We start from the raw sequence: 72089 nt of genomic DNA on the forward strand, positions 1-72089 counted from the left end.
TTAGATTTAGGCACTTAGAGGGGGGATTAGGGTTAGGCACTGGGGTGGGAGGTTAGGGTTAGGCACCCTTAAGGGAGGGTTAGGGGGGGGGTTAAGTTAGTTTATACTTACCTTAGTGCAGTCTGGATTTTCACCCATGTTGGACTGCCGCTGTCAGGATTTGAACTCTGCAGATCACCTAATGGGGGAGATGTATCAATCCTTGGAGATAGATAAAGCAACCAATCAGCTTCTCACTGTCATTTCAAAGACTGTGCTAGATAAATGACAGTAAGAAGCTGATTGGTTGCTTTGGGCAACATCTCCAAATTATCTCTCTCCAAGGCTTGGTACATCCCCCCCATAATTACTGAGAAAACTGGAACAACAGGATAATTTTCACCTGTTCTTAGAAATCGTCAGGTCTTTAAAGGGTCACTGTCCCTTCCACTGGGAACATTATTCCCGCTTACATCCGTTATTGTGGCTCTTTATGTATCCAGAAGTTTCCTCAATCTGGCTGGATAGTTTTGTAACTGTACTGTGATATTTATAATAGTCACACACTAAAAGGAAGCCCTGGCAGTGAACATGTATACTCTGAGATAGAGACAGGTCATTTTACACAGCCAGTGTAATGAGAAATCTCAGCCCCCAATCAATCTCCCCCATCAGCCAGCAGGAAAACAAGCAGTGACGAGGAGTATACACACACATACACACACATTTACACACAGACACTGGCTGCTTACACCGCAGCCTCATGTTTTGGAAGATGCAGACGGGCCAGAGGAAACAAACTTCTCACCAAAACTTCCTGCCCTATTTTTCCCCTCAACACCCCTCCCTTTTCCTCCCAGGAAGACCAGGAGCTGTCACGCGAAAGACCCATTATGGAATTCTTAGGAAAACACATGCGTGTGTGTGTGTGTACGTGTGAGATTATTGACCCTGACCGGGCCAAGGGTTCAGCCACATGGTTCAGACAAATGACCCAATGATGGTGGCCTGTTTAACCTGTTGGATGCAGGAGGGAGTGGGCTTCAGGGACAGTGAAAGGTGCCTGATGCAGACACAGACCTCGGGTCATTTATATAAAACCGGGCACATATGAAGCACACATGGGTATGTCTGAATTTACTATGTGCTCTCAGAATTAGGGGTCTATTTACTAAGCAGTGTTAGGAGACAGAGTGAAAAGTGATAAGAATAGTGATAAGGTACCAGCCAATCAGCTCCCAACTGTCATTTTTCACACACAGCCTGTGAGATGGTAGTTGGGAGCTGATTTGCTGGCACCTTATCACTTTCTTATCACTTTTCACTCTGTCTCATAACACTGCTTAGTAAATAGACCCCTTAATGAAATTGCAGCATGTGCGTTACCTGGCGGCCCTGTTGTCAGCTCCAGTACATACTGACAAAGTGCCGGATTAGGTGAGGGATCCGGCACATGGATAGGTATGGCAACCAGCGCCGGGCTGGACAAATGCCAGCTGTCATCTCTACTCATGTGCCACGGTAAACAATAAAGTCAGACCTTTGCGGAGAAAAGGATCAATTGGAAAATCTACCAATGTTATCAAAAAATGGAAAAATACACAATATAAAAAATCAAACAGAAATTTGCGCTCCACGGAAGGAATAATATAACTTATACAGTAGTGTATTATGCATCGGGCTTAATATTACCCTCTTTCTCTTGTTCCAAGTAAATGTTCTTGTTTTCCAATTGTCAGAAAAAAATTCTCTCCAAGGAAATGAAAACAAAAAGAGACAAAAAAATCGTATAGTGTAGTAAGTTTAAACCTTATAGTTCTATTTAAGAGAAGTCCAGAATCCAAACAGAAACAGCCTTATACTGTGTGTAGTCAGGTCCATCCAGAAAAACACCTAGTGTGTCAGGTACAGCCAAATATTCGTAATGCTCACATCAATGCTTACATCTACCCAGATGTTTAATACATATAATGGTATCTTTAAAGCTTCATATCCATACGATCAGTCAGGAAAAACACCTCGTGCTCATAATGTGCAATCAAATTAAACTCACATGTATGTTTACATATATTGATTTCTGTGTATTCCCATAAAGGTTTCTTTAGGTGTCTTGGAATTTCCTTTTCATGGATATACTTTCACTCAAATCCAATAATATAAATAAGGATTTTTATTTAAGCGAATGCCAAAAATTAGTGAGAATAAAATTTGCCAGTACAGATCTTAAGAGACAGCCGGCATTTGTATAAAGTGAAATTATAGGGCCCAATATTCTCACCCCATAGTACCCGTTGCTAGTACATGGCTTGAAACTGTCCAAGGAAAAAAACACCACACCACCAACGCGTTTCGACTCTCATAGTCTTTATCAAGGTGATCTTGCCACAGTATCTGGCACCCCCTCCTCAACCTAGGGATGGCTATCAACCATCGATAGTTAGCAATCAATGGTTAACACTCGATGGATGGTGGTTGGACCCTATGTTTTTTTTTCCTTGATGGAGCTTAGCCCCATCCCCATTTTTGATTGGCCCGCCATGCCCCCAGCAGTGGTGGCCATCCAGGGTTCAAATCATCAATGGTTCACCATAGATGGTTTTTGTGCCATGAATGGTAATCACCGATAGACTCATCAATGATAACCATCAATGGACACCCCACCGACGGTCATCCCTACCTCAACCTCTTTTGCTGGCAACCTATCACCTTCAGAATAAAATTCAAACTCCCCGTCTTTACATAGAAAGCATTTAATCACTCCTCCCCCACCCACATCTCCAGCCTCATCTCTGTCCACACTCCCTCCTGCCCTCTCCGATCCTCCTCCGACTGCCACCTCACCTCAACTCACTTCCATGTCCGCCTCTAAGATTTATCCCGCAGCACCCCCTACCGCTGTAATGTACTCTCTCGCACAGTCCAACGTTCTTCCAGTCTCCCCAGCTTTTTACATTTTCCCTTTGACCCACCTTTTCACTAAAGCCTACCAGCTAACCTCTTAACGGCTCTCACGCCTTCCTTCTACCCACCTTGTCTCCTTCTTTGTTCCCCCTCCAACTGTTTAACCCACCCTTGCATGTAGAGGGCCTGATTCTGAGTTGGCTACAGAGTGACTGTTCTTGGGTGAAGCCCCAGAAGCCTGATTCACTATCTTAAGCCAATGTAAGAAACCGAACGTCTTCAAGCAGGAAGCCCAGAAGATCACTAATTTTACAGCCATCTTCTCCGTATTCATGACTCAATCACACAGAACTTTAGCCACACCCCCACGACACTCCCATCAGACAGATCTCTTTCGTGTTGCCATCCAGTTTCAGTCCATTTCAAAGCAAAGCGAGATCCGGCAGAACCATCTGACATGAATTGATCATAGGTATGCAAAAATGCGTAAAATTGCTTCTGCGTATGCACTGTATGTTAAAAAAAATCGCTTTTCGAATCTGTGAGGACAGATCCACTTGACTCAGGCCCAGAGGGGGCAGCTGTTCTGAGGTCTGATAGAGCAGCTACTCGTCCTTAATGATCTCATAGGGTGAATTGTCATAAAGATTAAAATAGTTTAGATCCCAAAGTAATTACTGAATCATGGTACAATAACAACCATGACCGGGGGAGGGGAGATGTATCAAACCTTGGAGAGAGATAAAGTATTAACCAATCAGCTGCTAACTAATTTTTCTACTGGTTGGTACATTATCTCTCTCCAAGGTTTGATGCTTCTCCACCTAGGACAGTTATTACCTGTTTAGAAAATAAAGAGTAGGAAAAAAGGGAGGGATAGTTGCTTTATAGATAAAGGATGAGATAAAATCAACTTGAATTATTTATTAACAATAACTTATATAGCTTTAATACAGGGCACTGCTGATACAACATATTGCAATTGGGTACTAGGAAGCAGAATAGATCACTGAGCAGGGACGTAAATGCAGGGTGCAATGGAAGGCGGTCACCTCCGGGTGCCAGTCCTGAAGGGGGCACACTGACCTCCTCCATTGCTCCACGTTCTGCTTTATACGGGAATAAGTAGGGAGCCTTGGGGGGTCTCTAGGGATGGATCTCCAGCAAGGAACTACACTAATGTGCATAAAAGGGGTATGGCAAAGGCTGGAGTGCATGGCCCCTCCCTCCTTTGCTACTATTAACCGGGCCCAGGTTTGCTAGAGGGGCCCCGACGGGGGCCCGGGTCCGGCACTGCTCTCCACCTCCCTCCCTCACTCCTCCCACCCACAGAGCAATGTGCTGGGCTGCAGTGGGAGACTGCTCGCAGCTGCTGAGCAGCAGCAGCAGTCTCCTATGCCTGTTGAGGGGAGCGATCACACTGATCACGCCCCCCTCTGGCTTTGCGCCGGGCTGAGAAGCTCACAGCTCAAGGGGGTGTGGCCCCACCTCCTGCGATTAGGCCACACCTCTTAACCTAGGCCCGGCTGGGCTCTCTACGTCCCTGGGTGGGGATAACTCAAGCAATTGGTTATGGAACAGAGACAAAAAGGAAGCAAACCTAGATTGATATTCCACAAATGGAGACATAGGGGCTAATAATTTTATAGCCTGCAGGCACCCTCAAGTTTCGGTGATTCAGCTGCTTGAGTTAGAGCTGCAATAATTTAAATTGCAAAAATTAAGACTTAAAGCCAAATTGTGGAAAAGTTATGGGTGTCTACAACTCGCAGGCTATTACATTTACCCCATAGCATTATGGGTCTGATTCAGAGCCGGACGCTATTTGCGCTCGCTCGTTCAGAAAAAGGGGGTGGCTATTTAAATTAACCGTTCGCTCTTTGCGGTCTGTTGACGCCTCTATGTCTGAACGAACGAACAAAACATGCGGTCGTTATTTTGAAAAATATGCCCCCTGGCCGCTCGCATCATACGTCATGTCCGCTATTTATTAGATTAATCGAGTACATTGAACAGCGTATGAACTGCTCGCTATTTTTGTGGTTGGTTTTTCCTACCGCAATCATGCGAGCAGTTCTGGCTAAAAGACACCCAACTGACGTGGTTGATGACGCTGCTTTGTTAATTATGCACACCCTTAAAACGCCCGTTTTGACCTTTAGGCACACCTGCGTTCTGATTTCCACTCCCCGTTTTCAAGCACCTTCCCCTGTTACCACCCACATACGCCTCATCCTGTCACTCAAATTAGCAGGCATTCGCTATTTTGTGAGCACACGATTTTCGCCCGCACTGACTGGTTCGCGCATGCGTATTACAACCCGTACGCATGCGCAGATGTGCAACCATGTCTCGGAACGAACGAGCGGCCGCTTACGAGCGGCTCTGAATGAAGCCCTATGTTCCAATAGGACAAAACTTGGGCCTGAGAATCATCAGTGTTTATCACTTGACATACAGGCAGCTGTAAATCAAACTCTGACTTTAGTCAAATGAGAATAAATGTATGTGAATCTTCAACACACTGGCTGGGATGTATAGGAACAGTTTAATAAACTAAAACATGCATTATTATATGCAACAGAACTTTGTGCCAGATACATTAATAAAAGGAAGAGGAAGCCAGCAATGGCAACTCTTACAAACGCTAAAGCTGGCCATACACGCTATAATTATCGAGGCGATCCGCCTGATATCCATGGATCGCCCCTATAATTGTAGCATGTTGGGGGGCGACCGAGGGTTAAATATTGCTCGGTTGGGCATGCCGGATTGTCCAGCATGCCCGCCCGATGCATTATTTAGCAGTAAACTGTCGGCCGCATCGGGCAGTGTATGCCCAGCCGCGGCCAACACACAGACATTTCCTGTGTTCCTTCCCATGGAAGGAACAGAGAAAGGTCTCCTCCCCCTGGGGCAGAGCGCAGATGTCGGGCTGATACACTGTGAGAAATCTCACAGTGTATGCCGTGGACGGGATACGTTTAGGAAGCCAGCGGCCACAACACCGACCGACGGCTTCCCTAATCCTCAATCCCAGCTAGGGTTAAATGACAGGCGTCTAAAATCTAGACGCCTGTAATTTTCCCGACGCCGGGAGACAGGCACCCGGCCTCCCGAACGAACAGCCGGGGGGGAGGGGCGGGTTAGGTTTAGGGCACCCAGGGGGGACTTAGGGTTAGGCACCCCTACGGGAGGGTTAGGGTTAGGCTAGGGGTTAGGCTAGGGGGAGGGAGGGTTAGGGTTAGGCACCCCCGGGGGGGACTTAGGGTTAGGCAGCGGGGAAGAGGGGGTCAGGGTTAGGCACTTAGAGGGGGGAGGTTAGGGTTAGGCACTTGGGGGGGGTTAGGGTTAGGCAGCCCTAAGGAGGGTTAGGGGGGTTGGTTAGGTTAGTTTTTACTTACCTTAGGGAAGATCGGGATTTCCAGCGCTGTCGGGCTTCCGCTGCCGGGCTCTGCTCTTTTGTCAGGCTGCTGCTGCCGGGAATCGAACTGCCGGCCATGCGGCAGCCGGGATTTCATCCCAAATGCGCCGCGGACATCTGCGGCTGGCAGACTGCCAGATAAAATGTCTGTCGGTCTGGTAGGCATTTTATCTGGCCGTGTATGCCCAGCTTTAGAAAGCAACATATAATACAAATAGATAGACCCAATCAGAGGTGGGGGTAGGGCACATATAAAGCTACGTAGTGTAAAAGACGCTAAAATATATTGAAACAGAATAAAACTTTGCAAATTAGTGGAGTAGGTGACAAAAATTCTTTAGACACATTAGAAAGAAAAAGAAAAAAAAAAGGGAAGTAAGACTAAAACAGAAGTGAGCGGATATGCTGGAAATAGCTAAAGGGAAAGCGACACTACTGTAAACACAGATATATCTACAACAGAAAAGACATTGGGCCAGATTTACTAAACTTTGTTTTTTAAAGCCGCAGACCGATGGATTTCAAATGGCAATAGTAATTAATGCTAAACAGGACTACTTTAGCATATATTACAATTGCCGTTTAAAATCTATTGGATGCTGATTGTCAGCGGCTTTAAAAACCGATGTCTATTTAGTCTGCCCCATTGAGTAACAAGTGCCATAGCAGGGCACAGCAGAAGCACCCTGGGCTGGCACTCTCTGCCCCATGTGACATCAGAGCAAGCGCCAGGAGCAGGAATATGGGTGCCGGGCAATTTCAAAAGATTGAACCTGCACCTTTATAAGATGCGGGTTGCATTTCCAACAACCTGAAAAAGGGTGCCAACCGTGCCACCCCCATGCTCTTGACCCTGGGTGGCAGCACCGGTCATGCACCCTTTTTTACAGCCATGAGTGTAACCAATCACTGCTGTCAGCTATAATCCAGGTGACTGGGGACTGGCAAATGTGGTTAAAGTATTAAGCTTTGTAATTACAGGCCTGGGATTCGCGGGAAAATGTATGGAGTTTCCTTGAAACAAAAATTTGGACTATTAGAAGATATAAAATACAAGGCATGGATTTGCTATTTGGAAACAATTTCAAACAAATCTAGTGATTTATTTTTTTTACTCTGCAATAAAAATGTCTGATCAGCGGATGTAGCTTATTTTTATCAAGGCGTCTAATTAAAAATTGAAGGGGATTCCTTGAACATGAGGACACACTTCAGTGGCAAACGCAGGATTTTGAAAGGGGGGGTTTCCAAATCCTTGGTTACTGAACCAAAGAAAAGACATCTAGCCACAAATAGATAGACAGACAGACAGACAGACAGACAGACAGATAGATAGATAGATAGATAGATAGATAGATAGATAGATAGATAGATAGATAGATAGATAGATAGAAACAGCTTACACAGGATTTAGGACCACTACAGTAAAATATACCACTCAGCCTATGACGGGGTACACACATACACACACATCACCTAAAAAACATGAATGCAGCAGGCAAATAATTACAGCCAGCCTGATTTATTAAAGACCCCTCTCCCCCCCAGTAGTGGTCCCCCATTTGTAGTCCCCCTTAAGAAGTGGCCCCAGTAGTACCCCCTATGCAGTGCCCCTTATATAGTGCCCCCAGTAGTAGTTTCCCCTTTGCAGTGCCCCAGTAGTGCCCCTAGTAGTAGTCCCCCCTATGCAGTGCCTCTTATATAGTGCCCCCAGTAGTAGTCCCCTCTATGCAGTACCACCAGTAGTGCCCCTTATACAGTGCCCCAGTAGTAGTCTCCCTTTGCAGTGCCCCTTATATAGTGCCCCCAGTAGTAGTCCCCATTATGTAGTGCCCCCAGTAGTAGCCCCCATTATATGCCAGTTATATAGTGCCCCCAGTAGTCCCCCCTTTGCAGTGCCCCTTATATAGTGCCCCCCGTAGTAGTCCCCCCTATGCAGTGCCCTTTATTTAGTGCCCCCAGTAGTAGTCCCCCCAGGAGAGTCCCTTATGTAGTGCCCACAGTAGTAGTCCCCACAGTATTAGTCCCCCTTATATAGTGTCCCAAGTAGTAGTCCTCATATACAGTGCCCCCAGAATGGGCCATTCCCCTATTCAGTGCCTCCAGTAGCGGCCACCCCCTCTATACAGTGCCCCCAGTAGCGACCACCCCCCTATTTAGTGTATATGCATTATGGGAGAGGGCCCCCCCCACCCGCTGCGGAGGGAGTCAGAAGGCAGAGCTCATGAGTGAGCTCCAGTCGGCTCGATACATGGATGCAGCAGCCAGTGAGAGTCTGTCTGACTCTCATTGGTTGCTAAAATAAACACACCGCCGCTGGGTAGTACGAGTGTACTATCCGTGCCGGGCCGGCGGCGGTGTGTTTGTTAGTGTTTATGTTAGTGTGTATTGCGGACCGCTCTTACTGCGGTCTGCACTACACTTGGTGATCAGGGGGGTTTCTGGGTACTCAGAAACCCCTGCTCCGTGCGCGCCTGCCCTTTGGAGTGACAGTGACCGAAAACTTATTTACAATATATGAACACTATATGGTAATAGAATTTCAGAGATATTAGTTGCATGCATTTGCAAATACATGGGAGGCTGCTAGGCCTCGTCAAGGCTTCTCTGTCACTAGCAGTCCCTACACTAAACGGTTCACGTCCGGGGTGCAGAGCACCCCAAAACTACGTCCAGCCCAGGACCCCCCCAGGGCATCACACGAAAAATGGAAAAAGAGTGACAGTGCAGTGTAAAGTATAGTATTGTGCAAATAATTACTAAGTGTTAAGGGGTAAAAATATATGTGAAAAATTACATGAATAATAAACAAACATAAAAGGTGATGTGAAAAGTAACTATGTGTATTAAGTGGTGATGCCCTTAGGAGGCCCAGCCAGAGCAGCCTCGGCGGCCCTACGCCCAAACGCTCACCCCAAATGTAATGTATGCCAATTAAAGCCTCATAATAAAGGCACATATATATTTTTGGCAAATGTAAGGCCTCATGATAAAGGCACATACATAAATGCATCCGAATTGAGAGCCAGCTTACCTGGGAGTCACCCCTGGGAACTCCAACTAGCACTACATGCCCTGCTAATGCTGGCTCATTCATGCATCTCATAACCACAAACAAAAAATGGCAGCTGCTCAATCAATCAGGTAGTACTTTTTTCAGGTGCATGAAAGGGAGGGGTCATACCAAGTAGAAAAGAGAGGGGGGTTTAACCCCCTATTGTTCCTCAGCACACTGAATTATACTAGCAACAATATATGAACACTATATGGTAATAGAATTTCAGAGATATTAGTTGCATGCATTTGCAAATACATGGGATGCTGCTAGGCCTCGTCAAGGCTTCTCTGTCACTAGCAGTCCCTACACTAAACGGTTCACGTCCGGGGTGCAGAGCACCCCAAAACTACGTCCAGCCCAGGACCCCCCCAGAGTATATAAAATTCTAGGTAAGTCCTACAAGTTTTATATACTGTAGTGCAACTTTGGTTCATTTTTGGGGCGTGGGTCCCCCTGGATTGCCTTGGTTGATCTGTTTCAGGGCACCGCATTATAACACATTTTTCTTTTATAACACATTTTAACCCTTCACTGTTTGTTTATTATACATGTACCTCACTTTTTTATTTTCATTCTTTATATGCAGCTGTGGCTGCTCTTAACTATCTCTTTTACACTGCACTTTTCTTACTATGGCGGTGCCCTGGGGTGGCTTAGCTGGGCCAGTTTGGGGGTGTCCTGCGCTCTGGATTTGAATCCTAGTATGTTAGGGACCTATCCTAAAGAGGTTACCTGGATGTGGTGGGTAGGCCCATAACCTTGGCCAAGATTATGCTAAAAACCTCTATTGATTGCAAAATTCTATTGCATTTATATATTAGTAATAATTTGGAGTTGTGCACCTGAGATTTGTCTGTTTTTGAACTCCAGGGATGAAGACCATGGACAGAGCTGGAAGATGACGCTACACCCAACAGAGAAAGCAGCCGACCTTCTTCATGGCACCGCTGCTGCGAGTGCCGCCCTGATGGTTATGCAGACGACCATGGTCGCGTTTTCTGATCGTACCCTAAAAGGACGTCCCTGGAGAAAAGACGCTCGCAAGCGGCATGATGGTTGCCCACTGCGCACGCGCCGCGTCCAGCGTGCGCGAGCCCCGCTGAGCGACTGAAGTTCAGTCGCTACGGGGCTCGCAACAAGACGGGGCGACTGTCGATGTTGATTGACAGCTCGCCCCGTTATGTGGGCAGGTAGGGGGGGGTGGCCGGACAAACGCAGGTGTTCCCTTAGGAACGCCTGGCATTTGTAGGAGGGCATCTATTAGAGCAGGAAGTCCCCTCGGGCTTGCGGCAGATAGACCCTACCCCTGGGTCTCGTCGCAAGCCTGATGGTCGTCATAATTGCAACGGTCTCCAGCCCGCTCGCACAAAGCTGTGGGCGGCCGGAGACAAAAAAAAAAAATCAGAGCGAGCGCCTGCCAGCAGCGAGCGGCTCTGAATCAGTAGTCTTGTAGACAGCCCGGAGCTCCAGGACATTTATGGACAGCTGGCTTTCTGGAAATGTGCATCGACCCTGGAAGATTTTTTGACACGTTACCACCATCCCACCCCCAAAAGACTTGCATCTGTGGTAAGACCCAGTTCTGGATGCCAAAGGGACGGCCCTTGTCCAGGTGGAGCCACCACAGGAGGAAGAGTCAAACTTCATGGGAAATAATGAAAGTCAGCCTCTCAATGTCTGAACCCTGAGATTCTGTTGATTCTGTTCCATCGTGCCAGACTGACCAGCTGGAGAAGCTGGGAGTGGAACTGTCTGTACTCCACAATGTCGGAGACCAGAGACCCCAGGGTCTGCATACAGGAGTGTATGGACACCCAATGGTGGCCCAGGAAGGCTCAATATCTTGTATACTTTGAGCAAGACTTGCTTAGTCCTGGAGTCTAATGCTGGCCATACACAGAATTGATCACACGATTTGGGCAGTTTTTACAGGTTGGACAGACCAATCTTATGAAAATAGTTGTATTTTGGGTCTTCTGCGGCCTCGATGCACATCTCTGCCGTCATCTAGTTGGATCGCAGATCAGATGGTTTTGCAGAGAGACCTCAACCTATCGTGTATGATTTGCAGCCTTATGTGAAATCGTTGCATTTTCAAAACAAATCGCCCAGTATCTTAAGGGATAATTTCAAGGGAAATCGTACAACTTATCTTACCAACTTTTGAATCTCACTGTGTATGGCCACCATAACAATGCTCCCAAGTGGAGCATCTCCTGAGGAGTCAAGGTGGATTTCTGCCAATTGATAATCCACCTGTGTCACTGCAGCAATTCCACAGTCAGGTGGATGTGATCCCTGAGAATTATCGGAAACTGGGCCAGGAGAAGCAGGTCATCGAGGAAAGTTAAGATGTGGATGCCCCTGCTACAAAGGTGCCCTGCCATGACCTTCGTGAACACATGAGAGGCCAAAGGGTAAAGCCTGAAACTGGTGTCTGATCCATACCGCAAACCTGAGGAATCGTTGGAAGCTGGCACGGATGGGAATATGTTAATAGGCATCCTGGTTATCCAACAACGCCATAAAGTCCCCCGGCTCCGGAGTCAGAATGGAACGCAGGTACTCCATGCAGAATCTGGGTATCCGGAGGAACCTGTTCAGGTGCTTTAAGTTGAGATTGGGCCGAAATGAGCAGTCTAGCTTTTGGACCAGAAAAAGATTGGCACAGAAACCTAGCCCTCTCAGCGACGGAGGGACGGGAATGATTACTTTGCAGGCCAGGAGGGAACAATAGACTCCTCCTGAGCTACTGCCTTTCCTAGCTTTGCGGGAAGACCTGTGGAGAAAAAACAGGTTGGCGGTTACTTCTGAAAATAAATAATATAGTCCTGGGACACGACGCCTCTGAACACAGAAAAAAGAAAATTGCCCCCCAGCACACTTCAGATAAATCAAAAATACTTGAATCCTACATGATAATAGAAATTCAGAGGTATTGGTTTACATACATTTGCAAATATATGAATAAGCACTGGGCCGATGTCAAGGCTCCTCTATACCAGTGTCCCTAACATTAAGGGGTTCCGAGAAGCAAGGCACCCCAAAAAATTCCAGCCAAGGATCATCCCCAGGGCATCACACGAAAAGGGGAAAAAAGGTGATAGCGACGCCTCTGACACAGGAATCTCTTGTGGTCTGCATCCACACAGCCAAAGAGTGGAGGCCCACCCCGTCATGCGTCAGGTTTGTGCACTGAATTGGCATCACGACGACTGGACCAAGGTTGCTTACCTCAGAGCTTGGCGCCTATCTATAATGGGTGCACCCATATTATCTAATACTTACTTCTCCGAGGTCCCGCATCAGGTGTCTCAGCCCTGCATAAAACACCAGAAAATGGCAGTCGCAGCCATTTTTCCAGCGTTTTGCGCATGCACAGTGAAGAAATCGCCAGGAAAATGGCGGCTGCGCCATTACCCCGGCAAACTGCGCATGCACAGTAGACTCTGGGCACACTCTAGTGCCCAAAGTCTACTGATGCCGCGGTCGGCGTTCAGACGTGTAAAGTCTGCTGCCAGCCGCCAGGGAGAGTGGAGGGGGCCCCAGACGGTGAATGAACACAGGCCCCCTCCTCTCTTAAAACGCCCCTGCTTGGCACTCTTGGAGGAAGAACCTTGGCTTCTGGAAAACGGCTGACCTCTGGCTCTGCCCTGCGGACAAAAGGAATAAGAAGCAAATGTCTCAGATCTGGGCGGAGCCACTGAAGGCAAGAAAGCAGACTTAGATGCCACCAGTGTAGACACAATTTTGTCTAAATTCAGGTCCAAAAAGTATATCCCCCGAACAAGGAAGAGCTAACCTCCATTGGGGGAGGAGACCTGCACCGATCCTGGTAGTACTGCAATGCCAGGTCAATACGTGGAGTGGACAGAGCAAGCTCTTCTTCCATCTCCCTGTTCTAAAATTCCATTTAATATATGGCCCCCAGATACTACACTTGATCCTAGCCAAAAGGCCGAGAAGCCTGGGCTTGTGGGAATTTTCAATTAAGTATTTGGTACCCAGACTCTCCTCTCCAGGCTATGCCCCAGTGCAGTGGTTCCCAAACTTTTTTGAATCTCAGCGCCCTAGAGTATCAGCATTGTTTTCACGGCACCCCTAAGCCAAAAGCTCAGAAGAAAATGTAAAACTAGTTAAGTGAAGTAAATTGTGCTTACTGTACCTGTCATCATTCGGTGTAGTTATGTGGTGGTGGACAGGTTTGCGCTTCTGTTTGTCCACATATTTACATTACATTGACCATAAATAATTTTATTTGGTGTTGGACCATAAACCTGAGGCACCTCTGCAAGTGTCCTGAGGCACCCCAGGGTGCCACGGTGCACAGTTTGGGAACCACTGCCACAGTGTAATCCCTGTGCCCCCTAGTGGAGGAAGAAGAAAATACAATAAAATATCCCTCACCCCCCAAAAAAAACCACACAGCAGACCATATGGACCTGTAGGTTTTTTGCTATTCGATTCTATGCTGCCATTTTGGTTCAAGCCGCAAAATGGCTACCTCCACTAGACATAGCTCCCAGCTGTTCTGGTCTCAGTGGGACAGTCTGATCTTCAGACATCAAAAGGGACAGAGGTTATCTGAAAATGTGTGGAGCTTTATCAAAAACTAGTCATTTCTGGGCAGAGTTTGGACGGATCACTGAGAGGATCCCAATTTCACATTTCCAAAATAAAATCTCCCTGGATAATTAGAACACAAAGCAAATAATGAACTAACAAAACACCCAGTGATAATTTCCTGTTGTAGTACAAATAAACCACTTCCATCCTGTTTGTTTTTACACAATATGATCAGAGTGAATCCATTTAGCTACACACAGAGAGACATTGTTAGGAAATGACAGATCTTTTGTGTAAAAGAATATGAGCTAAAAAAAAAAAAAGTTTATATTAATATACAAATAAGGGATTTGTTTATTTAAATGACAGAATCTTTTTACAAATGTTATAATGTGTCCTATGCGGTAAATTATAATGATATTAGAAGTTCCATGACCACATACAGGCTGCAGGCTAAGTGCTTTCATATAATCTGCAGTGATTTCTAAGTGAGGCTTTAGTCTTTTAATACACAATTTAAAAAAAAAAAAAAACCCAAGTGATGACATCAGAGTTCACTCTTTATGCATATATAAATGACAGGAGTTTGCACCTATATTATAGCATCAATGTTTTTATTATAAAGTGATTCCGCATCTCTCAGAATTTAGTGGCTCCGTTAAAAAAAAAAAAAAAACAAGTAACAGGGATGAAGTATTAATTAAACATTGCAATAACACTGTCTATCCTTTAGAGCAGAGGGCCTGAGTCAGATCCGCTCGCGAGTGCACAGCACTCGCAAACGAGTCGATGCTCCCCCACTGCGCATGCACGAGACCCGGCCAGCGACTGGTGCTCCGTCGCTACAGGTCTCGCACCAAAACGGGGTGGCTGTCGATTGTGACGGACAGCTCGCCCCGTTTTGGAGGCGGGCAGGGGGGTGGCTGGCCAAACGGAGGCGTTTGGGGGCGGCCTCAGTACTGAGCTTCCGGCTCTATTAGAGCCGGAAGCTCACTGGAGCTTGCGATGGACGAGACCCTACCACAAGGGTCTCGTCGTAAGCCCGATGGTCTCGACCATCACCAGGCCGCTCGCAGCTTAGCGAGCAGCCAGGAGGCCAGCTCTGAAAAAAAAAAATGCCACCCCGATTCAGAGAGAGCGCTCTGAAAGAACGTCCGGCTCTGAATCAGGGTCAGAGTTTAAAAAACTCAGCCATTACAGTCCAGGTTTTAAGGATTCCAGATGGTTAAATCAAATGGTTAGAGGTACCTGAGCTCAAGTATGGATTATCCTTAAAACCTGGAGTGTAATAGCGGAGTTTGGGTAACTCTGCCTTAGAGAAATAAGATGGGGCTACATCCCACATGTACTTTGTGGCTTTTTGTGAATTGGTAAAATGGGTTGGGAACGGGATGCCTGTGCTCGGAATCCTGACGCCAGCATCCCGTCAGGGTCACAATCCCGACAGAAGGAGGTAAGTATACTCTCCTTCCCCTACCCTCTAGTGCACAGGATCTCAAACTCAGTCCTCAGGACCCCACACAGGTCACATTTTCCAGGTCACCCAGCAGGTGCACAGGTGTAGTCATTATTCACTGACACATTTTAAAAGATCCACAGGTGGAGCTAATTATATCACTTGTGGTTCTGTGAGAAGACCTGGAAAATATGCACTGTGTGGGTTCCTGAGGACCGAATTTGAGAACCTGTGCTCTAGTGCCTAAACCTATCCTCCTCCCCCTCTTCCCCACAGCCTATACTTAACCCTCCCCCTAGTGCCTAACCCTAACCCATCCCCTAACCCCAATACTTACTGTCGGGATGCCGGCACTGACATTCTGAGCGCCAGGATAATAACTACATCCCGGTAAAATGTCAGTGATATCGGTAACATAAATATGCGATAACACCTGTAATCACACTCTCCTGAATATACATTAACCCTATACATAACTGCTATTCTTTCTTCCAGTTGTACCAACGCACTCTGATTCAGTATAGTATCAGAAGCAGCTGTTGGCTACAGGGTAGCCTTGCGCTGTGCAAATATACACATTTGCCGCTGTCAGCCCCCTATTGTTCCCCATTGCTTAGATGGAAGTTACATTACACGATAATGATATTGGTTGTGATTGTTAAATGCTCTTCCATCACTTGGGCACCTTGCCACCTCTGCCTGGATCCTGAGGTGCCGATAGCTCCAGTTGCGGATCCGTCTTAGAAAGACTAAATTTATACAACAATAGAATATAAACATTATCTGTGCATCACGCTGGGTACAGTATGTCTTCCAAAAACGCTTCATCCTATAGCATATATCTACAGCATGTCTCCCTTCTTTCCTGCCACCAATCCTGATACACTACAGGCAATCTACAGATGGAGCGCACTTTATTGCATTGAATGGTGCAACCATGAATTCTTGCTGCAGCCATTCGCATGTTTACTGTCATTTTCTAAACTGCACTAGGGAAAAAAGTTATTTGCTGTATGCAAAATAGAATGGGCAGATTCAGCAGAGATTGGCACCTCCCCACGCAGTCGCTCAGCACCAGGGGACTTTCAAATAAATGCCCAGTTCAGGGTTCAGTCTGGATAAATAATACATATGTTTTATTTAATACATGATGTATTTATAACACGCACAGATAAATGTATATTACGTTGTCTTGCTTCCATCCCAGGCATAACTATTTAAATGACATTTCTCACACAGATCACACCAGTCGCTTCTACTGTGAACCTTAAAATAAAAGAAAAAAACGGTATAATGGCTTATGGAAGGTGTTGAATCTATAGTTATCATTTTTGTCATTAAAAAAAAAAAATAGAGAAAAAAAATTTTGAAGTGAACTTTTTGAGTAATCTACAAAAAAAAAAAAGAGACAGAACAGATATGGCTGTAATGTATATATAAATTAACCGTTTGCCAGCCTGGGTGGTGTGCAAAGCAGGACTGGGACCTTTAGGGGAAGGTGAAGGGCTACTTTGGAGCGGTTCTGTAGTCTCCCAGGATGAATAAAGTTATTAAATGACAGCACAGAAAACGCTACATTTGTTGAGCAGCAAAGCATTGTGGGACAAAGATAATGAGTATGGTACTCTGAGGCAAAGAGTGGTCAGCCCCCTGCCATGGACGGAAGGATGGAGCTCCTCTGGCACTGTAGATGGCAGAATCATTCATCACATTTTTTGGCTGTTCCTCCACCTGGGAGGAGGTATGTGGCAGATACATTCTGGCTGTGGGATCTCCAACATTTAGGGTGCGTTAAGAGCCGTATCAGGAGCCAGGCCGTCATAGGGGGCTTCTAAACACAAGGCCATAGGAAGAGACAAGTAGGGTATCCTTCATATAGGATGGGTGCAAGTGCAAGTCAGGGGTCCGTGCAGTCTAATCCTGGGGGATGTGAAGAAAAGTGGTTCTCCTTCTAGACAAAATAGTCATTGACAAGTTTCTGTAGAGAGAAAAACACAATATTCATATTAATTCAATACAAGGCCCCCTTCCCCCTTCTGTACCACATGTAACCCCTACATTTACCCTACACAAAACTTCCGAATCTCTCTTCATTACCCCATGTAATACTCCCCTTTGCTTAGCCCAGACACACCTTTCCAATAACCCTCCAGTACTCCATGTTCCGCCCACCCATATCCTACTAACCCATACAAACCCACACACTAACATATAAACACACTACTATCTAGTGTATAAGCCGCCATTCCCAACTTCTACCCCATGTAATAGCCTCTATTCATAACTTCTCCATCTATACCCTACAAATAACTCTCTACTACCCCATGTAATAGCCTCTATTCACTTCTCCATCTATACCCTACAAATAACTCTCTACTACCCCATGTTATAGTCTCTATTCACAACTTCTCCATCTATACCCTACAAATAACTCTCTACTACCCCATGTAATAGCCTCTATTCACAACTTCTCCATCTATACCCTACAAATAAATCTCTACTACCCCATGTAATAGCCTCTATTCACAACTTCTCCATCTATACCCTACAAATAACTCTCTACTACCCCATGTAATAGCCTCTATTCACAACTTCTCCATCTATACCCTACAAATAACTCTCTACTACCCCATGTAATAGCCTCTATTCACAACTTCTCCATCTATACTCTCCAAATAACTGTTCACTATCCAATGTAAAAGTCTCCATCCCCAACTTCCCCATCCATACCCTCATACTAACTGCTCACTACCCCATGTAACAGCCTCCATACCCAATTGTTCCATCCATACCCTCCATCTAAGTCTTCACTACTCCATGCAACAGCCTCCATCTCCAACTATCCCTCTATATCCTCCAAATCACTACCCTATGTTCTGCCCATACGCTACCCATTCACACTAAACATCACATACACCAGACAGTCTCCCAATAACGCAGTTTCCTTGCAACACCCCAATTTACCCATCCCTTCCATGCACATAAACAAATGAGACACACACACACAATAACACGCTAGCCAGTCGAGAGCAGAGCCGTGGCAACACACTAGCCAGTCGAGAGCAGAGCCGTGGCAACACACTAGCCAGTCGAAAGCAGAGCCGTGGCAACACACTAGCCAGTCGAGAGCAGAGCCGTGGCAACACACTAGCCAGTCGAGAGCAGAGCCGTGGCAACACGTTAGTTGATAGCAGAGCCGGGGCAACAAGCTAGTCAGTTGAGAGCAGACCCAGGGCAACACGACAGTCAGTTGAGAGCAGAGCGAGATCAGAGCCTGGGCAACATGATAGCCAAGTGAGAGCAGGGCTGTAGCAACAGGCTAGCCAGTCAAGAGTAGACAAAAGCAGAGCCGTGGCATCATGATAGCCAAACGAGAGCAGAGCCAGGGAAACATGCTAGAACAGAGTCGGGGCAACATGCTAGCCAGGCAAAAGCTGAGGCAGGCCACAAGCTAGTCATGTGAGAGAGGAACATGGGGAACAAGCTAACCAGATAAAAACATAACTTATAAAAAAAACTAGCAAGAATTGTGTCATGCCACAACAGCCTTACAAGAAGCACGGCCATGGCTGCAAGCTGAGAGCCAGAACTGGAGTCAGCTCATGAGAGTGACTTTAACCCAAACACCTTGTTCAAGTAATTAACGATCCGATGTTCAGGAAGACACCCAACCAATATTTACAGGTAAACCATGAACCTCCCGGCTCACCAAAGGCCTACACTGTGGCTCGCATTATTTACTGTGATGGCATCCTACGTGATGAACAGACAGCACCGTGAATCCTGCACTGGTGGCACTACAAGGGGTAATATGGGAGACCCTCTTTCATCGGAAATTTTCCCTAACAATAATTTTTGCCTCAGTGTTACCTTATCTTTGTGGTTCAGAAGCAGAACGAGCACTTAGTTACCATGGCATTCATAACCTGCTATTTACCTAGCTCGCTTCCTTAACAGTTGCACTGCTGTCTGTTCTGCAGCTGCGTTCCATGCGTGTGTCTTGTGTGTCGCGGGGAGGCTTCTCCATACTGGATTCCAGATCCCATCCTCTCCGGATCCAGCTCCCCTGAGGAACCACAAGAGAAAATTAGATGTAAGAAACATAGGTTTTAATAAAGAGATGCGTCTGGATTACCAGTAGTAGTGAGGATATGCTCCTGTAACTGAGTACATCATTCATTCAGTTACCCTAGATTCCTGATCAAAGAGACAAAGAGGTCTGTACAGGAGGAGGACAACAGCAGATCTGAGACATTTGTGCCTTTATAATACATAAACTGTACCACTATATATACTTCATATTTCTATCTTACCGTTCCTGACAAAGCTCACTAGCTCCTAACAGATAGGCTGAATATATTGGTTCAATCCACAAAACGGCTGCTGCAACTGCATACAAGCGACTGGTATGGGGTGTAGCTATTGCCAAGGTCTAGACAGCCGTTTGTGTTGGATCCTGGCCTGCTACCATGTATTTATCATCTGGTAGAGTCTCACCTGAGTTAGATGTGTAGCACAAGTTATAACAGAATCTATTTTCTTTTCAAACAACTGTTAAGCTGGGTACACACTGAGACAATGGCCCTCATTCAGAGCCGTACGCTCTGAATGAGGGCCGGGCTCCATTTTCATGGAGCGTCCTCCTGGACGCTCGTATAGCTGTGGGTCACCACCCACAGGCTATACGAGCGTGCTTTTTGATGGCCGCGATGGTCGAGACCATCGAAATTGCGAGCCGGAGCCTGCGGTTGAGGTTTTCAACCGCAAGCTCCGGAGTGATTTTGGCTCTATCAGAGCCAAAATCACTCCCACTGACATCACTAGTGATGTCAGTGGGCCGGCTTCTGACGGGAGGCGTTCCCGTGGGAACGCCCCCGTCAGGGAGGCACGCCCCCGGCACGCCCACCAAAGGGGGCGTGCTGTCAATCAACATTGACAGCACGCCCCCTTTGATCGGACACAACGAGCGAAGGACTTTCCTTCGCTCGTCGCGTCTGGCGCATGCGCACGACGGAGCTCCCTCCGTCGTGCGCATGCTCAGTGCATAACATCGACCCACTTGCGAGCGGACAGCCGCTCGCGAGTGGGTCTGAATCAGGCCCTATGTCGTTACAATTTGGGCAAATCGTAGTGACATATCGTGCAGTGTGTATTCACGATATGCGCTCTCCCGTGGTCGCAAGCAATGTCATCAGATTTGATGTGCTGTACATCACTTCTGACGATATAATTTGCAGCTCCATACATGTTAATGAAGGACGGCCGTTGGTCATTACATCGTTCCAATGTGTACCCAGGATAGGATATGTCAGCCGCCATATCGTTCCGGTACACATCGTTTGTACACAGCTTTACAGTTGTATACCGCCAAATCATACATATATGTAGCATGCCGGTGGGTGTCATGTGACACGCCAGTAACAATAACTCCTACCTGATTCTATTTTACTTAAAATCGTCCGGGCACATTTCAAGAAAGCTTCCTCCACGTTCTCTCCAGTTAGAGCGCTAGTTTCCAAAAACATCAGCTCTGGAAAAGGAAGAAACATTCATAAAGAACATTTTTTATATGGTAATTAAACAGCTTACTGGGAACAGTACAAAATTGTGCCTATAAGTCTTAAATATACTTCCTGTAAAGGAGAGATCTGCTCACTGTACAGACCCAGCATTTAGGAGTTACATAATTACTGGATGGTCAGTTTCTTGTAATTGTTTGCAAATCCATAGGTCAGGGATTTTATTTACCCTGAGTAAGGTCTCGTTTATCAATAGAGCCTATAAACTACAATTCCCTCATGAACTTTAAAATCTATCACCATATTCCTGACAGCTGAAGACAAGACCATACCATGAAGGACGTTCAGTTGAGAGCAATATGTTGATAGACATCACTGCGAGGTCCAGCTGCGCACATTACAGATGTGTCCTCATACACTACTGCTGCAGTCTCGCCAAACAGCCCCTCTCAGCGCGCCAGGTTCCATCCAACTCTATACACACCTGCCGATGCCGACGGGTTGGGGGGAGCGGGACCATGCTGCATTCGGCAGTACGGCATCGCTCAAGATATCCTCAGATTGGGCTGCATGTACAGCCGACTGGGGATATCGTTAACGACCTGCGGGAGTGCGCATCGTTGGCCGTTCAGACCATACACACCAGACGATATGAATGAGATATTGTTGAACTATATCGTTATCGTTCACTTTTATTGTCTAGTGTGTACGCGGCGTTAGTTGCGCGCAGATATGACAAACCGCTTCAGGAGACTGCGCTGGTCATTTTGATATACAAAACTTGTAAATGTGTGTGCGACCGAGTCTGAACCTGTGTACAAAGTGCTACGATGCTGCAGCCACGGCATTCTTCCACACCAAGGTCCATTGTGCTTCGTATACAGGGCCTGATTCAGACCCGGACGCTCTGACCAGACCGCTCGCTCTGAATCAGGGCCCTCCTACCTAAACTTGGAGCGGCCTCTTGGACGCTCGCAGAGCTGTGGGTAACCACCCACAGCTTATGTGAGCGTTCATGATGATGGTCGCGATGGTCAAGACCATCGCGACCATCGGGCTTGCGACGAGACCCTGCGGTAGGGTCTCGCTGCCGCAAGCCCTGGAGTGATTTTGGCTCTAATCAGAGCCAAAATCACTCCCACTGACATCACTTGTGATGTCAGTGAGTCCGGCCCCAGACGGTAGGCGTTCCCATGGGAACGCCTCCGTGTGGCAGCCACGCCCCCAGCACGCCCACCAAAGGGGGCGTGCTGTCACTCACCATCGACAGCACGCCCCCTTTGGTGCGAGACCCCGAGCGACGGCTACCCCGTCGCTCGCCGGGTCTCGCGCATGCGCACGACGGAGCTCCCTCCGTCGTGCGCATGCACATTTGGGTACCATCGACCCGCTTGCGAGCGTCCTGCGCTTGCGAGCGGGTCTGAATGAGACCCACAGATTAAATGAATCAGTGCAGTCTCCTGAGGCTGTTTGTCGCATCAGTTTTCAACTCGGCGCATTTTCGGGTAAAAAAGACACTTGGCACAAGTCGAGTAGCGCGGGACCTGGCAACTCACTCGTGCCAGGAGTCTTTCGCTGCTTATTGAGGCTAGGTGTATGAGGACACATCTGTACCATTTACTATGTAGGTAAGGCCAGTGGTTCCCAAACTGTGCGCCGTGGCACCCTGGGGTGCCTAAAGACACTTGCACGGGTGCCTCAGGATGGTGGTCCAGCACAAAATAAAATGATTTATGTTCACTGTAATGTAAATATGTGGACAAGCAGAAGCGCAAACCTGTCCATCACCACATAACTGAGCCTAAGGATGACAGGTAGCACAATTTACTTCACTTTACTACATTTATTTCTGAATTTCTCAATAACAAACTTTTGGCTTAGGGGTGCCGTGAAAACAATGCTGATACTGTAGGGCGCCGTGATTCAAAAAAGTTTGGGAACCACTGGGTTAGGCAATCGTCGATCATTTTCCTGTGCACCTCTATGGAATGCGAGGAAAGATTAGTAAAGATATTGGTTGTGGATTTCCTGCACCCAAATGTTATGGCACTGGTCCATGCACAGCACTGTGTAATGATTTGCCCCGTACGTGTCCACTAACCAGCGCAAGTTTTGTTTGGTGGGAGATTTTTTAAAGCAGATACTGTGACTTTAGTAAAGGCCCCTACACACTACACGATATCTTTAATGATTTGGCCGATTCCGACACATCGGAATGACAAATCGTTAAAAATGTGTAGTGTGGGGTCGTCAGCCTCATCGCCTGATCTTATGTAAGATCAGGCGATGCAGCTGACTATCCCATGCAGCGCTAATGCGGGAGGACCGGCATATCGGTTGGTCGAGCACCGAATCGCCCAGTGTGTACGGACTGCCCGATATGTCAGCCCTTCGGCAAGGTGGTCGTATGGCTGAGTATACACAACGTTTAGTGTGTACCCAGCTTAAGTGCGGGCCATTTCTGCACTGAATTGTGGATTTTTTTCTGATGGTGGGAACATTATTGTGCACGTGGTTTTTTTTACATTTATAAATGTTCCCTACTATTTGTATGTTTGAAAGTGGGTTGATAATCGAACATACATCTGTAACACAATTAGTTTGCAGGCTGAATCAATACTCGCGGTAATGCAGCCCAGGAACCAGCCACGTGACTGATGCACTTCATAGCTAATCATTCATCAGGAACTGGTCCCTAGTGAATGGACAGGCTGCATCCTCGTGACTTATGATCCAGCCAATAATGCATATAATGATGCGGGTTTTGTTTTATTCCCTATCTGGTATCTTACCGTTCTCTTGGGCAAATCGTGATGCTTCTAAAAAAGTCACCTCTCGTTCCGCATCCAAATCCTTCTTGTTTCCGCATAAAATGATGATGATGTTGGGGCTGGCCAGTGTCCTGGCATCAGTCAACCAGTTGGTCAGGGAGTTGTAAGTCTCCCGACTATGAGAACGACATAGAGACGATATCAGTACACAAAACACCAAGTTTCAAAGCTGTAGCTTAAATTTAGGAATTACACGCTCTTTACATAGTGGAAACAAAGGCCGAACACACAGCTACAAGACCAAACAATTCTTTGTGCAGAACAATCGTTGTTTATAGTTAGAATGACATGACATGACGAGGTATATTTACTAAAGTGCAAGTTTTTAGAAGTGTAAATGTTGCCCATAGCAACCAATCAGATTCTAGCTATTATCTTCTAGAAGGTGCTAAATAAATGAGAAGTAGAACCCGATTGGTTGCTATGGGCAACATCTCCACTTCTAAAAACCTGCACTTTAGAAAATATACCCACGAAAAGAGTGTGGTGGTTGGGGAATGCTACCAAATGGACCAACTCATTAAATGTAAGTACTTGAGGACACAATCTCACTGACAGTGGCTCCCAACGGCCCAGGATTTTAGGATATTCATGGTTGAGCACAGATGGTTAAATCAATTCGGTATTAAATAAGTCACCTGTGCTCAAGCAAAGATATCCTTAAAACCTAGACTGTTAAGGTGCCTTGATGACAGAGTCTGGGAACCACCAATGCTTCCTTTATATGCCACTAGCCAGGTCAAGGGTTCTCTCTGCGTCTCTGACCCTGCAGTGGGAGTCATTGGTGAGGAGAGAAGGGGGAGCACACTCTGACTCGGGACAGACCTCGTAGGATTATTATATATTATAATAAAGCCACTGAGTCTATGTCCTCCCTTTCATGGCATTACGTAGCAGCAAGGGGAAAAAACCTAACAAGATACAGGGGTAGATTTTGCATGACCAGAAAATCTCAATTTCTACTCACAGTTCTGTCACAACACAATGAACCTCTTTATTTATTGTTCCTTAAGCTTTTTTTATGACGTTAAATGTGCAAAACAGGCCATAAAGGCTGTTTGTCAGATATACGGCTATCCTACCTCCATCAATTGGTTGGATACACTCTAAAGCAGACTGTATCTAGCATGATCTTCTGAGTCTTGGTTTCAAGCGAGTTGTGTGAACTCACTCATCTACATATATCCAGCCATTACGCCCAAGTCACCTACCGGTGCTCAATCAAACAATGTATTAGCTAACCACAAGTGCGTGTAAGTGCACGGTGCAGCATGTCGTCAAAAAAAAGCCTGCATTGTACATGATAATGAAACGCAGAAGACTTACGGCCTGATTCAGAGGTCCACACTAATGCATGCGCGGCTTCAATTTCCATACGCAGAGCTTGTGCGATAATATGCAAATGCAGCAGCCGCCAGAATTTGTACAGTATTGAGACGTCCACTAGCAGCTTGCGTACACAGTCGCACCTTTGGCCGCTCAGAATGGCCATTGAAAGTAAGCCGCACGTGTGCAGACCCACCAAAATCGGATATGTACGTAAACCATCGGGTTTACGTACATATCTGAACCAGGCCCATAGTACGAACAGGATCAGTCACTTGTAATGGGCAATTAATGCAGTTTATGCCCAGTGGAACATATTAAATTCCTAGCGATGTGCCGCCGGCCATCACTGTGGTGTCTGACTGCGCACGTTATCACTTAATAAAATAGGCAAGCTTCGTTAATTTTTCTGCACATCCCTCCGAGATTCCTTGACCTGACCGTTACATCACTCCGCGTACATGGCTAGTAAATGGATCTCCCTAGTAAGTCTGTATATAAATTATCTGCCACCTTTCACATGGTCAAACCGCATTATTATCTAGTTACGCTGTGATTGGTCCTCCTACTCACATCTTCCCTCCCCCTGACTGTAAGAGCAATAGAGCAATCCCAGGGACTACAAATAGGGGAAGGACTGTTAAATTCTACAGCTATTTCCATCCAATTAATTATATGGAACCTGTGGACACCTATTTCCCAGCATTTATCTAGCTGGATGGATGAAATACAATAATAATTGTATATATAAATAAAAAATAAGATCAGCTATAGAAGAGTCTGTTACCTTAAGACTTTTCTTTTAAAGTGACAATTCCGACATTTATTGCGCTCATTAGATCAGTCAGAGCTGACGCATTGTTCTCTCAATAAACTACACATTATATGTTCTTCACTACAGCATGTTAGTGTCATATGTCAGCTTCCAAAACCTGGATTTAGAGCAATTATTAACTGCAACGCCAAGGCCCAAAACAGGTCTAACAGGAGCCTTTGTCCACATATAATTGGCAGGATCTGACAGGACACAGAGAGCCCAGAACTAGAGGGACATGCTGTAACAGCCGAGATATCTCCTTGCGTGGAAAGATCTGTATCTGAGCTCTCAGGTGCAGCAGGAACTCACCTTGCAATGTCGTAGACCAGCAGTGCCCCTGCTGCTCCTCTATAGTAACTGCGGGTGACTGACCTGTTAGAAAGGCATAAATTAGGCAAGATAGCATCACATATTCTCATAACTCACTTGTGTTTGCTGCATTTACACCATGATCTAAATCTAGCTCCTATTTTCACTTGTGTGAGGGACACAAGGATAGGAAGGAGGGAATGGGGGGGGGGAGGCAGACCCTGATGGGCATGGGAAGGCGGTTAGTCCTTCTCTACAGGACAGAGAAGGATAGAATTTGATCTGTGCAGTAGAGCAATGGCACCGTTTAGGTAGGCCTAAGGAAATAAATCATATTGTTCCCGGAAGTCTAATAGAAGAACTGGGGAAGGGATCATGCCCTGTTCTGAGCATCAGACCCTTTCAATGAAGACTAATGAGGAAAACAGGCCTGTTCAGTGTTCTGCAAAACTGGTTGGAAGCAGGGGTAGGGGTTATGAAAGGACTTGACAGGGCCAGGGGTTGAGACCTTACACAACACACCTAAATCTCTCCTGTCCGGCTGTATCCCAGATCTGCAGCTTAACAGATTTACCGCCAACATTCACAATCCTGGAACCAAACTCCACACCGATTGTGTGATTAGAGTCTTGTTTAACTAGGAGACAAAGAGAAAACAGATGAAAAGAGAGAGGCAGAATATGCGACGGTGATCAGTAACTGTGAGCAAGATGACTAAACAATGGTGGGCTATACGTGTGCCCCCAACCCTTTGTAATACATGAAGGTTTCCTTGTAACTGTGGCCTAAGTCTACAGTGTTCCAAACTTTCATAATAAAGCACTTCAGTAACAAAATGACCCTGTGTAATCAGCCTCCTTTACGGCAAGAACCTGTAAGTAAGATCAGCGCTTCTTTTATGGTTGATGACAGCACCCAGGTAATGCCAGGTGTAGCACCCAGGTAATGCCAGGTGTAGCACCCAGGTAATGCCAGGTGTAGCACCCAGGTAATGCCAGGTGTAGACACAGTTTAACAATCAAATGACAGGTTGTACTTTGCTGCCTCTGCATGACCAATCCATATGTTTTGGGAGTGCGGCTATTTAGCAATTTAGCAGGGAATCATTTTTCTGGATTAATGGATTAACTGCTGTAATCCATTTATGGTTACGAAACTTGCATTTAGTTACTGAAAAATTATTAAAAAAAAAAAAAAAAGGATTTCTCAAAAATATTGGTATGTGTTTAAAAGAGATTAAATGTTACTCTTATGTGACGTCATATTGACCTTGATCCATAGAGATAATTAAACAGTTCCAGGTGGCTAGCAGTTTAGGCTCTGATTATATACAGCATGTCCTACTAAAGACACTGTTCTTTAAAAATTTTCTGGTGTACAATATACAAGTTAAGATTTAGGAAGAGATTTATCAGACCTTCTAAAAAGGAGAAGTTAAGATGATTGCTATAACAATCAATCAAATTCTAGCTATCATTTTATAGAATATACTGATAAATAATAGGTTGAACCTGACTGGTTGATATGGGCAACGCCTCCACTTCTCCTTTTCAGAAAGTTTGATAAACCTACCCCCATGTGCTGTAGAGATTATTGTGTACTGCATGTCACAAATTCTTAGTAGTAATTATTTGGTGATCTGTGCAAAGATCAAATGAAGCAATAAACGATATATAATAAACTTAGAAATAATGACTTTCATTACTATACCGAACTAGAGCAACACATTGTAATGGGTCTATTTAAATTGCTTTCCCTGTCAGTCAATGCTAGACCTTCTATTCAAACCATGAAGACCAAGGGAGAGATGTACTAAGCCTTGGCAAGAGATTAAGTACCAACCAATCAGCTCCTGCCATGTTTCAAATACAGCCTGTAAAGTGACAGGAGCTGATTGGTTGGTACTTTATCACTTTCCAAGGTTGAATACATCTCCCCCCAACTCCTTTAGGATTGTAGTATGCCCTACAAAACATCCATTTAGTATTAAGCTAAAGTTTACTTTGTATCATGCGTGCATAAATCAACATTGTTTCTATCTATATGTGAGCCTGGAACACTGTTTACAAGGTGGAACAATTTTGTTCAAATAGCACTCCTGGCAGCTGAGCGTAATGAAAGCAATTCAGTATTCCATACAAGAAAGAGCACTAAATTCACTATAAATACAGCAAATAACTTGGAGTATAACAATTCTACTGGATGACAGTAGTAATACAAACAAAAGTCCATAACTGCTTTATACAGCCTGCGTGATTTCTATCACCTGGTCATTGTAGGACCATGAAATGCTATGCAGTTGGGAAGCCGGCGGACCAAATCCCGACAGCCGACTTCGCGACTGTCATATCCCGGTAAGGGTCTAAAGACAGGCGTCGATATGCCGATATTAGGGTTCGAGATTAGGCACACACCCCCCCCCCCCCCTGGGAGGTTAGGTTTAGGCTAGGGGAAGGGGGGGTTAGGCACCCCCCCCGGGGGACTTAGGTTTAGGCAGCGGTAAAGGGGGGGTTAGGTTTAGGCACCCCTAAGGGAGGGTTAGGGTTAGGGGGTAGAATTAGGTTGGCTAATACTTACCTGAGGCGATCGGGATTTCCACGCTGCCGGGATGCTGGAGTCGGGTAAATCATACCAGTTCCCATGACATATACGGACTAGGGCTTTGGGCTGACACGTCATGCAGCAAACAGACACCAATGGTTGTTGGTGGTTGGTAGCACGGACCAATGGTAATCGGTCAATAAAAATCTCACAGGTCGAATATAGAGCTTATTGACTAATGTGGTTGTATTGCTGCTGTAATCCAGTGCAATGACGTTATTTAATGTATTTGCTGTTAGGAATAAAGTGTTCAAATTCTTTTCTCTTTTCTGAAACATTTTCTAGCCAGTCCAAAAAATTGTTGTGGAGCCTTTTCTTTAGAACAGACCAGTCTTTCATTTGGAAGCACATTGGAATAAATAACTTCTCTTTTTTTTTTTTAGGGGGGGGGGGGTTTATAGGGAGAAAATATAGGGGACATTGAAAGGAAATACACTTTTCCATGATGTCTCCAAATGTTACTTATAGGCAATCCGTGTAAACGCAGAAGCACACATCAACCTTAAACCGGCGACATCAGTCACCATGTCTGCTTTCAAAATGTCAACAGTCTTGTGGACACCAGAATGTCCGAGATGTGAAATGAAAACATTCTGCAGAGTTAGGCTGGGGGAAGGTTAGGGGTTATCGTACTAACCCCCTAAACGGTTAGACCGAATGACACCACCGGAACTCTTCATCACCTGACATCGCCGTACCCACAAGATCTCGCTGCACCGCCAGAGCTGAACGGCTCTGCCGCCACTGGTTGGAAGACTCTATTTTGTCAACATTCTGAGTATGTCAACATTCTGAGTATGTCAACATTTCATCAGTGCCAACATGTTGAATGTAGACATGGTAAACATGTTGACACGATACATGTCAACGAAATGTACTGTACCCCTCTCAAGTATAGCATGATCAAATCTGTGTACTTTGTACAGGTCTTATGCAGTAATAAGGCCCAAAACTAAAATATTACTATGAGAATTTTGGAAACTTTTTCTTTCTCGATGGTATTTCATGACTACAGGATATATAGGGCTAGGTGGATACATACGGTCTAATTCAGAGATGGACACAAGGCCGCTGGTTACCCAATTGAGCGATTATTATTGATCTGCGCATACTGAGTCGCATTGCGCATTTGGCAAATTTATTCGCAAAGTGATTGACAGGCAGGAACCTTTTGTGGGCGGCAACGGGGGGTGGCGACTCAAACACGGGCATGTCGGAAATGTTTTTGGGGCGTCTCAGCCTGCGACTGTGATCCCATATGCTGTAAAAATGGCTCCAGTGTCTCCGTTTCCGCGTCCATAGGGAAGTTTGATAATCGACTGATCTGCAAAGCAGCCAGAGGGCGTCTCAATTCAAATCCCGGTGGAAGCAACATTTGCATATTTTCGCACGGCCGCTGCGTACAAATTGGCAGTTACATCGCATTAGCGCACATCTGTGACACAGGCCAGAGATTCTAAGGTTGGGGTTGGTGGGTATATGGCTGGGGGCAGTAGGTTCAGAACTGGTATGGAGGAGTTTCTTGTGTGGTTTGGGACCACGCACATTACCTGTGACATATGGTATGGGTGACATACAGTCGTCCAAAATGCATTAATGTCACAAAGAATATGGGATATTATATCGGTGTGCTTTGTTATTAACTTTTACATTTTGGGGGGGGACCAGGTCTATACAGAAGTAGTGACCTAATCCATGCCTCCCTCATTCTATGCGGCAATAGATTCCATGTAATAGTACTAAAGCCAGCGGACATGCCAGCTAACAATCAACTGCTACTGCAAATGATTTATTAATGCAGAATTGCTGGGGAGAGCTGTGTCAGCAGAACAGTATTAGATGAGTAGACGTATTACAGCTTGGAGTGTTGTTAGGACAATATCTAGGTAGAGTTGTAAGGAAGACAGCAAAACAATTAGGTGAATGCAGGCATTTGTTTGTTTCCATTATTTAAATACAGCCAACAGGGAGGTAATAGAGGGGTATGGGCTAGGAGAGTGTCTCAGGGATGGTGGTCATTTCACTCGTTCTGCATGCCGGGACAGGTATATAAATTCTAACTTACCTGAATGGTGAGGCTCGGAGTCACCACTATTGTATAGCGACTGCATGCAATGAAAGCTACATGTACACATACTAAACTACCAGACATCTACTTCATTAGCCGTTATATACCCTTATTACTACTGGTAATACATGGGAAGAGCAACTTTATGGCCAACACCTAGCTCCATAAATATATCTTATTTATATAAGGCATTTTATGCAGTAATAATTTTTTTTACACACATAACCAGGAATGAATACTTACATTTGCTCTCAATGAACTGGTGGAGCAGGCAGGACTTCCCTGTTCCTGCACTGCCAATAACAAGGAACTTGAACAGGAAGTCTGAAACCACAAAGAAATATCAGTGACACACAAAATGCTTCTGTGTCCATGTGAAGTAAAGCTGCAGAGATCTCCATGCCTCATAGCTCCATTCTGTGTGTGTCACCCTGCAGTGGGAGGGACAGATCTCCATGCCTCATAGCTCCATTCTGTGTGTCACCCTATAGTAGGAGGGACAGACCTCCATGCCTCATAGCACCACTCTGTGTATGTCACCCTGCAGCGGGAGGGACAGATCTCCATGCCTCATAGCACCACTCTGTGTATGTCACCCTATAGTGGGAGGGACAGACCTCCATGCCTCATAGCTCCATTCTGTGTATGTCACCCTGCAGCAGGAGGGACAGACCTCCATGTCTCATAGCTCCATTCTGTGTGTCACCCTGCAGCGGGAGGGACAGACCTCCATGCCTCATAGCTCCATTCTGTGTGTCACCCTGCAGTGGGAGGGACAGACCTCCATGCCTCATAGCACCACTCTGTGTATGTCACCCTGCAGTGGGAGGGACAGACCTCCATGTCTCATAGCTCCACTATGTGTATGTCACCCTGCAGTGGGAGGGACAGACCTCCATGTCTCATAGCTCCATTCTGTGTATGTCACCCTGCAGTGGGAGGGACAGACCTCCATGTCTCATAGCTCCACTATGTGTATGTCACCCTGCAGTGGGAGGGACAGACCTCCATGTCTCATAGCTCCATTCTGTGTGTGTCACCCTGCAGTGGGAGGGACAAACCTCCATGCCTCATAGCTCCACTCTGTGTATGTCACCCTGCAGTGGGAGAGACAGAACTCCATGTCTCATAGCTCCATTCTGTGTGTGTCACCCTGCAGTGGGAAGACAAACCTCCATGCCTCATAGCTCCACTCTGTGTATGTCACCCTGCAGCGGGAGGGACAGACCTCCATGCCTCATAGCTCCATTCTGTGTGTGTCACCCTGCAGTGGGAGGGACAGACCTCCATGCCTCATAACGCTATTCTATGTGTGTCTCCCTGCAGTGGGAGGGACAGACCGCCATACCTCATAGCTCCATTCTGTGTGTGTCACCCTGCAGTGGAAGGGACAGACCTCCATGCCTCATAACTCTACTCTGTGTATGTTACCCTGCAGTGGGAGGGACTGACCTCCATACCTCATAGCTCCATTCTGTGTGTGTTACCCTACAATGGGAGGCACAGACCTCCATGCTTCATAGCTCCATTTTGTGTGCGTCCCTGTAGTGAACGACATTTACTTCATGCGTCACTGCTACCTTCTATGTGTGTGACCTTGGAGTGGGCGGGCAGGCTCCGTGACTCATTGTTCCCTTTTTTTCTCAGTGTCAATATGTATTATAGCCCTCTTCTGTCAGTGCACTGTGGGTCATCAGTCACTAACCAGTGGTGGTATCCATTTGTGGGCTAAACCCCCATGCAGTCAATCAATTCTAATACAGGTCTCCTGAGTATAGCTGGTGTGGGAGAGTCTCAGTGATGTCCTGCATACTGACATCCTGCATACTGGTTTAGCCCAGAAAATGGATGCCTCCTCTGTGTTTAGGCAAAAATTCAATTTGAAAGTTTGTCCACCTACGTTCGCAGTATGCCAACTCTGCAATATTTCTCAGACCTAAACGGGTGCATAAACCCACTACAGCCCTGGCATAGGGAAGAGCCTTTAAACAGAAAATGTGACAAGTACTGTAGATAAAAGCTGTTTAACATTTCTATAAATGTCGCCCACGAAAGAGGACCACTATTAAATGTCCCGCATTATATCTTACAGCTCATGTCTGCAAATGTGTCACCATACCGGAGGAGGGGCTTATGTGAAATGTTTATATTATGCAGCAGACCATGCTCTTACACAGGAAATATCTGCCCGCACAGATTTACCACAGAAGTCACATGAAGAAACACGGACATGTTGAAACAGCACAAATGTCATCACACCACACTCACTCCTTTCAAGGTCAAAGTACTTCAGGGAACATCATCAATCCATATCATACCACAGTCTCCATACCCGAGACACCATCATTACCCCATTGTCAACCCGCAGTCTTCATCACCTGTAACACCACAGTTTCCGTCCTCAAGACATCATCATGTCACCAAACAGCCTCCATGTTCTTATACATCATCACCTGTCACCCCACAGCCTCTATGTCTGATACATCATCACTTGCCACCCCACAGTCTGCATGTCTGATACATCATCATCATCTGTCACCCCACAGCCTCCATGTCCGATATGGGATGCAGTCAGGATACCGGTGGGCACTATCCCACCCGCCGATATCCTGACACTTACATCCCGACAAGGGACTAAAGATAGGCGTCGAAATCCTGACACCTATACCGATTCCATCTGATACATCGTCACCTGTCACCCCACAGCCTCCATACCTGAAACATCATCATCACCTGTCACACCACTGCCTCCATCCCCAAGACATCATCACCTGTCACTCCAGTCTCCATCCCTGAGACATCAGCATCACCTGTCACCGTAAAGCCTCCATCCCTGAAACATCATCACCTGTCACCCCACAGCCTTCATCCTTGAGACATCAGCATCACTTGTCACCCCAAAGCCTCCATCCCCGAGACATCATCATCCCTATCACACCACAGCCTCCATCCCTGAGACCTCAGCATTACCTGTCACCCCACTGCCTCTATTCCTGAGACATCATCATCACCTGTCACCCCACAGCCTCCATCCCTAAGCCATCACCTGTCACCTCACAGCCTTCATTCCTGAGAGATTGTGACCTGTCACCCCACAGTCTCCATCCATGAGATATCAACATCACATGTCTCCAACTCTGAAACATCATCATCACCTATCATCCCACAGCCTCCATCCTTGAGACATCATTGTCACCAGTAACCCAACAGCCTCCATTCCTGAGAATGTCACCTGTCTCCCCACAGCATCCATCATTGAGACATCCTCATCACCTGTCACCTCACAACCTCCATCCCTGAGACATCAGCATCACCTGTCACCCCACAGCCTCCATCCCTGAGACATCACCACCTGTCACATCACAGCCTCCATCCCTGAGACATCAGCATCACCTGGTACCCCACAGCCTCCATCCCTGAGACATCAGCATCACCTGTCATCCCACAGCCTCCATCCCTGAGACATCAGCATCACCTGTCATCCCACAGCCTCCATCCCTGAGACATCAGCATCACCTGTCATCCCACAGCCTCCATCCCTGAGACATCAGCATCACCTATCATCCCACAGCCTCCATCCCTGAGACATCAGCATCACCTGTCATCCCACAGCCTCCATCCCTGAGACATCAGCATCACCTGTCACCCCGCAGCCTTCATTCCTGAGAGATTGTGACCTGTCACCCCAGTCACATCCAGGAGATATGAACATCACCTCACTGTCTCCAACTCTGAAGCATCATCATCACATGTCACCCCACAGCCTCCATCCCTGAGACATCCTCATCACTGTCACCCCACAGCCTCCATCCCTGAGACATCCTCATCACTGCCACCCCACAGCCTCCATCCCTGAGTCATCATCGCGTCACCCCACAGCCTCCATCCCCGAGAGATCATCATCACCTGTCAACCCACAGCCTCCATCCCCGAAAGATCATCATCACCTGTCACCCCACAGTCCCTATCACTAAGACATGGCTAATTAGATTACACAGTCCGATATGACAATCTCACCGTATGTCTCAGACATGGTTTCCTGTGGGTTCGGCTGTCCAGGGCCCTCTCCTCCTCCTCCGGCCCCGGTTTATCTTCTCTCTCTCTTCCTCAATCTTTCCTTGGTGCTTCAAGATGGCCGTTACGGCTTCACTAACAGTTCCTGCCCATACTACGTCCCTTACGTGATGACACAATGACTAGACACAGAGAGCATAATAAAAATGGCCGTTCCGCCTTCAGTTACAGATCCTGCCCATATTACGTCCTCTGCGTGATGACGCCATGCATGGACACAGAGTACATTAATAAAGATGGCCGTTCTGGCTTCATCGTTCCCTACTACCTGTACTGCAGCGTCATGTCTTGTGACTTGTGAGGCAGGAGGTTATTACTAGTAGTTACTGTGTGAACACGTTTGTATTGTGTACTTTTACCTTTAGGTGCTGGATAGTCTCAGTGATTATTTTATGGCTCTGATAATGCAAAACACTCCTGGTATTAGCAGAAACTTTTGTGACCATTTTTTTTATTTATTAAATTTTTTGGGGGGGAAGTGGATTTATCAAAGCATGGAGGAGAGATTAAAGCCACATACACACTACACAATGTGTGTATGCGGCAATATCGTCATCGGCGGGCCCGGCGGGGGTGCCGGCCAACGACGGCAGGGGGGTGTAGGGAGGGTAGCGGGGCCATGCTGCATTCAGCAGCATTGAATCGCTCACGATCTCCTCAGATTGGGCTGCATGTACAGCCGACTGGGGTTATCGTAAATGACCAGCAGGAGAACGCATCGCTGGTCGTTCACACTAGCCGATATTGTAAACGATAATGTTATCGTTCAAAATATCGTCTAGTGCATTGGTCGCCAACCTTTATTGAGGGGCAAGCTACGTTAGAAAAATGAAACCTCCTGAAGAGCTACTAAAATTGTAGAAAAAAAATATCGGGCTAATAACCGAACAATTGAAGGTTATTCAATTGAGACTAAACTCTTGGCATGCATAACCGATATAAATAGTTGTAGTTGTGTAGTTTGTAATAATCTAGTTCTAGGTGGATTAGTAATATAAATTTGGGTTCCCTATTCAAAAGTGTTCCAATATGCATCAGACCATACAGAATCCTTAGTAATAAGACACAATGGTCATAGACAAAAGAAAAGCCAAACAAGCACATACTCCGGACCACCCATTAGCCAGATTGCCGATCCGCCTAAATCATACTTGCCTACTTTTGAAAACTCGTTTCAGGGAGATTGTAGGTGGTAGCAGCATGTGCCGTGCTTCGCACGGCACGCCGCTGGGGGGTGTCATAACCCTGCCCAAAGGGCGTGTCTAGCTCCACTTGTGGGTGTGTCTATTGTCACTGCATTTTATTGACCACTCCGTTACCTCCCCCATACGTTTACTACCTGTCACTCTAACGTTGTAAATCAGTTCCCTGTGCATGCAGACTCGCAATACAAAAGCGCAATGTCAAATTGCTCTAATATAGTGTAAATATAGCCATTGCATCCATCTCTGTAACAGACACAATTACCCAGTGCTGGGAGTACCAGCAATATGGAAGTTTGTGGGCAAGGTGAGGTCAAATTTATTTGAAAATCATATTGGACCTTGTGCTCCCACCTAATCAGGCTTGCATACCCTCCCGATTTGGCCGGGAGCCTCCCGACTATCGGGTGCCGCTCCCGGTCCCCCGGGAAGGCAGGCAAGCCATCCCTCCCTACCCCCCCGCAGAATTACTAGCACAACCCCCACAGCGGGGGGCCCGGTGACGCGATTCGCTCTGAATCGCGTCATCGTAGCCCCGCCCCCTGCTTTACAATGCCGTTGACTCCGGAATTATGAAGAGGGGGCGGAGCCGCGATCTCGCGGCCACGCCCCCGGCCCACGCTGGCCACGCCCCGCAACAACATTAACGTGCGGCCACGCCCCCCGCTGTAAGCTGACATTCAGCCCCCTCCCGGAAGGAGGGAGCTGAATGTCGGCAAGTATGCACCTAATACACATGATTTATGCCACATTGTGTACTTGTGAGGCTACTGTAGGGCAGAGTAAACTGTAAAGAGAATACTACATTTTCACAGACCAACATAAATAAATAAATGCTGACAGGAGAAAGGGAAGAAAGTGCTGAGTGTCACAGACATTACCTGCCCCCAGAGAGGGCACTTACTGACAGCCATGGGATGGATGGCTGTCACTGAGTGCCCTTTCACAGTGCAGTTAATGCCTGTGATACTCATCATCCAGCCACCATGGATGTACCCATGGCACAGTTCCCACTACTAGTTTTTATTATAATTTCCAACTATCATTACTGCCACCTCTGCTGGGAATGCCGGGTCCCGCGCTGATCTGAGGCCGCGCTCCCCGCTGATATGATGCAGCGTCACCTGCTGATGCCGCCCGCCAGTCACCCAGATGCTAATCGCACACTGATAGGCTGCCACCGCTACCCATAACCCCTGCACCGTGGTGGCCGGCCCTTAGGTACCATCACATCATGCGTCATGAAGTCTTCAGCGCAGGCCCCGCCCCCCGGTATCTCCGGACTCGCGCATGCACAGTCCAGATTTTTAACGGGGGCAGTGAAAAACTGGGAGCAACAGTAGCATTTGCGGGGGAGCGGGAGTGTGGGTTATAAATCGGGAGACTCCCACTAAAATCGGGAGGGTAGGCAACTCTGGCCTAAATTTAAATGTAATTTAATATAATTTATATTTAATTTATATTTGCAGCCACCTGGTCCGGAACTAAGGGCCTGATTCAGACCCGGTCGCAAGTACGCTCACAACCTGGTCGATGGTGGGCCAGTGCGCATGCGCACGATGGAGCCGGCTCGGTCGTGCGCATGCGCGAGACCCGGATAGCGACGGGCACTCACTCAACGTCGACAGCTCGCCTTTGGTGGGCGGGCCGGGGTAGTGGCTGTCCAAATGGAGGCGTTCCCATGTGAACGCCTCCGTTTGGGGGCGGCCCCACTGACAACACTCGTGATGTCAGTGGGAGAGATTTCGGCTCTGTTACCACAAGGGTCTCGTCGCAAGCCCGATGGTCGCGATGGTCTTCCACAGCTATGTGAGCGGCCAGGAGGCCGTTCTATAAAAAAATCAGGCCCTAATTTCATTGCCTGCACCTTAGCGGGAAGAGCTAGATCATTTCCCTGCCTTGTTAAGTTGTTATAAGCAGCGCCACTGCCAGCAATAGCATGTAGACCATTAGTTAACACAAGCAACGTACGCGATGACGCCACGTGCTCACACTGCAATGCCAGGAGAAGGACCCGCTGTACAATAAGTGAGAGAGTGAGAGCTGGCAGCTGCCTGTCCCTGACAGAGGTGAGGGGGCCAGTCAGCTAGCTTTAAGCTAAGCTTTTATATCAATTGCATACAAACATAAAGTGTATAAAATGGTAAAATGTAAAACGGGGGTGCAAATTTATTTTTATTTAAACATCTTTTTATTGGAGCAATAAACAAGGTGAGTACAGATGCAGGAGTCAAATCATTTATTTTACAACATATTGCAGCTACATTTCAAAATATGTGTGTGGGAGGGTGTATTCATATAATCTGTGTTCTATGTGGGTTTCTACTGATGGTCTCTGCATTATATGGCGGTTACTGCGACTCTCTGTATTGTATGGTGGGCACTGACATTCTGCATTACATGGTAGACACTGCGACACTGCATTACATGGCGGGCACTGCAACACTGCATTACATGGCGGGCACTGTGACACACGGCATTATATGCAGGTACTGCTACACTCTGCATTATATGGCAGTTACTGCAACACTCTCTGCATTATGTGGTGGGCACTGATGGTCTGTGTATTATATGGCAGGTACGGCATTGCTCTCTGCATTATATGGAGGTCACAGCGACTTTCTCTTCATTATATTGTGGTCGCTGTGATGTTCTCTGCATTATATGGTGGTCACTAAAATGTTCTCCATATTGTCTGGTCAAAAGAAAACTTTCAGTGGTGTATGTCAGTCAATAAAATGCGGTATTGTATGGTAGCCATTAAAAATGCTCTGAGTACTGTCTGGAGGTCACTAAACTGCTCTCTGTATTGTCTGGCTGACACTATAATGCTCTCTGTATTGGCAGGCAGTCACTAAAATGCTGATAGAGAAAAAGAAAAGGAAAGAAGGCAGTGCAACTGATAAGATATGTACTGTATAAAAGGTATTTAATAAAAAAAATTGATAGTGAGTAATGGACAGTAGTAGTCAAATTCAAAAACAATCAACAATAATAAAATAAATATAGAACATGTATAAATGAATCCAGAGTTGATAAAAAAATATATATGCAGCTCTATATGCCAAGGATCAGAACCCTAAGCAGGTGAAAAAAGCATTAGAAATGACAGTTACCACCCACAGCTTATGCGAGCGTCCATGATGATGGTCGCGATGGTCAAGACCATCGCGACCATCGGGCTTGCGACGAGACCCAGTGGTAGAGTCTCGCTCCCGCAAGCCCTGGAGTGATTTTGTCTCTATCAGAGCCAAAATCACTTCCACTGACATCACTAGTGATGTCAGTGGGGCCTGACCCAGACGGTAGGCGTTCCCATTGGAACGCCTTCGTCTGGGCAGCCACGCTCCGGCACGCCCACCAAAGGGGGCGTGCTGTCACTCACCATCGACAGCACGCCCCCTTTGTAGTGAGACCCCGAGCAACGGCTTCCCCGTCGCTCGCCGGGTCTCGCGCATGCGCACGACGGAGCAGCCTCCGTCGTGCACATGCGCATTTGGGTAACATCGACCCGCTTGCGAGCGTCCTGCGCTCGCGAGTGGGTCTGAATGAGACCCTCTGTTCGTAATAGGTTTGTATAAGTAAGGTACCTTACAATCGGGAGGTGGCCCAGACCCGATCAAGAGGGAGAATCCCAGCGGCTATCTCCTCCACAACATCCCCGGCTGAGTGAAAGACAGCCACAGCAAGTGGAGCCGAGGGAGAGGAGATCTATCGGATCTTCGCTGGGCGCCGGCCAATAAATCAGTCTCCAGGTGGAACACAGGTAAGTTGGATGTGGGGGAATTCCCAATGGGCCAGTTCCCCAGCAGTGTCCTAAGGCTTTTGGGTGGAAGATATCCGCGGCAAGTGGAGCCAAAGGGCAGAGCGTCCGCTTGAGCTGTGGTGAACGTCGGTCGGCGGGTCTCTCTCCCGGCAGTATAGTGCAGACCGGTTAGTGATTCAGTGCTGCTACGCGTGGTGAGAGCTGAGCTGATGTCACAATGGAATAGTGTGTCACTTGACGCATTTATCAGCAATAAGCTGTTTCCTCAAAAGCAAGTATGGGAAATGCGATCTGCTTGCTAAAGAAATGCAAATTAAAGGGCTTGTAGTAGTTTTTCACGAAAACTGCTCCAAAAGACCTATAATACATTTCAGTGAAACTAAAATAATGTGAAAAGGGTGTAAAAACGTCAGTTTTCACATTATTTTAGTAAAAAAAAAAAAAAAGATAAATAGAGCCCTTAGTAATTATGGACAGCCCTTGAAACTGGGTGTTCTCAGCCTGGGATATCCCGCAAGTATTCATTTTTAGAAGTATACCCCTTAGAGAGCTATGGGTAGATTCAGTCTTCCAGCGCTGTGCTAAAAGAAAGCAGGATATTGCATCACACAACAGAGGAAAGCATATGGGAAAGCTTCACAATATATAACATGAATGCATCATACATTATTATTTGCAGTATTCTAATTAGAAATGTGCGCCGACCCCCGTGTTTTGGTTTTGGATCTGGATCTACCCTGGTTTTGAATCTGGATTGGTTTCGTTTTGTGTTCGTGTTTTCTTAAAAAATCCTAAAAACATCTAAAATCACATAAACTGCGCCTATTTTTGTTCCTACAGTATAATTAACCTCAATAACATGTATTTCCAGTAATTTCCAATCAATTCTGACCACCTCACAATATTATTTACTTCATCTAGTTAAGGCCAAAAGGTTGCATCCAGCTAGCTGGCTGACTAAGCTAAGTGACACAGTGGGTGGCACTAACATGTGGCAGTTCAGTTTCTAATTTCCAACACGGATACAGTGTGTTATACAGTGTGGGTTGGATACACCAATAGTGTACTTACTGTGACAGCAGTGTCGGCAGAGCGGGGTTGCTGACGGTGTCCTCAGTACATGGAATGGCAGTGCTGGAAGTGTCCGCAGTGAAGGGTACCGGTGATGTCGGCAATGCGGGGGTGTCAGCAGTGTATTTAGTGCAGGTTTGCTGGCTGTATCGACAGTGCAGGGGTGCCAGCGGTGTCTTTAGTGCAGGTTTGCTGGTTGTGTCGGCAGTGCGGGGGTTGCTGGCTGGGTCCTCAGTACATGGAATGGCAGTGCTCGCAGTGTTCTCAGTGAAGGGTACTGGTGTTGTCGGCAGAGCGGGGGTGCTAGCGGTTTCCTCATTGCAGGTTTGCTGACTGTCGGCAGTGCGGAGGTGTTCTCAATGCAGGGTGTCGGCAGAGCGGGGGTGCCAGTGGTGTCCTCAGTGCAGGTTTGCTGACTGTGTCGGCAGTGCAGGGGTGCTGGTGGTGTCCTCAGTGTGGGAGTGTCAGCAGTGTGGGGGTCGCTAATGGTGTCCTCAGTACGTTGGGCAGCAGTGCAGGAGTGTCGGCAGCGGTGGATTCTGCCAGTGGGGTTTCTGGCGGTGTCAGCAGCGGGGAGTGCCGGCGGTATCAGGCGGTGCGGGATGGCGGGCACCATCTTCTTTTCCTCTTTTGTGCTGTTTTCAATGGGCTTAACGCTGATTGGCTGAGAGCCGTGACAGATGCTCTCTCAGCCAATCAGCGTTAAGCCTGCTCAAACCAAAACCTCGCGACTCGACAGAGGGGTCGCAAGGTTTTGCCTCGGGTCAGGGATCCGGGGCAGGCAGGGAGATCTGAGCTGCCCTCGGCTCGCCCCGGATCCCCGAGATTCGGGTGGGTTCGGATCTCTGAGATCCAAACCCGCTCATCTCTAATTCTTATCAATATAAAGCCAACATTGGGCCTGATGCAGACTTGTACGCTGTTAGCATTGCTGTGACGCCTTTGGACGCAGCAGTGATGCTTACATATGCAAATGCCACAGAAGGCCTCTTGTGTAAATAGATGCCTCCTGCCAGCTTCTGTGATCTGCTGCTGCATCTGAGGACTCATATTTGGATCACCATCGGGCACCTAAGTAAGCTAAGGTCTGACACTCCCCCGTTTTCTGGGTACACAGGCCATCTCCGCACCGTCCCACCCCCCAAAAGACCAGAGCTGCGGCTTCTGCAACACCGGTGCATGCTCAGTCAGCCCACCAACGGAGATGTACACTAACCATCGGGTTTGCGTACGTCTCAGAACCGGGCCTGTTGCTTTGTATAAAAGGACATTGTTCTGAAAAGTTACAATATTGTATGGCAGCATCAAAAAAGTATCCTGCAAATTCTCCGATCATTTGATTGCCCCAAGTGACTGTTCAGAATGGTTTCAGACATTCTTTTTAACTTCTATTGTGTGTTGACAATTTAAGTAAATAATATGCATTAGAATTAAGCTATTGGTCAAATCCCAGCCTGCGGCAATTATTTGTAGCCACTAGATGGCAGCGTGCACCATCCTCAACTGATATTTATGATTGTTTCTCCTATTCTTACATAAGCAAATGATCATTCTGTGCCCCAGTCCCCAGTGACCCCAGCTTTACCATACCCGCCTTATGAGGCCATACATCTAGCCTATATTGGGGCAATTCCTCATTTTGATTTTCTATACATTTAAAGTTATGTTTCATTTCATATTAGGGGCGGCAAGGCCTGTTTTCCTAAAGACTCACCCCAGCCTAATTAAATATCTGTATTTTAGCCAAAAGGATACAGTTAGACGTATTGGTATTGCAATAAAAGAATCATCCATCCCTGTTGTTTAAAAGCACTATTGGAGAGTGTATCCAACAACAGCTTATATAGAAAAACATTTGATCAACCGAGGGGTCCCGTGGGGGGGATGGGATGCCCCGGAACTGTCACCGGCTGAGAGGTGACAGTGTACCTCTGCTAATGCTCCACTAGCCTGCAATGGCCAGATCGTGCGGGGACAATGAACCTTACATTATATTTACCAGAGGGGAGATCCTGGCTTCTTCCCTCCCCCCCAACAGCAGCAACACGCCATCCCCACCCAGAAACGGCAGCAGACTGTCTCACTGACAGTATGTGTGCGAGATGGCAGAACCGTTCTGCACCTGCACAGATTCCTGATCATCGGCTGAATACGGCCCTGGTTCAGAACCCTTTGGACAACCCCCACCTAAGACTATTTAGGCAAAAAAAAAAAAGCTTAATTCCCCCTAATAATGATGTCATTTTTGGGGTGAAAATGTAATAAGTGTAGGAAAATGGGTTTATAGTGAGGTATTTATACTAGCACCCATTTTAATGTACCCCCAATTAACCTACAACTGTTATTTTTTCCAAAAGAAATTGCTTTATATAATTTTTCAACACTTAAGGCAAATATACATATAACAGCCATTTAACTCAATACAAGAACCAAAAAAACTTTTATTAGAGCTATTAATACACTATATTGATTTCCTATATCAGTTAAGCTTTTTATGGGGTACAGACTGATTTCCTCAAAATGTGCTGTACTTTTTGTTAGTTTCGCCATTCGCAGTTTTCGCACATATGTGTTTTTGCCTGTTTTGCAATTGAATAGGGCGAAAAGCGAGAGCGCACATTGAGAAAGTATGTGAAAGATTGCATGAAAAATGCAAATATGGTGATAACTTCACATCTGCGAATGCTTTTCACCGATCGTGACTTTTCGCACCTAATTGAATTCGGCCCTAAGGTGAGTGATTTCACATTCGATTTGCATTCGGTTTTCATTCAATTTTGCCTTTGGAGATTTACTAAACGCAAACTCGACTGTCAAATCTAACATATATTTCAATCCCACTCAAAATCGAATATCGTCAAAACATCGGTACTTTTACATAGACCAAGATAGAAACTCCTGATTTACTAATATTCGATTTCAACACTCTAACTTCAATCAAACATAAAATCCCCAAAATAATAGACCTGCTTCATGCTGGCGACTTTAGCATGAGCAGGTGTGAATTACACGCATGCATGCACAGGTCAGTGAGATCTGTGTATGCTCCTGTGTGTAAAAACGTGGCAAAGTATTACATTTTCTAAAAAATTATGTGGGGCCCCTCCCTAAAAGCACAACCAGCATCGGGCTTTTCTGAGCCGGTCCTGGTTGTGAAAAATACGGGGGACAAACGAAGTAGGGGTCCCCTGTATTTTGCACAACCAGCACTGGGCTTTGTGAGCTGGTCCTGGTTTGGAAAATACGAGGGAAAAAGATATAGTGTTGCCCCGTATTTCGCACAACCAGCACCGAGCGGGGATGTAATGCCACAGCTGGGGTACCCTTTCACCGAGTCCCCTGGCCAAAGCATTATACCTGACGGCTAGTCAGCCCAGGCTGGGGACCCCTGGGGAAGGCACCCCAGGCCTGGGCTGATAGCCTGAGGTTATCCCCGGCACAATGGCCACTGGGTGCCGGGTTGATTGTGTATAAAAATATAATAAATAACACATACTTGCCTACCCTCCCGATTTGGTCGGGAGCCTCCCGAAAATCGGGTGCCACTCCCGACCTCCCGGGAAGGCAGGCAAGTCTCCCGGCGGCTGCAAACCCCTCCTGCCCCCCACCGCAATTACAGTAAAATCCTCGGCAGCGGGAAGCCTGTGACGCGATTCACGTCGAATCGCGTCATTTTGGCCCCGCCCCCTGCTTCACGCTGCCTGTAATATCGGCAGTGTGTAACGGGGGCGGGGCCAAAGTGACGCGATCACGTGGCTCCGCCCGCATACTCTTTTAGTCTGGCTGGCCCCGCCCCATTTGGTGGCCACGCCACCCCAGTAAAGCCGATCTGGCTGCTCCCTCCCGGAAGGGGCAGCCAGATAGTCGGCAAGCATGAAATAACATTGGTTTTTACAGGAGAACTAGAGGTGTCAACAAGCCTCCCCCGCATATGGAGAACCATAAGTACCAGCATGCAAGATATTAAGGGCCCGCTGGTACTTCTAGTTCACCTGCAAAATAAATATTTAAAGATAAGACTCACACATCGTGACAGTAGAACTATATTACACTCACACATACTCCCCTACAATACCTGTACACGTCCTCTTCTCCATGTAGGAAGCCACATCTTCACAAGACAAGAAAAACGCAAAGACCCGAGACCACGGACATAAGTACCGTCCTCTAAGAACTGTACTCCCCGAATGACAGCGCGGCCGCAGCATTGCATGGGCTGAGCGTTCATTGGCTGAGAGATGCGAGCCTCCGCCTCTCTCAGCCAATGAACGGTTCTCCCCATTGACTTCAATGATGAGAACCGCTAGGTTACTAAAGGTTACCTAGCGGTTCTCACCACCCCACGTCACCCGATAAGTAGGTGGCTGGGGGAGGGTGGCAGCCAGCCAGGAAGACTTGCCCACTGTTCTGGACAGCCATGCGTGCCACCTGATTTTCGGGAGCGGGCTAGTAGGCAAGTATGCCCTAGTTGTGACAGAAAAAAATAATTGCAAGTACCTCTAGGAAGACACTGATCACTGACTTTAAAGCACTGCCCAATATACAGTGTATGCGATATGGGCCTGATTCAGAGATGAAAGCAATGGCGTTAATTACGCAGATCGAGTGATTATTTGCCAGTGCGTATAAGTCACAATGCGCACGCGCCGTGATTGCTTTACGATTACGTTCGCACAGAGGATCCACTCACAAAGTGAGTGACAGGTAGTCAGCGTTTGGGGGAGGTGACGGGTGGTCAGAAAAACGTAGGCACGTCTGACCATTTGATCGCCGCATAAATTAGCCATTGCACTTGCATTCGCAGCATGAGAGCTCTCAGGGAGTAAGGACGCTGCAGTGTTTGCGGCTGGTCAGAACTGCCACAAGGGCAAGATGGCTGCTCGATGTGTGTCGATGTTACCGTTATTTACGCAGGTAAGCGACGGTGTAAGCAGATTAGAAGGCAGCAGTGGGCGTCCCTATTCGCGGGTGATCTTTGCAACCATTAGCATTTTTTCGCAGCAGCGTTGCATACAAATCAAAGCTGCGACCGCGTTGCCGGCCCTCTCTGTACCAGGCCCCATATATAGTATAATTACTGCAATGAGCATTGCGTTCCCTAAGCACACCACCAGGGGTCAGTCCAGGATAATGGCATGTACATTGCCAACTCCACGGTCACTGGAGATTATTTGCTAACAACATGTAAAAGTTCAGTGAGTGACCCACAACAACCAATCAGACCTTTGCTGTCATTGTCTTACATTAGATTGATCATCAAAAGTAATTGAGGATTAATTGCAGCAATATTACTGTTCACTAGTAAATAACCACCATTGACTGAAATACTTGCATTATTTGTATTTAGTATTATCATTGGGCCCGGTGGTTTACACACAACTCCAATGTTTTCCGATAGGTACATGCGCAGGATCAGTACTGAGCATGTTCCAATCTCTGTCTGCGATGACAGTCACAGTGCCTCCTAACCCGCAGCATGATTGACATGCTGCAGCCGTTTGGGGGCGGACTGGGATGGCAGCAGTGAGCCCTCTTACCCTTATGTATGTCTTTTACATATGTCTTGTATGTCTTTTACAACCCAGTAAAATGTTAATGTTGATTCAAATTGTAAAGTGCAACAGATTTTGCTGCGCTATATCAGAAACTGTTAATAAATAAACAAAACGGGGGCATGCCAAGGCAGTTCTGCGTCTTCCTACGCAGATTTCCTGGCCCCAGCTGAGTGGCAGCCCGTTGGTGATCCGATCAGTGGCGCATGCAGGAGGGTTTCTCAGCACCCAGAACCCCCCCCCCCCCCCCCGACAGACTATTTACATTTTTTGAGAACAGCCGCAATGTTATTAAGCCCCGACCCCGTCACGGCAACATGCCAGTATTCGCGGGTCAATGAGGAGGGGGCGTGGCTAATATGATGCGATTCCTTTAGATTCCTCCCAATAGACCCGCGAATCATGGCACTTTGCCGCAGGCAGGTGAAGCCTAATAACATAGTGCCTGGCCCAGCTGCTGCATCCCCCATCTACTTCTGCCCTGCAAAATAGAGACCGAGACAGAGTAGGCAAGTATGCCCTAGATGTGCCAGAAAACAATAATTGCAAGTACCTCTAGGAAGACTCTGATCACTGACTTTGAAGCACTGCCGAATATACAGAGAGAGGTATGACATATACGTGTGATAAATATATATATCTGTATGTGTGTGTGTGTGTGTATGTATGTATATATATATATATGTGTATTAGTTATGATGCAGATGGACGGAATGCCGGCTGTTGAAATCCCGGTGTCGGAATCCCGACCCAAGTTTAAATACTGACGCCGGAAACCCAGATAGCCGGCATCCCGAACGTAGGTATAGCGGGCCGAGTTAGGTGTTAGCTGGGGGGTAGGGTTAGGCACCACAGGGGGGTTAGGGCTAGGTTATTTACGTACCCCTGTCGGGATACTGAGCATCGGGATGCCACTGTCGGTATTTTGACAGCTGGCATCCTGACTGCCAGGATTTCATACCCACCATCCCATATATATATATATATATATGTATACACATTATGCATGGGCGTCAGAACGGGGGGGGCAAGAGGGCGACTCGCCTCCCTCCCCCAACATTTAAAAGGAGCGGCAGCCGCAGACTGTCAGGGCTGTGCAGCTTTATAGTAATAGGTTACACAGGAGGAGTTAAAACGCTGCACATGTCACTTCCTCCGTGCGGTGCAGGGGCTGTGCAGCTTATTACTATAAAGCACAGCCCCTGACAGTCCGCGGCCGCCGCTTAGGTAAGATGGAGGGGAGGGTTACGAACTGAATGCCTGTGGGCGGGCTATATAGGGAGGAGGACCAAAGCTTTGCTGTTTGGTGCAATGGACGCCGTCCAGCTATATATCCCAAGGTAATTCCTGTGGACCCTATGGACCTCGAAGAAAAAGAATTATCAACAGGTATGTTCATACCATAATTCTGTATTTTTATAACAACAGCTTCATAATGGGGGTAAGGTGCAATCAGGGAGATTGCTGGACTTTTCAGGGAGACAGAGAGTCTCCATGACAATGAGGGAGAGTTGGCAAGTATTGTAGTAGTGTCAGTACTGGACCTGGGCTGTGTGTATACATGTCATACATGTCATGGTACATACATGTCATGGTGTAGTAGTGTACTGTACTGAACCTGTGCTTTGTGTATACATGTTATTGCATACTTGCCAACTCTCCCTGATTGCTACTATTTCAGGGAGTCTCCCTGACAATCTCCCTTAATCCCTGAAGAGTCTAGTAATCTCCCTGATTGTGCCCAAAGGCACACATCCACTAAAAGACATGAAAATTACTGCACGATTACGACATTGTAATCGTGCAGTAGTTTGTCAGTCTGTGATGTGCCTACATTGAACGAGCAGTCGTTCAGTGTAGTCAAGTCAATCATCTGCAAACATGCTGAACCTGACGTATACATGCCTACCCTCCCAGTTGTTGCGGGAGGCTCCCGATTTTTCGGGTAACCCCTCGCACCCCCGGAAGGGTAGGCACTTCTCCCGCATTCTGCCCACTTCCTAGTATTATTAGATACTTATGTGGACGATTGGGGTAGGATGATGGTTATGTAAGGTCTGTGCGGACTTTCACTTGCTCTCTTTAACTGTGTGTATACATGATGATGTCATGGTGTAGTAGTGTCTGTATTGGACCTGGGCTGTGAGTATACATGTTAAGGTATAGTAGTGTCTGTGCTGGACCTTGGCTGTGAGTATACATGTTAAGGTGTAGTAGTGTGCGTGCTGGACCTTGGCTGAGTATATACATGTTAAGGTGTAGTAGTGTCTGTGCTGGACCTTGGCTGTGAGTATACATGTTAAGCTGTAGTAGTGTCTGTACTGGACCTGGGCTGTGAGTATACATGGTAAGGTGTAGTAGTGTCCGTACTGGACCTTGGCTGAGTGTATACATGTTAAGGTGTAGTAGTGTCTGTACTGGACCTGGGCTGTGAGTATACATGTTAAGGTGTAGTAGTATCCGTACTGGACCTTGGCTGAGTGTATACATGTTAAGGTGTAGTAGTGTCTGTACTGGACCTTGGCTGTGAGTATACATGTCATGGTGTAGTAGTATCCGTACTGGACCTGGGCTGTGAGTATACATGTTAAGGTGTAGTAGTGTCCGTACTGGACCTGGGCTGTGTGTACACATGACATGGTGTAGTAGTGTCTGTACTGAACCTTAGCTGAGTGTATACATGTCATGGTGTAGTAGTGTCTGTACTGGAACTGGGCTGTGTGTACACATGACATGGTGTAGTAGTGTCCGTACTGGATCTGGGCTGTGTGTATACATGTCATGGTGTAGTAGTGTCTGTACTGTACCTGGGCTGTGAGTATACATGTCACGGTGTAGATTGTCTGTACTGGACCTGGGCTGTGTGTATACATGACATGGTGTAGTAGTGTCCGTACTGGACCTTGGCTGAGTGTATACATGTCATAGTGTAGTAGTGTCTGTACTGGACCTGGGCTGTGAGTATACATGTCATGGTGTAGTTGTGTCTGTTCCCCACCTGGATTGTGATTGTACATGTCATGATGTAGTGGTGTTTGCACTGGACCTGGCCTGTGTATACATGTGATGATAAAGTCTGTACTAGTTCAGCTCTGTGCTTAACCTCCTACATATTAATCTTCCCACAATTGTAAAATATTTAGTTATGAAAGCAGTGGGAAATGACATGGTTGTGCCAAGTAGAGTCATCGCATCGGGGTCAGGGCTGGTTAGTGTGTCTGCTGAGTGTTTTCTCAGGTCTCCTTCTGAAGCCAGTGACTTTAACCATTTTTACTGTTGCCATTTCTGTTCCTCTGGGAAGTAACTGTCCTGGTTCTATCTCCAGCAGTAACCAGGACAATAGGAGCAAACACCTGGCTACTACGCCCTGCTCCAAGCTGGTGGATGACCATATGAGTACCCCACCAGGAAGGTGAATGCAACCTCCAGAATTAGAAGAGAAGGAAGGCTTAGCTGGGGTAGGTGGTGAGAGCCAGTTATGGCTGCCAGCAACTTTCTGTTTTGGGATTTCTGTTGTGATGGGTCCATGTTATGTGTCTCTGCCTACCGCTGTCTCTCCTTGTGCCAATCGTGCCATAGCACTGGTAGCTGCAGCGGTAACAGGTATTGACGGTCGCCAATGACTGCTTTGTTAGGAGAGACCTTTGCTGCTGCTGTCTAGGAGTGACCGCTCACACCTTTCCCCACCAGCATGTACAATTGTGTTCCACTTCCTTATGTATCTAGTGTGTTCCTCACACCACTTAGAATGTAAGCTCATATAGGTAGAGCCATCTTTACCTCCTGTTTATGTCATGAGCCACACACCATACAGCGCTGCCAGGGGACTGTTATGAGAGGAGGGGACTCATGTGCAGTCTCCATGAGGGTTCAATCCTTTTAGCATGCGCAGTGTATATACTGGGACTGTGCCAGAGCCTGATGCGCAAGGGCACATCCACACTGGCACCATTTTCCCAGTGATGTCTCTATTGTGTATGCGCATATTTCCATGAGAATGACACCGACCCTATTTTCCTCACATTTTTTTAGTGATGTCCACAAGGTAAGTATATCCAATGGGTGCAGGATGAGCAATGGGTGCAATGAGCACTGTGTAATATGTCAGCACTTTATAAATAAAACAGGGGCGTATTTATAATGGGTGCAGGGTGTGCGGGGCACACGGGCCCCTGGGTCCAAGGGGGACACGCACCGCACACCCTGCACCCATATTATACTTACCTCTCCGGAGTCCCATGTCGGTGGAGGTGTCTGCACTGTAAAAAAACTTCTGGAAAATGGCCGCCACGGCCATTTTCCCATTGTTTGCACGGTACAGGGAAAATGGCCACCGCGGCCATTTTCCCAGTGATCTGCGCATGCGCTATAGACTCTAGTGCCCAGAGTCTATTAGTGCGGAGCTGGCCGCGCACCGCTCAGTGCGCTGCCGGATGGAGAGGGGGGGACCCATGACGGAGACTGCACACGGGCCCCCTCCTCTCTAGAAACGCCCCTGAAATAAAGTATAATGATTCTGGACCTGTACTGTCTGGACATCAGTGTGTGACAGTGTCAGTGCTGGATCTGTCTGGATGTACTCTACCTCATGCTGTGGTGGTGGTAGGGAGAGCCTGGCACTGTACTTTGTATTAACAGGACTGTACATTGAAGGGTGGGTGGGGGGGCATTGGGAATGTCCCATGCCGGATACTCCCTGATGACTATTAATCTCTTCTGTCAGCTGCCTTTGTGTAGTTGGTGCGGGATCTTTGGGATTAGGGAGGGGTGTTATGTTACCTCTGATTGAGGAACTCCTGAAAAATGACAGGAAATGCAGAATAAAGCAAATCCCTCTAAACTTAACTGAGGATGTGCTGGATCTAAAGAACAGCCCTTCATCACAGCCCCAGATAATGCGTTTGTTTTTTTAACATTTAAATAATGTCTTGTGGTTTCTGGATGACGTGATCTGTTATTCCCAGATATGCCTTTCAGTGCTACGCACCAGAAATGTGTCCGTAACTAGGCTTTTGTATATTGTAGACTTGTGGAATAGGGTCATGCATATCGTAGAGGCAGGATGGCAGGGCATGCAAGCGTACCCCGAGTACTTTAAGGGTATGCTTACTTCATTACATCATAATTAGATGTGGATGTATCCCCACTATTAGAAGACATATCTCTTGCAGGTCCTGTAGGACTGGTGTAAAGATACAGGATGATGAGGATGACCACCAGCAGCTTATTGGCTGATTGCATATTGACACATGGCATATAGTACTTATATTCATTCCCTGCGCAGCTATAATGGATCTAGTTACAGATATCTATTTGCATTATTTTTTTTTCCATTTGGACTACAGTAGGAAAGATTGGCAAACAATTCATAAACCATTAATGTGGATTGTTTGTATTTAATTAAATATTTTATCTAAATGCAACACCAGCCTCACTTATGTATATGTCACGTAATTTCATTATTATAATGTGTATAAAGTAATGTGTCATTTGCATTAACTAGCATTGGGCCTAATTTAGAGGTGGGCGCTAATGCATGTGCTGCTGCGGTTCCTCTTGGATTCTCTGCTGCGATAATATGCAAATGCTAGTTAGCCTTCCCCTTGTGTACTTCCGAGCGCCGGACATTGCCCTGAGAGGCCCATTTTTTATGTCCATGAACAGTGTAAATCCGCCGGTGGGCTCAAACACTCCACCATCATGATCACCATCGACCCTTACCCACCCTATGGCTGGCGCGGTACTAAACATGGCCTCTGTGCGGCTATGCTCTGACACACCTGTGACACTCCCATAACACGCCAATGAGACGGCGATCACTTCAAGCTGTCTCCCAGTCGCCTCCTGGCAACATCCATGGCTTTCCGATGCCAGTTCAACTGGGATCTACTCCGTACGCAGCAGCGATCTCTGCGTACACTCAGTGGTACACATGCCTCGTAGGGGTTTCCAGGACATTACATGCATGCACAGTAGCAAATGATCAGGCCCACTGTTAGATGCATCTCTACACCGTCGTTAGATGTTTGTATACACCCATGTTTGCCTGGCACAGATTATACTATTTTTTGAGCTTGATGCAACTTGACGTAATTCAACGCAACACAGATCGGCAAGTACACGCATCCCTATTTTCTGAATACATTCGGGGCACAAATCTGTCCAATTCTAAATAAGGCCCAAGATATATATATATATATATATATATATATATAATCTATATGGGAAGCAGTCGGGAAGCGACGGACGCAATCCCGACCGCCAGCTTCCAGAATTTCAAATCCCGGCAAGGTACAAACGACAGGCGTAGAAATCCTGACGCCTGTCATTCTACCTACGCCGGGAGTCAGACGCCTGGCATCCCAATCGAAGGTAAGCCGGGCGCGGACAGCTGCGGGAGGGGGGGCAGCTTTAGGGCTCCCGGGGGGGATTTAGGCCTAGGGAAAGGGGGGGGTTAGGGATAGGCAACCCCGTGGGGAGGTTAGGATTAGGCAGCCCCCCAGAAGACTTAGGCTTAGGTAGCGGGGAAGGGGGGGTTAGGTTTAGGCACTTAGAGGGGGATTAGGGTTAGGCAGCAGTCGGGATCATCACCCCTGCCGGGTATGCTCTGTCGGGATTTGAATACATACCGATCCCATCTATACAGATGTGTCCTTAACTCCTTATACATCTATGCTGTAGTCGGTTCATATACAGAGATATACAGCCATGGCCAAAAGTTTTGAAAATGACAGTATTGGTTTTCACAAAGTTTGCTTCTTCAGTGTTTTTAGACCTTTTTGTCAGATGTTACTATGGTATACTGAAGGAAAATTACAAGCATTTCATAAGTGTCAAAGGGCTCTATTTACTACAATCCGCATATTGAATGCAGATTGTAGTGTGATATTATCGACTGAATTCGCATTGCGAATTCAGGCAATATCACAGGGATTTACTACAAATCCCATGCAGGGACAGAGCTTGCGAAAAAGCTCTGTCCCTGCAAATCCCCTCGGGCACACTAGTCACAGTATTTTCGCAAAAAATACTGTGACAAAGAGCCCGCGTATGCGCCGACCAGCCGACGCTGCTCCCCCCCGTGCTAAGCCCTGCCCCCCGCGATCGCGGACCGCCCCTCCCTTAATTACACTTACCTGCATGATCCGGGCCCCCGGTGATGTCTTCCATGCCTCCGATCAGGTGATCTCCCATACTGCACTGGGACCCGATCACCTGATGACCGGGCCGCAGTGCACTATGGGAGACCAGCTGACCGGAGGGGAGACATCACCGGAGGCCCGATCACCGGTCCCTGGAGTCAGGTAAGTAAAAAAAAATTTTGACAATTTTTTTATCTTTTTTTGCAGTGATCAGCTTTGCGGTCTGTTTAGACCACACAGCTGATTACTGGAACCGACTCCCGGCTCTGCTCTCCCCATTAGAGCAGAGTAGGAGTCCGGTTCCCGGGGGAGACCCTGGATAACGCCACCTCCAGGTGGCGTTATTATCACAGGGCTTTCCCTGATACTTTTTTACAATTTATTTTTAGTAACTTTGGCCAGATCATATTTCCCATTACAATTATGGGTTATGCGATCTGATTACTAAAAATAAGTGATAAGTAGGGGTTGGAGTAGAATTTTACGAATTCTACTCCACTTGCCCTGTAATTACTATGGGCTCTATTTACTACAATCCGCATATTGAATGCGGATTGTAGTGTGATATTACCGAGTGAATTCGCATTGCGAATTCAGGCAATATCACAGGGATTTACTATAAATCCCTTGCAGGGACAGAGCTTGCGATAAAGCTGTCCCTGCGGATCCCATCCGCACTCTAGTCGCGGTATCTTCTTAAAAAATACCGCGACTAAGAGCCCGCGCATGCGCCGACCGACCACCGCTACTATCCACCCACCGATGCTAAGCCCCGCCCCCCGGCGCTAAGCCCCGCCCCCCGCAATCGCAGACCCCCGCGACCCCCCCTCGCGACCCCCCCCTCCCTTCATTACACTTACCTGCATCCTCCTGGCCTCCGGTGATCTTCTTCGGGCTTCCCGATCAGGTGATCTCCCATACTGCACTGGGGCCCGATCACCTGATGACCGGGCCCCAGTGTACTATGGGAGACCAGCTGACCGGAGAGGAGCCATCACCGGAGGCCCGATCACCGTTCCCTGGAGTCAGGTAAGTAAAAAAAAAAATGTTTAATTTTTTTTTTCTTTTTTTTACAGTAATCAGCTTGCGGTCTGCTTAGACCACACAGCTGATTACTGGTACCGGCTCCCGCCTCTGCTCTCCCCGTTAGAGCAGAGTGGGAGCCCGGTAACCGGGGGAGACCCTGGATAACGCCACCTCCAGGTGGCGTTATTATCACAGGGCTTCCCCCGGTATTTTTTTTACAATTTATTATTAGTAACTTAGGTCGGATCACATTTCCCATTACAATTATGGGAAATGCGATCTGCTTTACTAAAAATAAGTGATACTGGGGGTTGGAGTAGAATTTTACTTTACTAATTCTACTCCAATTGCCCTGTAATAACTACAGGTGAAACTAAAATAATGTGAAAAGGGTGTGAAAACACCCTTTTTCACTTTATTTTAGTAAAAATAATGTTAATAAATAGAGCCCTATAGGTGATACTAAAATAATGTGAAAATGGTGTGAAAACATCCTTTTTCACTTTATTTTAGTAAAAATAATGTTAATAACTAGAGCCCAAAGGCTTTTATTGACAATTACATTAAGTTTATGCAAAGAGTCAATATTTGCAGTGTTGACCCTTCTTTTTCAAGACCTCTGCAATTCACCCTGGCATGCTGTCAATCTACTTCTGGGCCCCATACTGACTGATGGCCGCCCATTTCTGCCTAAACAATGCTTGGAGTTTGTCAGAATTTGTGGGTTTTTGTTTGTCCACCCGCCTCTTGAGGATTGACCACAAGTTCTCAATGAGATTAATGTATGGGGAGTTTCCTGGTCATGGACACAACATTTCAATGTTTTGTTCCCCGAGCAACTAATCATTTGATCGGCCAATATATCGTGCCCCTGTCGGCCAGTGTGTACAGACGATATGTCTGTGAATGACGTCGTTCACAGACATATCTCATTGGCTGTGCTGCACAGCCAATGAACAGATATGTCTGCAGACATATCTGTCCATCGGCAAGTGTGTACGGGCGATCATCTGATCACCCGTACAGAGGGGCGCCAAGAGGGGGGGAGCCACGAGCGGGTACCAAGTGCAGTCTCCGACATGGGATCCCTCCTCTCCGCCCGGCGGCCGGCAGCGCACTGAGCTGTGCAATGCCAGCGCTGGAGTTATAGACTCTGAGCACTAGAGTGTGCCCAGAGTCTATAGTGTATGCACAGATCACCGGGAAAATGGATGTGACGGCCATTTTCCCTGTACTGCGCATGCGTAAATAACGGGAAAATGGCCGCCGCGGTAAGTTTCCAGTCGTTTTACAGCGCCGGACGCCAGAGCCAACGTGGGGCTCTGGAGAGGTAAGTAATATTATGAGTGCAGGGTGTGCGGTGCGGGGCCCCCTGGACCCAGGGGCCCGTGTTCCCCGCACATCCTGCACCCATTATAGATACACCCATGTACCCAGGTCCGGCACCGCTCCCCATCCCTCTAAGGTCACAGCAGCCCAGCACACGCTGTTTGCTGGGCTGCACTGGGAGACTGTCCGAGGCTGCTAAAGCAGCAGCTGGAGAGTCTTCTATGCCAAAGGGGGAGAGCGATCACGCTGATCGCGACCCCATTGGCTGTGCACCTGGCTGAGGCGCACACAGCGACCCTCTCCCCAGCTTCGCAAATGTTTTTTTTTTTTAAAGGGAGCGTGGCCACGAGGTCCGCGATTAGGCCATGCACCCTACCCACCCCCAGGCCGGCCCGACCCGCTGCAGCATGCAGATGATGGTCGTTCAGGGTGTATGAACGACCATCATCTGCAGATATATCTGAAGATCACTCGATCTGCATATATATCGCTATAGTGTGTACCCACCTTTAGTTATCACTGTTCTTGGATGGTTGGGAGAAGTTGCTCTTGGAGGATGTTTTGGTACCATTCTTTATTCATGGCTGTGTTCTTAGGCAAAATTCTGAGTGAGCCCACTCCCTTGGCTGAGAAGCAACCCCACACATGAATGGTCTCAGGATGCTTTACTGTTGGCATGACACAGGACTGATGGTAGCGCTCACCTTTCCCTCTCCGGACAAGCGTTTTTCCAGATGCCCCAAACAATCTGAAGGGGAATTCATCAGAGAAAATAACTTGACCCCAGTCCTTCGCAGTCCAATCTCTGTACATTTAGCAGAATATCCGTCTGTCCCTGATGTTTTTCCTGGAGAGAAGTGGCTTCTTTGCTGCCCTTCTTGACACCAGGCCATCCTCCAAAAGTCTTCGCCTCACTGCGGGCTCTATTTACTACAATCCGCATTGGTAATGCAGATTGTAGTGTGATATTACCGAGTGAATTTGCATTGCGAATTCAGGCAATATCACAGGGATTTACTACAAATCCCTTGCAGGGACAGAGCTTGCAATAAAGCTCTGTCCCTGCTAATCCCCTTCGGAGCCTTATCACAGTTTTTTCGCAAAAAATACTGTGATTAAGTGCCCGCGCATGTGCCGACTGGTCGCCGCTGCTACCCCCCCGGCACTAAGCCCCGCCCCGGTGCTAAGCCCCGCCCCCGTGAACGCGGACCCCCCGTGACCCCCCCCCCCGCGACCCTCTCTCCCTTACTTACACTTACCTGCATGCTCGAGGCCTCCGGTGATGTTCTCCATTCCTCCGGTCAGGTGATCTCCCATACTGAACTTGGGCCCGATCACCTGATGACCGGGCAGCAGTGCACTGTGGGAGACCAGCTGACCGGAGGGGAGACATCACCGGAGGCCCGATCACCGTTCCCTGGAGTCAGGTAAGTAATTTTTTTTTTACTATTTTTTTTTTGTTTTTTTTAACAGTAATCAGCTTGCGGTCTGTTTAGACCACACAGCTGATTACAGGGACCGACTCCCGGCTCTGCTCTCCCCGTTAGAGCAGAGCAGGAGTCCGGTAACCGGGGGATACCCTGGATAACGCCACCTCCAGGGGGCGTTATTATCACAGGGCTTTCCCCGATATTTTTTTCACATTTATTTTTAGTAACTATGGTCAGATCACATTTCCCATTACAATTATGGGAAATGCGATCTGCTTTACTAAAAATAAGTGATACTTAGGGGTTGGAGTAGAATTTTACGAATTCTACTCCAATTGCCCTGTAATAACTACAGGTGATACTAAAATAATGTGAAAAGGGTGTGAAAACACCCTTTTTCACATTATTTTAGTAAAAATAATGTTGATAAATAGAGCCCTGTGTGTGAAGATGCACTCACACCTGCCTGCTGCCATTCCTGAGCAAGCTCTGCACTGGTGGTGCCCCGATCCTGCAGCTGAATCAACTTTAGGAGACGGTCCTGGCGCTTGTTGGACGTTCTTGGGCTCCCTGAGCCTTCTTCACAACTATTGAACCTCTCTCCTTGAAGTTCTTGATGATCCAATAAATGGTTGATTTAGGTGTAATCTTACTAGCAGCAATATCCTTGCCTGTGAAGCCCTTCTTGTGCAAAGCAACGATGACTGCATGTGTTTTCTTGTAGGTAACCATGGTTAACAGAGGAAGAACAATGGTTTCAAGCTCCACCCTCCTTTTAAAGCTTCCAGTCTGTTATTCTAACTCAATCAGCATGACAGAGTGATCTCCAGCCTTGTCCTAGTCAACACTCTCACCTGTGTTAACGAGAGAATCACTGACACTGATGTCAGCTGGTCCTTTTGTGCAAGGGCTGAAATGCAGTGGAAATGTTGTTTTTGGAATTAAGGGCCTGATCCAGCAAGCAATGCACAAGAGAGAATGCACGCACTTGGCCGATGGTTTTGTACTGCACATGCGTATGCATCGCACAACACGTGCGCAAACTAGCCAGTGCGGTCGGGTAAGCATATGCAGACTACACACAGCGCGCACGCAGATCCCTTCCGATATTGATTGACAGGAAGTGCCGTCTGTGTGTGGTGACGGGGGGGGTGGTCCAGAGAACGCAGGTGTGTCTGTGCATAACTTAGCCACTGCTGTGCCGGACGCAGTGATGAGACTCCGTGCACACAGGAAGTTGCCAAGATCCTGTGCTAGGTCTGGTCAACCACTATTATGTGGTCGATGGTTCTCGATGTTACCGATGTTTACACTATCTTGCATACTCATCAGGCTTTGAGTAAAAGGAGATAGACAGATTAATATAGGGCTTGGTGTCTGCATCTTATACTGCTGTCTCCGTGCGTATGCATTGATTAGCATATCCTCGCAGCAGACGGGTGCGTGCGTCTGCTAGCGTGCGTTCCTTGCTGAATCAGGCCCTAAGTTCATTGTCATGGCAAAGAGGGACTTTGCAATTAATTGCAATTCATCTGATCACTCTTCATGACATTCTGGAGTCTATGCAAATTGCCATCATAAAAACTGAAGCAGCAGACTTTGTGAAGACCAATACTTGTGTCATTATAACAACTTTTGGCCATGGCTGTTCAAGTGTTGCATGTCACATTAATCAGCACAGTCTGCTGGTGCGTGCTAGTCACATAACAAAGCAATTTAGACACATTGCCTGTAAAAAAAAAAGACGCACAACGCTAGCACAGTAGCGCGGGACCTGGTGGCTCACTCATACCAGTCAAGTCGCGCTGCATGGCGTATTGAAGCTAGATGTATGAGGACACATCTGTACATTTCTAGATCAGCTCAGTTGCTTGTTAGCTGGAAAACTCTGAGTAAACCGAAGACATTCACACACTATAGTTCTCAAACAAATCTGCTCTTCATTTTTAGAAAACTGTCAATCTCCTCCTACTGGTGATGGTGGGTCCAGGTCTCAGTATAAATGAGATTAACCTCCCTCCAGCCAGTCCGCACAGCCTTTAAACCCCTGTAATAAAGGCCCCAAGCTACATGATGTGTCACAGGGCATATGGCTTGCATTGTAATGTCTGGAAGTGGACATGAGTAAGCAATATGGTGTTTACATACTGTACACAGCTGCACATCACTTCATCATTATCAGTGCTAGGACCCTCCAGCCATGTTCCAAGATGGAAACTAAATTCTGTCTAAATCATACTGATGCCTGTCACTAGTGTATAGCACATAAATGGAATGTACTACAGTATATCTCCCAATAATTTCCATAACTGAACAGTAACTAAAGTGTGTCTATAAGACTCTATATGTGTTCTGCCTATACACAACTTGCCTTATCCCTGCTGGCAGTCAGGGAAATGTCAGCATCTGTGCATTGCCACAAGGCTGTATTCTATTGTTATTTCTAAGTACAGCATCCAGTTGAGCCGTTCTCCTCTGCAGGAGCCTCTATTGTTAAGCTCCACTGGTCAGCAATATGCAAAATGCGTCTGCACTAAACAGATTTAGAGCTTAAGGTTTCAATGGTCCTTTAATGAATTAACTGTTTTGGGGTCATTTGGTGATTCCTTTTCCAAGTATGCACACACACAATACATCAGTGGGGTGCTTTCTGATCACCTCCGCCTGGTCTACATTACTTTGGGTCCTTTCATATATGTATAGTGAATGCTTTTAAGTATTCCCACTTGAGCAGGTCCTTGTATGAGTATTCCCACTCATTCTACACATCATGCGGATCCTTGTGCGTGTTCCAGCTCACCCTTACATCAAGTAAATCCTTGTATGTATTCCAATGCACCCTACACATCAACCAGATCCTTTTTTATCCCACTCAACCAACGCATAAAGCTGATCTTTGTATGTATTCCTACCCACCCTATACATAAGGCAGAACTTTATATGTATTCTCATGCATCCTACAGATCAAGCAGATCCTTGTATGTATTGCCACTTATACAAGGCATAAAGCAGATCCTTACATGAATACCAATCACCCTACACATGAAGTAGATTTTTCTATGTATTCAAGCTCACCGTACACATGAAGTGGATCATCGTATATATTCCTACTTACACATCAAGCGGGTCGTTGTATGTATTCCCATGTACCCTACACGTCAAGCTGATCCTAGTATGTATTCCCACTCGCCCTACATATCAAGAAGGTCCATGTTTGTATTCCCACTCACACTATACATCAAGCAGATCCAGGTATGTATTCCCATATACCATACACATCAAGTGGATCCTTGTATGTATTGCCACTCTCCCTACATGTCAAGCAGATTCTAATATGTATTCCCACTCACCCTACTTATCTAGCAGGTTCATGTTTGTATATCCACTCACCCTATACATCAAGCGGATCATTGTAAGCATTCCCACTCACCCTACACATCAAGCAGATCCTTGTCTTAAGGTGCCCACACACATACCGATGTGCACATGATCAGCCGATATGTACGATTTCCCTTGAAACTCTCCCCGGCAGCTCAGCACACGATTTGGTGTCCAATCTTCAAACGATCTCTCCTGCATCCAGACTGTCACAGTGCATCGCCTTCTAGATTGTCAGATCTGCCCTACTGCATGGCAGATCTGAAGATGCGATGTGCGACCAGCGGGGACACACATCGCATCGTGATCGTGAGTGGGGACTCACGATTTCCTCACGATTTTGGCATATTTTACACGCTCTGTCATTCCAATGCGTCGGAATTGGCCAGATCGGGTAAAATATTGCTCTGTGTGTGGGCAGCTTAAAACCCACTCCACCTAGTCATCAAGCAGCTCCATGTATACATTCCTACTCAACTACATATCAAGCAGCTGCTTGTAGGTATTTCCACACACCCTACACCTCAAGGATAGCTTTGTATGTATCTCAGCTCATGCTAGCCATCAAATAAGATTTTTGTTTGTTTGTGCAAATCAAGCTGATCCTTATTGCATGTATTCTTGTGCCGAAAATTCTTTTATGTATTCCAGCTTATACTGCACATGAATTGTGTCCTTGTACAGTATATTCGTATTGACTGTAGTCCAACCACCCTACACATCAAGGGGATTGTTTATGCATTCCAACTAACCTTACATGTTAAGGAGAACCGTCTATGTTCTCCAGCTAGCCCTATACAATTATAGGACCTGTCATGTATGCCAGCTCACCCTACACATCAATAGAATATTTTGTGTATGTGCAGACTGTTCAGTGAAGTAAAGTAGAATAAAATAGTGAGTCATTCTGGATGACAGATCCTCACAACAAACATTATCTCATCAGGGGCCCTGTACACTGTTCTGCGCCCCAGGGCCAATGAGTAACAGAGCTGGTACCAGGGATACCACTAGCGTTTATTTCCAGCCAGGTCACACTCACTGGTTGAGGCATCAGTGGTTGACATCATCTATGGACTAGAGGCTCCATGAATATTTCTGACAGTAACCGTCTCCCCCAGCACAAGTCCCTGTACTGATCTGTATCATAACATAGCAACAGTTGTACAGTACTCTATTTAATGCACAGACTTAGGGCCTGATTCACTACAGATCGCAATATTGCGTACGGAAGGCAGTTCTACAGAGATAGCAAGCGAATCCATTACGATCGCAATGCAAACCCATCTCTATATAAGGACGCCCACTTTACCTTACACACATCCGTAATGTTTAGCAGAATTGCAAAACCATCGGTACAATCGAGTACCTTCGCAGCCTCACATACACTTGCACAAGCCCTGACCTTATTCAGAAATTGCTAACAGCCACGCACGCTATGCACGTCTCTACAACGGCATGCGAATGCACTGTCACGCCTGCGGTTTCCCCAAACACCCCCTGTCACCATCCACAAACGGCACTTCCTGTCAATCACTTTGCGAAGGGTCTGCGTAGCCGCTGTGAACGCATGCACAGTGTGAAAAAAATCGACCGATTGCGTGCGTATTAGCAACTGCGTTCCTTGCTGAATCAGGCCCTTATTCCACAGTGCTATATGGTCAGAGAACATTATTCAGGTGTGTCAGTCCTCAGTGGAGCTTACAAACTAATTTCCATACTAGAGAGGAGCGGTTCGGTTCTACTCGGTTATTTTCGTATATGAAAAACGGTATCTTATGGGCTATCCTGTTCTCACATATTTTGGATAGCAAATAAAATTAATCCAAACTTGTGCTAATTTGGCGAAAAAGAACCGAGTAGAGCCGACCGCTCATATCTACTCCATACCGAATGCTTACGTTTGTATCTAATTATTAATTTTATAAATAAATCCCAGGCATAATTATATAATATATGTATCTTTGAACAAGCTATGATTTGTAATAAAAACATGACTTAATATTTGACAATTCATTGACTGTACATGTTAGCAACAAATTATGGGATTTAGGGGGATAGCATATTTTAAATGACTATGGGGGTGAACAAGCATGTTTCAGCTTCTAGCTATCATTTTTCTGGCACATTCTAGGAAATGAGAGAAGCTGATTGGATGCTATAGGCAACTTCTCCACTTTATCTCTCTCAAAGGTTTGATACGGGATGTAGTTTACATCCCGGTGGACGAGATGGCGGCGGTCGATATACCGCCGCCAGCATCCCGCCGCTGGGCAAAATACAGACAGCAGTATCCCCTTACGCATCAGGATACCAGCGTTGGAATCCCGACGGTCGGCATCCCGATTGTAAGACACCGTATGCAGGTAAGTATTAGCCGTGGGGAGGGGGGGGATGTGAAGGCTTAGGCACCCCAGAGGGAAACTTAGGGCTCCCCCCGCCTGGAGTGTTGGAATTAGGCAGCGAGGAGGGGGGTTAGGGTTAGGCACCATTAGTGAGGTTAGGGTTAGGCACCCTGCCGGGATGGGTTTAGGGTGCAGGGAAGGAAGGTTAGGGTTAGGCACCACTGGGGGGGTTAGGGTTAGGCACCCCCCCAAGGAGGTTAGGGTTAGGCAACACTAAAGGAGAGTTAGGTTTGGCCGCTGGTAGAGGGGAGGGGTAGTATACTTACCAGCCAGTCAGGATTCTGTCCTAGCCGCTCTTCAGCCGCCAATATTTCATACCCATTCCATTTGATAAATCACCCGCCCAGTGTGTTACATTTTCAGTGAAAGTGTTGGAAGCCCAATTTCTCAAAACCAGGCAGAGACCCTTCGGACTGTAAAAATTGCAGGCCTATAGCGTTACTCAACACAGACATACAGTATACAGTAGCTAGCCGCCTCAATCCCCTCCTGCCCAAAGTAATGCAGCCTGATCAAGTGGGATTTCTTTTGGCTAGGCAGACTGCAGACAATGAGCCTGATACAAAGGTGCTCGCAGTTCATGCGTGCTTGTGATTTCTCACAGATTTGTAAGTGTGAAAATGTCAGCTTGAGCTTTCCTATTTTGTACTTCCATGCGACGGATTGAGCTAACCCTGCGACACCCACTCTGCATATCTGAGCAATGCTCAACTGCGCTGGTGGATCTGATCTCTCTGCCATCCTTGCGCCAACGGTCGCAACATCAACACCTCAAGCAGCCCCTGCCTGGCGCACAGCCTCCCTTGTAACGTTCTCAAAATATGGCCGCTGTGGCTGCGGTGCTGTGAAAGAGATCGCAGCCGCATGCTGAAACACTCCCATATCACTCCCATAATACGCCCATGACACCTCCTGTCTCCACCCTGACATGGCCATGGATCGCAGACTCCACCTGAAGTCATAGCGATGTCGTATGCAAATGCGTACGCCATCGCACGCATTGGTTCGCGCTTGCACAGTAAACTTTTTGCATATGCGCAGTAGCAAATACCCGCTCTACTGTGCAAACATCTGTACTGTGTGGACCTCTGCATCAGGCTCAATACCCGCCAAGTCTTGTGTACTGTGGAGCTAGTGTCGAACTCACAAAAATAATTTTTCTTGCTCTGCCTTTAAAAAGCCTTTAATAGACTCCATCGAGAGTGCGTGCCCAGTTCAAAAGAGAGATTCTGAATTTGATTCTACACCTCTTCTATGGTCCGTCGGCCAAAGTTTTCAGCAACAATTTTCTTTCCTCTCCTTTTCTAATCTCTAATAGCACCTCACAGGGAAGCCCCTTGCGGTCACTCCATTGAAATGAATGGGGAACACTGAGAGCGTGGGAGCGGCGCTTTCAGCCAATCAGTGCTTTCTCATTCATTTTAATGGAGTGACTGCAAGTGACTCGGTCACTTTTATTGGAATCAGTATGATTCCCGACAGCGGCTGCCAGACATGGGTGAAGATCCCGATCGTCCCTAAGGTGAGTATTGACTAACGTAATTCCCTCCCCTAACCCTCCCTTAGGGGTGCCTAAATAAACCCCCCTTCCCAACGCCTAAACCTAAGTCCCTCGGGGGGGGTGCCTAACCCTAACCCTCCCTCCCCATAGCCTAACCCTAACCTCCCAGGGGGGTGCCCAACTCTAAGTCCCCCTCCGGGAACCCTAAACCTATACCATCCCCCCCCCGTACTGCTATCCGCGCTTGTGGCCCGGCGTCCCGCATCCTTCGATGGGGATGCTGGGCGCCGGTCTCCCGGCGTCGGTAAAATGACAGGCGTCTAGATTTAGGCACCTGTCATGTAACCCTCACCGGGATTAAGCAGTCGGGAAGCCGGCTGTCGAGATTAGGTCCACCAGCTTCCCGACTGCATACCCTTTCATCACCGGCGTACAAGCAGCCAGTACCTGAGCTATTTTGTTTGGAAAAGAATGCCAGGTCATACTGTGTTGTGCTTTGAATCCGCTGCAGATTGACGGATTCATACTTCTATTTGACAGCGGAGTCTATTGTAAAGGGGACAATGCGACGGGGTTATGATGGGTATCATCAGTACTTTGCAATAGATGCTCAACGACAATAATTAGTAAAAACTGTAATTTTGGCCAGCAATCCGCCGGTGATGTCCAGCAGATTGTCATAGAAGTCAAACACGAATCTTAGTAAATTTACCCCTTGGAAAGAGGTCACTTTGACTTATCTAGTCATCCAGATCCTGGCTACCACCAAAATTTATTTCATGTCAATATAATCCCTTTGATTGTCTACTACCTGGAATAACAGTGACGTCTCCTGGTTTCGGCCGCATAGCGGCTTAAAAAATTTTGTTGTTACCCAAACTGATGTATTGTTTCTATAGAATCCCTTATGTTTTTCCCCAAAACTTTTTGGATACCCTTATGGTGCATACACACGGTCAGATTTTTCTTCAGATCTGAACGATAACGATTTAAAAAATCGTTCAATCGTTCATATCTGAAAGAAAATATATAACGATATCTGACATCTGATGTGTTTGCAGTCAGATTTGGACGATTCCATTCATTTTAATGCAGTCAAAAATCATTCATAGTTCAAATAGTTTATCAAATCATTCAGTTCGTTCTAATTGTTCATCTGACACATCTGACCGTGTGTATGCTCCATAAGTTCCTACTTTTTGTTTTTCCCGAGGAGGAAAAGTTGGTAGCCAGTGATCGGTGGCGGTGCCAGACTTTTTGCGTCATTAAGTCCCGCCCCTTGCTGTAAATTGACACAAATACTGCATATATAAAGATGCGGCGGGGTCAAATGGCGAGATTCTTATAGACTCACGTCATTATGCTCCGCTCCCTACTCACGGACCGACGATCCCCAGGAAAGTTCTCCCCATTCTGCTCACTTCATTAGGAAGTAGGCTGGATGCCTACTCTTCCGGGGGTGCGGGGGGGGTTACCCGAAAAACCTGGAGCCTCCCGCAGGTTCCGGGAGAGAGTAGGCAAGTATGCCTTAGGTTTATCCTATGTTTGGAAATTAAAACCCCCTTGTATGGCCTTTAAATGTATGTCCCTCTCTAGGAACCTTTGTCAAGAAGCCTGAATTCTGACACAGGGGGGTAAATGTAATAGAGGCCCTGATTCAGAGCCGGTCGCTCTGACAGAGCGCTCGGTCTGAATCAGGGCCGGTCTTTTTTTTTTTTTAGAACGGCCTCCTGGCTGCTCGCATAGCTGTGGGTGACCACCCACAGTTATAGCGAGAGGCGAGGATGATGGTCGCGATGGTCAAGACCATCGGGCTTGCGACGAGACCCTTGTGGTAGGGTCTTGTGGCCGCAAGCCCCAGAGAGCTTTCGGCTCAAACAGAGCCGAAAGCTCTCCCACTGACATCACTTGTGATGTCAGTGGGGCCGCCCCCAGATGGCAGGCGTTCTCATGGGAACGACTCAGTCTGAGCAGCCATGCCCCCCGGCCTGCCCACCAAAGGGGGCATGCTGTCACTCAACATCGACAGCACACCCCCTTTGGTACGAGACTCGGAGCGACGGATTGCCCATCGCTATCCGGGTCTCGCGCTTGCGCACCACAGAGCCGGCTCCGTCGCGCGCATGCCCTCTGGGCCACCATTGACCCGGTTGCGAGCGCACAGCACTTGTGACCGGGTCTGAATCAGGCCCTGAGTGCGGAGTTTTGACATCGGCGAGTTCCGTGCGTGAGTGATCGATGTTTTAAAGCAGCAGCCAGGGCCTGATTCAGAGATGTAAATTGTGACGATATTTACTCAGTTGGTTGACAGCACGCCATTCACATGTTTAGTCACAATAGGAATAAAGCGATCACATCAGTTTGTGAGGTCATTTAATTAAACCCATCATTTCTAAACAGACATAAGCCAGGTCAGAGCCTAAACCTCTAGGAAATCCTGGTCGGAACATGCGGCACATTCATGTTACAGAACGTACCTCAGCCTGAGGCCATGCACACAGCTTGTGTCACAGGAAACACAGCCTGGATCTGTTAAATTGCCTCCTAAACCTGCAATGGAGATAATGGGGGCTAAAGACAACTTAAAGGATGAAGCTGGACCTGCCCAAACTTGACAGATGTGAATGGAAAATGAACAAAGCTTCCTGAATAATGTTTGTGTAACGTGTTTCCAGAGTATGGCGTTTGTGTATCTATAGCAGATATCACTTATGGAAAAACTTCCACATGACAAAAATGTGCAGAATGTCAGCCTCTTCATCATCGCTTGTTTGTCAGGCAACACAAAACTGTGCAGGAGCAAGCGGTGAGTAAAGGCCCCCATACACCAGCAATTGATTGCAGCAATCGTGCAATCTGCAATCGATTGTGTATAAAAATCTTTCCCTTTTTCAATCGATTGCAGATTGCAGAGATGCCACAATCGATTGAAAAAGGGTAAGATTTTTATACACAAACGGACCCGGAGGCCCGTGTGCACCGCACACCCTGCACCCATTATAGATCCTCCCCTGCATGTAGTGTCTGAATCTTCTGTCCTACGGAATGTCGCTGTCGGACGCAGTTGAGCATTTTCTTATGTGCACAGAGGGCCTGATTCATTACGGATCGCAACTGCAACAGCGTACTCAGATCGGCCGATGGTGGGTACAGCGCATGCGTAAGTTAGTAACTCACGCATCGCAGTACACATAAGTGAGTTAGCATTGCGATCTCCCTGCGATCATTCACGCAGAAAGAAAGCCATAGCAGAGTGAGAGATGTGAGGTCGGCGTTTGCGGGTGATGACGGGGGAGTGGTCAGAGAAACGCTGGCGTGCCTGCCCGTTTGAACGCCGTTGCATGGGCGTGCATAAGTTAGCAACTGCGACGGCATACGCAGCTTGTGTACGAGGTTAGCAATTTCTAAGTAAGCTCAGACCTGCTGTAATTCTGCGTGAGGGGCCGATGTTACTCAATGTTCCCGATGTATAGACAGGACTGGAAGGTGTTATGGATGTGAGATAGCAGTAGTGGGCGTCTCTATGCTGGCTGTGCTACGGCTTTGCAATTGCATTAATTAGCATATTTTCGCAGCAGACCTGCACACGTAATCGCAGCCACGATCGCAATAGCGATCCACAGTGAATCAGGCTCAGAGTCGCAGTTGATTGAGAATTAAAAATGAGAAATTCCTAGGTGGTGGCAGGAAAGGTGCAACCAATGGTTACATCTAAAGACGCACCAAGCGGTATTTGACCGCCTACAAATGCTCAGAGTGGGCGCCTTAGGCCCTGTACATTCAGACGCACAGTTGTACACCAGAGAAAGGCTTGTGGTGGCCTTGGTATAAGCAGAGGCCAAATACCAGCGAAAGATGAACACATGGATGCTGCAGCGTCCGTCGTACAATCAGGCCCATAATGCGAATTTATTATACTTGTAAAATCAAAATTCCCATATATCAGCTGTGCAACCAGCGACAGAGGGGAGGGGTTGGTGGGTATGGGAAGCAATCGGGAAGCCGACTGCCTAAATACTGCCAGCCGGCTTCTCGACTGTCATATCCCGGCAAGGGTGAAATGCCGGGCGTCTAGATGTAGACGCCCGCATTTCCCCGACGCTGGGAGACCGGCGCCCGGCATCCCGATCGTAGTGATGCCAGGCGCCGCATGCAGACAGCCGCGGGGGGGGGTTAGGTTTAGGGCCCCCGAGGGGGACTTAGGGTTAGGCACCCCCCCGGGAGGGTTAGGCTAGGGGGAGGGAGGGTTAGGGTTAGGCACCCCCGGGGGGGACTTAGGGTTAGGCACCCCCCCGGGAGGGTTAGGCTAGGGGGAGGGAGGGTTAGGGTTAGGCATGCGGCCGGCGGCATTTCATACCCATTCCGTGGGTATATATTATATAGGCCTGTTCCTGTCTGGGGGCCTTCCTTACTGTATTCATCATACACTATAATAATAATATAGACAAAAAGTGATTGGACACTCCCGCGCAAGTGAAATGCTTACCATACATACTATTGCCCACGAGTTCCAAATGGCCACTAATGTGGTGCATACTTGCCGACTTCTTTTGTTTCCTTCTTGGGAGAAACACGGGAAGGAGAAACAGGTGGGCGGAGTTGGGGGGGTTACTGTCAATAAGCCCCGCCCCTTCACTTTAATTTGCCGCGAACAGCACATTTTTTTTTAAAGGGGGCTGGGCCAAATGACGCGATTCTCATAGGGAAGGAGCATTCGCCATCTGAAGATGGCAAATGCTCCTGCAGTCAAGCTCTGAAAATATAATATTTTCGGAGCTTGATGAATACTGTCCCCATATCTAGTGTATGGGGACACAAAGCAGTGGCGTAACTAGGGCAGGGCGAGCGAGGTGCATGCCCTGGGCACCATGGGACCGGCGGCGCGGGGGGGCGCCGCCGGCCACGGTACCGGCCCGCCCTGGTTAGCCAGTGTAGCGCCAACTGCAGTGAGTGCTGTCAGCGCTACACATTTACACAGGACCGGCGCTAGGCTTCCAACACCGGTCCTGTGCTGCACAGCTGAGCCCCTTCCCTCCCCCTGAGCGCTTGCCCAATAGCGCCAGGAGGAGGATGGCAGGCGGGCTCACACTGTGCATAACACACACATCGCTGCCAGCACTGGCGGTGATGTGTGTGGTAATCAGCAGCCAATGAGAGTCAGACAGACTCTCATTGGCTGCTGCTGCTGCACACACATATCACCGCCGAGCGGCAGCGATGTGTGTGTGAATCAGCAGCCAATGAGAGTCAGATAGACTCTCATTGACTGCTGCGCGCCCACTGCAAGAGCCGGGCTTCCGTCCAGCTCCTGCAGTGGTAATGGGAGAAACGTCATGATGTCATGACGTCTCTCCCATAATGCAGAGCGGCCCGGCCCAGGAGGATGGACGTGCGGACGGCGGCGGGAGCAGGAGCGTGGATACAGGTAAGTATGTTTTTTTTGTTTCATTTTAGTGTGTATTTCGGGAGGGGGCGCACTCTATTACTAAGAAGGGGACTGCTACTGGGGGCACTACTGGGGGGGATACTACTGTGGGCCATGCTTCAGGTGGGGGGGGACCAGTACTGGGGACTACTACTGGGTGGGGGATACTACTGGGGGCACTGCTTCGGGGGGGGACCACTACTGGGGACAACTACTGGGGGGATACTACTGGGGCACTGCCTCGGGGGGGACCACTACTGGGGGTATACTACTGGGGGGGGATACTACTGAGGGCACTGCTTCAGGGGGGGGCCACTACTGGGGGGGATACTACTGTGGGCACTGCATTGTGGGGGACTACTACTGGGGACTACCACTGGGGGGGGATACTACTGTGGGCACTGCATTGTGGGGGACCACTACTGGGGATTACTACAGGGGGCACTGCATCAAGGGGGACTCCTACTGGGGGAACTATATAAACGGCACTGTATAGGAGGGACTACTACTGGGGGCACTACTGGGGGCACTATATAAGGGGCTCCTACTGGGGGCACTGCACAGGGGGGTCCACTACAGGGGGCACTGAAAAGGGAGAACCACTACAGGGGGCACTGCATAAGGGGGACAACTAGTGGGGGCACTGTATAAGGGGCACTGTATATGGGGGATCACTACTGGGGGCCTGCATATGAGGGATCACTACTGGGGGCACTGTATAAGGGGAACTAATGGGGGGCTGAATAAGGGGGACCACTACAGGAGGCCCTGTGTAAGGGGTACTGCATATGGAGGACCACTACTGGGGGCCTGTATAAGGGGAACTAATCGGGGCCTGCATAAGGGAGACCACTACTAGGGGCACTGCATAGGGGGGGGACTGTATAAGGGGCACTGCATTAAGGTGCAAATGGAAAGAAATGCTCCCAGTGACAAGAAAGGGGTGTGTGTCATGTTAACACGCCCCATTTTTCAGTGGCCACACCCATTTTTCGGCGCGCATGCCTGCGGGGCGCGCACATGGGGGGGCTCCATTTTCAAATTTGCCCTGGGCTCCAAATACCCTAGTTACACCACTGACACAAAGGAAGGTAAGTAGGAGATATCTCCCGCTTTAACTTATTGATGAATGGCCCGATAACTTAAGTATCACAATTGCAGGTGAAAATGTGTATTTTCACCTGCTTTTGTGAAAATGAAGTGATGATGAATCTCTGCCATCCCTGGTGGAGAACCATTATACCATTGATGGCCATCCCTAGTGCTGGGCCTTGCTGTACTGATATTTTTGTAAGCCTGCAGAACTCATAAGTTTGCTTTGGCGCAGTATCAATAATTTGTTGCACTAATACTTTAGTGACTGGAAATTCCGCTAATTTACATTTGTTATCACTCTCACCATAGTTTTATCAAAAGGAAGCAATATCCTAACCAATGACATCATTTCCAACTATTTCTCTTCTCTCAGCAAACTGTGATGTGGTTTCACTTATCGCCTGCCGTGACTAATTTTCAACTTTATGTATTATATTTATTTGTTCTCCATACGTTTCTTTCATCAGCAGCCCATACATATAATTGTCTCAACATTCATATTTCATCGACTTGAAGAGGGCTAGTCTCTTGCTGTATTTAAAATTGCAGCTTTTAAATTTGAGTCTCCATTCTTAAAATGTTTCTATGTACAAATCTTGTATTTACTACAGCAATTTTATACATCACCAGCTGTGCTGCCTAGAGTAATCTGGAGGTCCCAGCTGAAAACTGACGGGGGGCGCCAACCAAGGCATTCACAAGCGGCCGTGTTCTACAGTTGGATGATTCTGATCCCTATTTCCATAGGGGGCCCAGCTCTTTGGGGCGCACATTCTGTGCCCCCCTGTGCTGAGCTACTCCTCTACTGTGTGCTCTGCCCTGCTTCCTCCAGTGTGTA

At 47.4% G+C, this 72089-nt stretch overlaps 1 protein-coding gene and 1 pseudogene across 1 annotated transcript; both read right to left on the reverse strand.

Annotated features, from left to right (window-relative positions):
* Positions 1-13178: 13178 nt before the first annotated feature.
* LOC148501653 (U2 spliceosomal RNA) lies at positions 13179-13332 on the reverse strand (annotated as a pseudogene).
* A 3165-nt stretch (positions 13333-16497) lies between these two features.
* RAB4B (RAB4B, member RAS oncogene family) lies at positions 16498-35043 on the reverse strand. Its single transcript, XM_088450095.1, has 8 exons — positions 34873-35043; positions 31099-31179; positions 26709-26823; positions 26187-26249; positions 23696-23850; positions 20819-20914; positions 19322-19450; positions 16498-17362 (listed from the first exon to the last, which is right to left on the reverse strand). The coding sequence occupies exons 1-7, from the start codon at positions 34886-34888 to the stop codon at positions 19335-19337; spliced, it is 642 nt and encodes a 213-aa protein (XP_088306221.1). The 5' UTR covers positions 34889-35043; the 3' UTR covers positions 16498-17362; positions 19322-19334.
* Positions 35044-72089: the final 37046 nt, after the last annotated feature.

Source organism: Taudactylus pleione, unplaced genomic scaffold, assembly GCF_031769625.1.
Source record: "Taudactylus pleione unplaced genomic scaffold, aTauple2 ptg000507l, whole genome shotgun sequence".
Lineage (NCBI taxonomy): Eukaryota > Metazoa > Chordata > Amphibia > Anura > Myobatrachidae > Taudactylus > Taudactylus pleione.

Coding starts and splice junctions, on each gene's coding strand:
- RAB4B (XM_088450095.1), bottom strand. Junction 23,851..26,186: donor CTGGTCTACGACATTGCAAG/GTGAGTTCCTGC, acceptor TCGTTCTCATAG/TCGGGAGACTTACAACTCCC. Junction 20,915..23,695: donor ACGATTTGCCCAAGAGAACG/GTAAGATACCAG, acceptor TTCCTTTTCCAG/AGCTGATGTTTTTGGAAACT.